The sequence below is a fragment of the Melanotaenia boesemani genome, chromosome 12 (genome assembly GCF_017639745.1).
Source record: "Melanotaenia boesemani isolate fMelBoe1 chromosome 12, fMelBoe1.pri, whole genome shotgun sequence".
Lineage (NCBI taxonomy): Eukaryota > Metazoa > Chordata > Actinopteri > Atheriniformes > Melanotaeniidae > Melanotaenia > Melanotaenia boesemani.
The window spans coordinates 17,648,095-17,711,796 of NC_055693.1; the positions used below are offsets into that span (position 1 = coordinate 17,648,095).

General features: G+C 38.4%; 2 protein-coding genes across 2 annotated transcripts; one reads left to right on the plus strand and one right to left on the minus strand.

Annotated features, from left to right (window-relative positions):
• Positions 1 to 1,691: 1,691 nt before the first annotated feature.
• Positions 1,692 to 3,883, minus strand: sp9 (sp9 transcription factor). Its single transcript, XM_042000911.1, has 2 exons — positions 3,753 to 3,883; positions 1,692 to 3,210 (listed from the first exon to the last, which is right to left on the minus strand). Exons 1-2 carry the CDS (start codon positions 3,771 to 3,773, stop codon positions 1,912 to 1,914), a joined length of 1,320 nt encoding a protein of 439 aa, XP_041856845.1. The 5' UTR covers positions 3,774 to 3,883; the 3' UTR covers positions 1,692 to 1,911.
• A 3,102-nt stretch (positions 3,884 to 6,985) lies between these two features.
• LOC121650948 (obg-like ATPase 1) lies at positions 6,986 to 59,595 on the plus strand. The gene is made up of 11 exons (XM_042002798.1): positions 6,986 to 7,085; positions 7,199 to 7,290; positions 10,467 to 10,610; positions 12,197 to 12,324; positions 30,484 to 30,659; positions 41,202 to 41,282; positions 41,619 to 41,716; positions 52,010 to 52,150; positions 52,701 to 52,797; positions 56,498 to 56,620; positions 58,668 to 59,595. Exons 1-11 carry the CDS (start codon positions 7,071 to 7,073, stop codon positions 58,767 to 58,769), a joined length of 1,197 nt encoding a protein of 398 aa, XP_041858732.1. The 5' UTR covers positions 6,986 to 7,070; the 3' UTR covers positions 58,770 to 59,595.
• Positions 59,596 to 63,702: the final 4,107 nt, after the last annotated feature.

A 63,702-nucleotide genomic window follows, 5' to 3' on the forward strand; every position in this document is an offset into this window, starting at 1 on the left:
TATTGACCGGAAGTTAGCATTTTGGGCTACATAATATCAACACTTTAAAAAAAAACTATTGTCAAAATAACTGCTTCTAAAACCAAATAATAATCTGACGTATAAAAATTACGCTGTTAATTTTTTTTTCTGTAATGTGTGACTAAAAAAACGTTTTGGGACACTAATACTTTTTTTGTATCTATTTATTTTTAATTAATATTTTTCATTTTTTATTGAAGCGTCTCCAAAATGTAGGCTTAACAAAAACTATTTTATTTTCAACACACTAGCAATAATAGTAAATTCTCAGCAGCTGGATTTTTGTATTTGGATTTAGGGTCAACTAAATTATTCAACAGAATTATTTTTGTTTAAGGTTTGCTTTAGTTTTTTCTCTATATTTTCATCCAATTCAAATTGAAAGCCTAATGTCATAGTTTTACTATTTGGCCGTTTCCGTGAAGCCGCTGTTGCACAAAAGGAAATGAAAATAATTTCCCTCTATTACCTTCTGGTCAATTTAACAGCCTCCTCAAAAAAAGAGGCTGTCTGGATGAGATGCTTTTCCATGACGTATTCCCAGTCGTGGATTCAAGCTGTAATTATTCCCCGGCTTTTTCTTTGGGAGTCGGACGCTGCACTGGGTAAGCACAAAGAAGTCAGAGAGCATCCTTGAACCCTTTCAATACGGGGCCACTGATATTCAAATAACACGCAGGCACCATTTGACTGCGCCGTGCAAAGAGCATTTAAAATTCTGCATTTGCATGTGACTCTTTGCCCCTTCTTTTTTTCTAAAGTAAGAAAAAAAACCTGTTCCCGCAACATCTATGTGCTTTCTGGAAAAAGAGAAGGAAACCGTATCCTTATTCTCGGTCTATCGATTGGTATGCAAATGAAAAGCAGTTAATTTGGACAATTAGAATAAATATTCGGGGACCTTTGTCAGGGAACCCCCCGTGGAAAACCCGCGATAAAGTGAAGCTGAACAAAAGATGTCGCGGAGATTAATTAGATATTTGATAAGACACGAATCCCTAATCGCAAATACAAGACACATGGGGCTGCGATGTGCTCCAAGTCATAATTAATACCATTTAACAAGATTTTCATTCTGGCATGAAATGTCTTTTCCGGGGCATTAAACATTGATTTATTCCATAGGGGAAAACAGTGAAAGTCAAGGTATTGCAGATAATTTTAAGGGACGAAAAAAGAAAAAGAAAAATTTCAGAGCAGGTCAAATGAAATATCTTAAAGATTTAAACCTAAAAAAAAATAAAAATAAAATAAAATCTACATCACACATGAGCAGCCTTTGTTTTGTTTTAAGATGTTTTAATTACGATAAAATGAAAGTCTTATACGTGTGACTTTATACAGGTAAACATTTATATATAGATTTTTAAGCAAATGAATAAAATGATTAACCAAAGTTTAAAAAGCCGTATACATACATATCCACAAAGTGCGTCCAAAGTAAACTCCCTGATTTCCAGGATACCAACACGAATAAAAACAATCATAGCCTAACATTTACATGAAAAATAACACGTAGTTTAGTCATCAATATACAAGATGTAGCTCACATTGTCCAACCAAAGTTCAACAGGTTTCGCACCTTCAGCAAACGTCCATTTCATTTCAAGTTGTAGCTAAAATCTTCCAAAAGTCTACAGTAAATCAATCTGAGTTTTTGTTGTTTTTTATTTTATTTTATTTTTTTTATTTATCCTTCTTTTTTTAAGGATGAATTTACGAATGAAACACTCGTTACGCCAGTGGAGAATATATTTTTCTTTCAGTTTTCTTGCAATTGTTTCTGGAAAAAAATCTCTCCTTAATTGTTTATCAAATATAGGACCCGTTTCCATTACTGTGAAGTTTTATCTCCTTTTTTTTTTTTTTTTTTTTTTTTAGATGAAGCCTTTAGGGCTCGTCATGAGGAGACGGATCCTTGACAGTGATTCTGGGGTTTACCCCCTCTAAAATCAGTTCTGGGGATTCGGACCTCGGGGTCTCAAGGTTACTGGTGTCGGTGTCACTGTCGCTTCCCTTCTTGCCTCCTCCGCCTGCTGTGTGTGTTTTGATGTGCTTGCTCAAATGGTCACTCCGCATAAAACGCTTGTTGCACACCGGGCACGCAAACCTTTTCTCACCGGTGTGGGTGCGAAGATGTCTTTGGAGCTCATCAGACCGAGTGAACCTTTTGCCGCAGAAAAGCCAGTTGCAGACAAAAGGCCGCTCGCCGGTGTGCCATCTCAAGTGCGCTTTGAGATGAGATGTCTTTCCGTACACTTTACCGCAGCCTGGAATGTGACAGCTGTGGAGTCCCTTTCTCCTCAGACTGGCCCCGGCGGGTCCAAGCCGCTCAGCCTCCTGGCAGTTCGGACAGTCACATGTTGCTCTGCCGGAGTACCGCCTGGACGACCTCGAGGAGCTACTTATTCCTGAGCTGCCCCCTGAAATCATGGCATTGGCAGCAGAAGCGTCTGTGTAAGTAGGGATGACTGTTTTGAAACCGTCCTGCGTTAACAGGTGCTGACTGGTGGACAGTAGATGAGACGCAGACGGGCTGATTCCAGTGGAGCTAAACGCCGAATGGGTCAGTGAGGAGAAGTCCGGATTGTAGCCGCTCAGTTGGGAGTGAATTGCCTGGGGGGTGCCGGAGTGCAGTGAGGTCTGGAGGGTGCTCGCGGGATTCTGGACATCTAACCACGACCCCGGGTTAGTGTGGACATCCCACCACGAGGATGCCCCATTGGCAACATCACCAGAGATGGTGGAGTGGAACCCGGACTTGTACCACGACTCATACGGGTGCGCCATCCCAACCCGTGGGTACAGAGTCTCTGCTGATGTGTGGACTTTGGAGATGAAAGCAGACTGGCCAGACTCCTGTGTTGTGACGCTCGCAGTGTTGGAAAAAAGACCGCTGTACTCGGTGGAAAACGCGGACGAGGTCGGTGAGGTGGAGGCTAAGCAAAAGGCGCTGTTGCCTGTGCCACTGGTGGGTGTTAGTCCTGTCGAAGCGCGGCTCGTTGCTACCGTGAAACCGGGCAGACTGGATCCTAAGTTGCAGCTGGACGAGGATCTTTTCCACGGGTGAAATCCACCTTTGGAGAAAGCGCTGGAGTCAGGTAAAGTTGTGAGAGGACTGGTGTTGCCGATTTTGTTGCAAGTTGCAGCCAGCATAGCTAGGGGTGTAGTTCCAAACCGTGGTTCTTCCTGTGAAAACACAGAAAAGGTTTAAGTTAAAATTAGGCGAAGCTAAATGGGGTGAGATTTTACTTCAACCCGAGACAACTGAAGCTCAAAACATGTCAACAAACGTACAAAACAATTTTATTTGGTGTTAACTTTGCGCAAACATTTGTGGAGAGGGAACACTATATTTTTGTTTGTTTTTTATAATTAAATGGATGAGCAGCGTGCAAGAAAACATGCTTAAACAAAAGATAAAAATTCAAATATATTTACATTAACTCCGTGGAGCAGAATCTTTCAAAGCCACCACAAAGTTTGAACAGTTTGTTTGACAAACCGAGATGTTTGGCCGCTTTAATAGTTAATATCTAAAATAAATATCTGCCGTACTAACTTAAATAGAAAAATCCTCATAATGTTGTAATACTTGTTCATCAAAGGCGAAAACATGCATGTTACCAAAAGCAGCAGATATATGTCCTTGTGCAAGAAAGAAGGAAATCAAAAACTTTACGCACAACTTTTTTTTTTTTTTTTTTTTTTGCGCGTAAATCCAAACTTACCCCAAGTATAGACGTAGCCATATCCAGGGTATGTGCCGTGATGAGAGTGTTGGCGATATCAACGCTGTAAGGCTCCAAATTGACTCAGATTCACCGTGTTGACTCGGGTCACACGGTTTCTCTCCTTGGCTCGCCGCTCCCAACACTACCTAGTTGTAGCGAGCGTGTTCTTTGAAGTACAGCTGGAAAGGACGCGCAGCCAATCTAATAGCTGCATTCATGGCCGGGGTTTGAAGGCAGCCAATGAGAGACACGACCGCAGACAGAAACACCAAAAACCCCGCCGTCAATCATGTGTTGTGCAGCCTCCGCTCAGACTGTCACACAAGACAAGATTTGTTTTTTTTTTTAAATGCAGTTATTTTTATGTATTCTCACAGGAAGGCGCAATGTCTCTTTTCGTTGCAGATTTGAGTTGACACGGCAAATCTCCACGAGGTAAGCTTTTTTTTCTTCTTCTTATTATTTTAGTTTTTTGCTGATTGTAGCGGCTTTGCATTAGATCTGCGGTTTCCATTCTCTTTTTTGATATTCAGATCATGAGCACCACGTCATCGAGAAATTGTTGACTTAAGCACAGGTTGTTATGATGAGAGGCAACTTGGAAATGACTTTATATCCATACATGTTTGCTAGCGGGTGCTGGTTATGATCTGACAGGGCACGAAACACAGTGTCTTATATTTTAAAGTCAAAGGATTTGAATTGGAAAACTAATTGATGGTCGAAGTTTAGCGACGAAGTCACGAATCAGGCCTGATGCCATAAAATTCACCTGTCAAATCGCACTTTTAAGTTACTTGAGGGAAAGCACCTGTACGAAAAACAGGTTGTAAGTCCCAAATTGATTAATTAGCCTAACTTATTTTAAATGAACTTTTATCTGACATCCAAGCATGAAATTGTTTGAATTATGTTTGCCGCGCGCCTCAAACACATCACCCCCGCTTACTTGTTGGGAGAGAGTGGAGGTGAGGGGTTCATTAAAAATGACAGCTCGCCTTATCAGTACTTGTGGTGGATCTTCGTTTAAAGACAAGAATTTTGTTAGTGGAAAAAGTTTCAGCATCCAGCAAGTGATTCCTGCTGCAAGGGCCGCCAGTCGCCCCCATTAAAGCATTTAACTGGAGGCGCGATGCCGGTTTTGTAGCTGAGAAATAAAATTTAACGCCAACCTTAATCACACATTCAATTAAACAGCGGACAATGAAGAAGATGCATTGTTCACTAATTCTCCTAAACTCGAGATTCTCACATTTTCACCCCCGTCTTTGAATAGCCACCACAATTCAATAAGCCTGCATATTACACCGCTTGTTAAAACGCTCAGAGTTAATGGCATAATGTAAAATTAACCTGCTCTGATATGATTCTTCATCCCTTTAAAACATTAAGTAATTTTCCGAAGAAAGGCTTGACCGAAAGACGAGCATTATCGTATTAAAAAAAGGTGCAAATAATGCTGTATTATAGCATATGAATGCTGCCAGTAAACACAGACGCAATACTTTTTTTTAAGCCCCACCTTTGGAAAAGGGTGAATAAAAATCCGTCTCATCAACAACTGAAAGCTGCCATGAAAATTGAATCATTTCTGCAATCATGACAAATTGGCAGATTGCCGTTAACAGTATTAACTGGCTTCCCCCCCCCCCCCCCATAATGTTGATTGTTGCTAAAGAAGTTGAATTAATCCGAGCGTTGCATCTGTTCAATATAATTTCTTTATAACAAATAATAAAACTGCTTCGCCATTCAGTTAATTTCACATATTTATTTAAATTATAATGGAGACAATTAATAACAACATGATGGTCATCATTTTGTGGTATTTATTTTAGAGAAATATTGCATCAATGCAACTCTGTGTTCAGGCGTTTATATTCCTGTGAACACAACCATTTTATCTTAAATCTCAATAATATGTGCAAATTTACATCCTAACATGCATGTGTGCAATCATTGGATTTTTGTTCACTGACATTTATTTAGCTTAAAATTATTTGTAAAGAAATGCATTTATTAGTAGAATAATAGAATATCAGTGGGTTTTTTCCAAAGGATGATTTTTTTGTAAGACAAGAAGGGAGAACATGATCTTTCCTTGTCATTCAAGTGAACATTCAGCATTGAATCTGTAATTCTGAACTCCATTCGTGAGCACTTCTCTGTGGCAATTAGGAGCCTATTACAAGCCATTAGATTGATCAATGTACCTTAAACAATGGGAATGATTTATTTGGTCGAACAAAACGCTCTGCATCTATTGTGATGAGTCTAAGTGGGGGTGCATCCATCAACAAAAGATAAATGATTAATTCAGACCTATTCATTTAGATTTTTTTCTGCAAAGCCACCCTCACTTGCTTTAAATCTAGATTATTAGAGCCTCATTTTCTGCATGTTAAACCAGACAGGCTGGTAGATTGGACAGTGGTTTCTGTGCCCCTGTGTGTTTTAATTTGCAGGTCTGCAGAGAGAAGTTTATTTGAGGATGTTTAACTAATTGTTGTAATTTTATGTGCTCATGTGGCTACACCTGTTCCTCTCAAAGGGGGCTGGAGCAAACTACATGTGAGAGGATGTTGTGGATTATTTATGTGGTGCTGAAGCTGCAAACTCACATCTGATGGCTCCACTTGAGAAGATACAGTTAAACATAAAAGGTATGTAGACTGTCAAGAAACACCTCCATAATGTATTGTTTTTATAACAAATATCTCAAGCTTCTAAAATGAGTTCTATTCCATATATATATATATATGTGTGTGTGTGTGTGTGTGTGTGTGTGTGTGTGTGTGTGTGTGTATGTATGTATATATATATAGAGAGAGAGAGCAAGGCTACAGCAAAAACTAATAAAAAGAAATAATTCAAATTAAACTCAATATACATTAAATTGCATAAACATATTAAAAAAACTTTGCTTGGACATGTTGGCGCTGACATCTTTCTAAAATCTTAAGTGAGATGTCATTTATTGGCAAATAAATGTAATATAAAGCTACAGAACAAGTCAAGTTGTTGATAAGGATGCACATTTATACAGCAGGACTGCATGAGGCTGATGTTATGACCACTCATCAAATTGCATCTATACTATCGGCAGCTAAATTTAGAGGTGCAGGTCAGCTTGCCAGCTCACAGTGTCAGCTTACATTTCCAGAGGCTGTGTGCTCTATTTTGAGCGCATGCAGAGAGCCTGCTAACTGAAGTGCAGTTGGCTGGTTACATTTGAGGACTTAGTCCATTTTCTGCAAATGAGTGTGCTTGTCAGAGTTTGTAATCTGCTCTAGAAGTCAATTCAAAGAGTAAGACATGGCTCCAAAAAAGGTGTGTTCTGCTCAGGGAAAGGTCTGCTCAACAGTAGGCATGAAGTGAAGTGAAGATTATGTAATGACAAATGTTGCTTCTGACAACAGAAATCTCCACATTGTCTTCATTAGGCCAAGGGAGATGACATACCAAAACCACCACCACTGATTGGAAGGTTTGGCACCTCACTGAAAATAGGAATTGTCGGGCTGCCCAATGTTGGGTAAGTATTTTGTTTATAAAGAATTTATGGCCTTCTCACCACATTAACCAGCATGGGCTTTCTTTTCAACTATCGTTAGCCTCATAGCATTGTTGCCTAAGTCATATTGTAATGTTTATAGGCAATGATGCACAGTCAATCATCAATATTAGGAGGGTACAGTTAGACAGATGTCACAATTTAGCCTAAATTTGACTCAATTATGCTATGAGGCTAATGATATATCTGCCCTCTTTGATACCTAAAGCAGGACAGAAATCCTTTACAATGCACTTCATAGCTAAAAATGTTCAGTTTTTGGTACAGACAATTCCTGAACTTATTTAAATTTCTAGAAGGCATTGTAAAGGTTCTGGGAACCTTTCTTTACTTGTACATGCTACACTGCAAACCAAAACCTAGAGAAATGTAATCCATATTAATTTGAATGTACCTGTCAGCAAGACAAAAAAAAAAAAAAAAAAAAAAAATAATAATAATCCTTCATGTGATTTTTTTGTGGAAAATATGTCTTTGTTCCTGAAGAACCTCCTGAAGAGCCTCAGTGACATCATGTGTCCCCTCGCTGTGTGTTTGCATTGCCTACACAGCTTTTTTAGTAAAACAAGGCAAATTTATTTGTAACGACAAGGTGATTCAAAGTGTTTGACAGAGACATTGAAATGTCAGAAAATAAGAGTCATAATTTAAAATTATAAACAAAAGAGAAAGGAAAAAGAAAGGACATTAGATAAAAAACAGTATTAAAAACATCATCAAGTTTCAAAATCAAGCTTAAAAGAAACAGAGCAGATTTGGACTAATAAATGAATAATTTAAAAAACATTGTTTTAACTCAAACTAGCTGTATTCCCTTTAATTCATATTTACACGATTATTACACTATTTTCCTACTTTCTCGTAACTTACAAAAAAGACAATGAAAATGAAAAATGAACCGCTCCTCTCTGTGCTGTTGTTATTGCAGACAGTTGAGCTGAATCAATGACAAACATCAACAAAGTCTCTTGTCCATTTTTTAAATACACAGTTATCGGTCACCATGGTACTCACTGGTCACAGTTTTGTAGATGAGTCACTGAGCAGACAAACATGCACTTCTATAACATCAGTATCTCAGGCCTTTAGAGAATTCACAGGCCGGCGTGCTGTTTGCAGGTCAGGCCTGGTCAGAAAAGTTCTTTCTGTCAGCATCTAGGCTATACGGACTATCTCTGATATAAAGCCATCACAGGGCAGATCCAACATGGTCTCATGGTAGCCTCATTTGAGTTACAGATGTGACTGCAGGTCATCTTCAGATCAGCTGACAGATTCTGTAAAACATTTAGAAGAAAAGCTTAAAGGACATAAAGGCCCATGATGATGACGTATTTTCCAGTTCCTGTATTGAAATTTGCACAGATTAAGGCTCCACTACTGTTTTAGTTAAACAACTGACAAATTCAAGGTGTTTTTTTCAGCAATGATTTTTCATATATTCAGGTAGTCCTCGGTAGAATAGGAAAGTTTTCATACAGCTCCATTTTCCTACAGACATTTGTTCTTATTATTAGCTGTTTTGCCAGATTTTGATGACTATTGCGCAAAGATCTCACTCTCTAGAGTTCAGTGTTTTCATTTCTTACTGCAGCGAAACCACCATTTCTTCCTGATGTAAGAAGTAGAACCCACTGAGGTTGTGGCCTGCCACAGCACATTTGTGTCAAAGTAGAACTCGTCAGCTCTCCTACGGTTTCTTTATGAATGAACTGTTCAAATGCCAGCCAGCTGCTTTTTGAGTGTAAATGAACATGCCTCCCATTTATGAAATTGGCTGTCATTCTCATGTCCAGGAAAATGTTTATTTGTGTGTATTTAACCCCTTGTAGAAACAAGGTCTAAGGCCAAACTGCAAATCCCCCTACTTCTTACAGAATGTTCTCTGTGCCAGAGCCAGATGGAAATGTGAAACTTTACATAATAACTTTTGTGTAAATTGGCCACACTCCATCATAAAACATCTAACGTGAAAATTTGATTGGTTTGTCCTTTACACATGAAGTTTTCCCCTGACAAAAGCATTGTAGGATTTAAATAGAAAAATGATGGCATTGTTGAAAAGTCTTTGCCATGGGTGGGGTTTAATAGTGCATTGTTCATAATTCATAGATTTTTGTTCCAATCATAATAAAGCTTCATTGATATCCCTGTATATGTCTGAAAAGAGGGTCCACAAAAACGTCTTAAACACAGCCCTTAGGGAGTGTCTCTCGCAGACTAAAAGGAGGAGATTCACATAATTTTGTAAAACATTATCTTGGTATAGGCACTGAGTAAATTCACTGTCACGAATGTGGGCATGAACTACGTTTTATGATTTAGCTTTTCATGATGGGATGAAATACAGATTAATGATAAAGTTTTGAGCTGTAGTTCATATAGAGTACTTTTTTTTTTTTACTTGAATCCCATTTAGTTTTCTGATTTGATGAAGGCAGTGTAGTTTTGTGACTACCATCAATTTTGCCCTTTTGGATTAACAAACTTCATTTGCTTATGACCAAATAAAACAGTTTCTTTGTTCTTTTTCAATCAGCCATTTCTGACTTGACTTCCTTTCTGTGAAAAAAAATAAATCTACATTTGCATGAGGATTTAATACATGAACTTTGGAAGTCTGAAGCAGCTTTACGCCTATGGGACTTACATAAAGCAAACAATCATTTCAATTTGAACTAGTTAAAGGATGAAGATGAAAAGTCCTGGATTATAGTTAACTGCCATGCCATTACTGCTCGCTATTGTCTGTAGCTTTTGAGTACACTTGAGCAGCTTGTGCCATAAAAAATAAGTCTCTGTGATCACAACATGAGGCGGCATCTTGTTGATCTTCCTCAACAGCTGCGATCGGAAATTTAAATTGCCTCCTGAATTCTACAATTGATCTATTTTGGGATTATCCAAACTTGACATTGGCATGGTATTTTTGACACTAGCACTTAAATATTTGTTCCATTATAATCCTTTTGCACTTTCTTTTTTTTTGTCCTTTTCTTCTTTTTTTTTTTTTTTTCCTTAAAAATGTACATTTGGCATAATTTACTGAAGTGTTTCATGCTCTCTCTATGGAAGCATCCGGTTCTACACACCAGCTCTTTCAGATGTTTTGACCTAACTGCTGTTTTTATTTTCAGGAAGTCAACCTTTTTCAACGTGCTGACAAAGAGTCAGGCTGCAGCTGAAAATTTCCCCTTCTGCACCATTGACCCAAATGAAAGCAGAGTGCCCATTCCAGATGAACGCTATGATTTTCTCTGCCAATTCCACAAACCTGCCAGGTATGGGGTCTCATCGTTCACACATTATGCACCCCTCACATCTGCAGTCTCTGATGGCCCTTTTGCTATAGGTATGAGAAATCATGTAACAATGTTTCTGAAAAATAGCTGTACGATGTGCTCTGTATGATGTTAGATTGCTGCTCTACTCTCCTTTCAAAGATAAAAAAACAGGCTTTTCATTCATGTTTAAAGAGGCTGTTTAAGCAGATTGAATTTAAGTGTGTTGTGCTACATCATACATGATCTATAATATAATTCAACACATGTAAAATAGGTTTCATATCGGGCAGTAAGCAAACAAATAAATTTGTGGAATAAAATGCTATGCAATCTTTCACGTATTTAGCTCCTGTACAGCTTGTCTACCCTGCATATAACCTGCAAAAACCAAGATAAACAACAGTATGACATTTAACACAGTGTCATTAGTTATTAAGCAAAAGCTAAACCAAAAATAATGAAGAAATGTATGAAAAATTCAGTGCATCATTAGTAAATTTATATATTTATACACACGTTCAATCTGACTCAGGGCTGCAGTGGTCTGAAACCGATCCCAGCTCCTATCCGATGGGGAGTGAGGTACACCCTGAAAGAGTTGCCAGTCCATCACAGGGCCAACACACAAATGAAAAAAAGTCCACTTGTGCTAACGCCTACTCCTCGGGTGAATTTAGAATCACCAGTTAACCTAAAATACATACTTTTAGATTGTGGGAGAAATCCCGAGTGGGAGAAAAAGCCCAAACATGTGTGAGGAGAACATGCTTCACACAGAAAGACTATGAACCTTCTTGGTGAATGTTGACAGTGCAGCTAGTTTTTCATGATTCATTTAAAGATTGTTGAACTGAACTGTGGTTCATCATGTTTGCAGGTTCTAAACTAGTCTCTAAACAAAAAACAGAGGAAAACTCCCACATCTGACTTGCTGATCTTTCATATCATCTCATCACTCAGTCACCAACATATACAGTACACTTATAGTGCAGGCCCCTCAAATCTAACTAAATAAACTATGTTTGTATTTACATTTCATAAGGGCAGAAGACAATGAGGAAAACACAACCTATAGTCTTACCCTCTAAAGGTGTTTCTCGGCCCAGGCCTTTAGGACCCACTGCTCTATATGTTTTAGAGGTTGCCCTACATTTACATACCTGAATTAAAAAATGGCTCATTAACAGTCTTGCAAAGAACTTGATGAGGAAGTTCATTAATCTGAATCAGCTGTGTTGGAGCCAGAACTCTAAGACATGCGGGGCAGTGGGTCCTGAGGACCTGGATTGCTCTAAAATTTCAGATATGTCTTGGGATTGTGCTATATTTTCTGCTACAATTGATTTATTTTCATTCATAAACTTTCAGTTTAAACTTTTAGTCAGATATTTTGTCCCTTACATACTAATGTAGATGTAATATATATAACTCTTAATCTTGTGATACAGTTCAAAACAACATTTAAATCTACAGAATCACTCTTGAATTGAATTATCACCATTTAAAAATCAGTTAATTTAAAATTAGCACTGGAATTAAGCACAAAAAGGAAAGAGAATCATCTTAATTATCTGCTTTTACAGCAAAATCCCAGCATTCCTTAATGTTGTTGACATTGCTGGCCTGGTGAAAGGAGCTCATGCTGGCCAAGGCCTGGGAAATGCCTTCTTGTCCCACATCGGAGCTTGCGATGGCATCTTCCACATGACACGTAAGTTATAGTTTGCCTCAATACAAAGAATATTATATCATTAACAGATTACCTGAAATGTGTGATTGAACCAAGTCTGTCACTAAAGTTTATATTTACAACTTTTGGTCCTGCTGAGACTCCAGCACCAGATCTTTAAAAGCAGAGGTAGTTTTACTAAGCTGTGCTAGCAGGGCATCTTGTGTGGTAGGTGCCAAGATCAACATACAGTAAACGGACCAAACCTCACATTCCTATGGGGAGGATCCCTGCATGAGAATCCCAGGAATGGCTTTAGAGTCCACACAATCACTGGCACATTCTGAGGGTTGGAAACATTAATGTTGAGAAGGAGCACCACATATTATTGTTAAATAAGTCCTAACACGACTTCTGCTTTATTACAAAGGAGCACAAAGGAGGTAAGTGACATATTAAGAAATGTGTAAATTTTCCTCTCCTCCCCTTTTTGCTCTTTTACACTTTGGTGTGATCTTTATTTCCATCTCACATTTCTAATAATGTTCTTTTGATTTGATTGGAAATACTGTCTGTTTCTACTTTACTATCCCTCAGTTTGACTGTCTCATCACTTTCTCTGGCTCAGCTTTACTGTGTGTGACATGGTCCTTGTCTTAATGTTTCCTACTAGAATAATTCAAATTACAGCAAGTCAAATGAATGCAGAGGCCAATTTAAAAATCGCTGAATTTGTTTGCTGATTGTAGGCTGTTATTGACTTTTCCACTATGTGAAAAGAGCTCTGATTAGAGTCTATAGTTACAGGCATAGAAGAGACAGACAGCAAGGGTTAAGACTGAGACCATTTCTTTATATTGTTCCCCATCCTGTCTTTATGCATCAAAAACATCTTGCATCTGTTGCAGTGAAGCTCTAAAGTAGTTTCTTCAAATGTATTTTTAGTGGTGGCCCCTACTGTGAGAGCTAGTGAAAATTTAAAGCACTGAGTTTACAAAGTTTACTGCTAACTATATAATGAATTTTGCTGAATTTTGCATAACTTTGTATCTTTTAATAAATGAGGTATTTAAAAATTCAACCACTGCACATTTATCATTAACAGCTAAAGAGAACCTCTGAGGATTGATCCACTTTTAGGATCCAGGCAGCCTCCGTACTGGGTTCATTTTTCAGTCCCGGTGTTTCCTCACATTTTAATTAACAGCAGCTCAATTTACAATTTACTTTTCTGTCCCAGACAATAGTTCCTGTGATGTTTAGGTGCATCTGCACATACACAGGTACGTGGTCATGTCAGCTTGCCAGCTTGTTTGCTTGAAGAGTTCGTGCAAACTTTTAATCTAAAATTCTTTACCATTTAAAATACCTAACAGTATGATCAATGTTAAAAAAGATGTACAGTATGACAACATCATTAATTTCATAAATCAACCTGTTTAAAAGACTGTCCTGTATTTTACTCTCAAAGGGCACAGAAAGTGACTGGGATCACCAGAGCATCCTAACTAGACTTCAGATCTCAGAAATCCACTGAATACCCCAATCAGAACTAAAAGAAGCCGGTGGAACTGATGCTCTGGTGTGAAGCGCAGTGTGGTGTGCAGGAAGAGTGTAGCAGGAAGTGCAAAATGAGAAAAACGACAAATGTGACAGATTTAGGAGGCAGAAACAGGAACAAGTAAAATTCAAACTCTCAAATGAAACTGAATAGTACAAAGACAACCTGGAAAATGACGAGAGAATCCTACTTACAGTATACACAGGAAGTGATGACTAACTGGAGACAGGTGTGCAGTGGGTCAGCTAATTCAAGACAGATGAGGAGCAAAATAAACAGGATACACGATTAATTGAAATGTACAAGGGCAAAAACTAAACAGGAAGTTTGTGTAAAGCTAGCTACAGTCTAGACCAACTAGGTATTACAAATAGAATAAAGACCAAATTTAATTGTAAAACCGTGACAAAAGGAGCTTTCCATACATTTCACTCTCTGATGCTTTGCAACAAAATGTTGATCATGGCTGCCTCACATACCAATATGACCAGACAGCAGGATGAATGGCAATAAGTTTTAAAGAGTGTGTTTGGTTTAGGTCCTTACGTAACGGTCATGATACCACTGCTGTGTTTTATTTCTACTGTGATCTCAAAATTAACCAAATGTTAACTTCCTCAATTGTTGCCATATTTATTGTTTTGTTCACACAACAAATTAAGCAGCTCTTTCAAATCTGAGTTCTCTGATGTGCCGCCTTGTTAAATCCTTCATTATCAAGTGTAGTACACAAGCAAGTATGTAAACAGTTACCAGTTGGTTGCTTACGCAAAAGCAAGGTTAAAGAGCAATTATGTTCTCAGCTAGAATTAAAGTCATGGTTAGTTCCTGGAATTCAACTGAAAGTTATGGTTTAAGGTGCAAACCTTTACATTTCCTCTCACAAGCTGTAGGATTTTTAATACATCTGTGTACAGCAGACACAGACATCGTGTAGTCTGACCTGTGCCCAGTTGAAGAGCCAACTGTAGATGGGCTGACCCATTTCTGTCTTGTGGAATTGAATATGATAGTTAGCAGATTATTTGGATAGCACTGGAGAAACCACAAAGGAAAATTTAGCTTTGGCAACACAGAAAATCCTCAAACATATGAGTTAGCTTCAGATTTGCTTTGGAATCTGATTATGATAAAAAATACTATTAGCTTTAATATTTAAAACCCACAATCAGTTCTTGTTATTTACGTTCAGGAGTATTTTATTATTTGTTTTTCTTTCTTTTTGGGGGATTTTAATGTACATCCTGTGATGTAAATCAGTTTTACAAGAGTTATTTTTTTTATGGTAGTATAGGGTAGTATTTTTATGTACCCCTTTTTATACAGAACATGGTTAAAGAATATTTATATTGAGCCAAATGTCTATACCAGATCATCACCCAAAACCATTTTTTTTCAGCTCACTCAAAGAAGACATACATTCCCAACAATCAGAAATAGAAATTGAAAGCTTCTTCTATGTGTCTGTGCAACTGTCTGCGCTGGCATGCCATTGTTTCCAGTCCTGTCAAGTCTTTAGAAACAATGCGGTTTGTTTCACAAGTTAAGCATTCAACATTGCTGCTTTTGTTTGGTAATTATATATATCTAAGCAGAGTGCAATGCTAAAGCCACTGCTTTTATATAGCTTGATTATACGCTTGTGGGGATAACACTATTTTGTGTCTTGAGTGGTATGTTTTTTGTCTGGGAGAACATAGAAGAGTTTGTATACTATTGTTTTCTTAACAACTTGGTGTTGTTGTGTGACTGTTGGCATAAAGTGAACACTCAAGCAATTTACTTCAACCTGATAAAGTCCTAAAGTCTTGCTAAATGTATATAGATCATTAAGTTTCTGTTGGTCCTGTCAGGAATTATTTCATTGTCTCCTTTTCAATGTTGGGTTATAACTACTACCTTTTCTGTGGAGTAGCTACTTAAGCAAACATCTGCTCGGCACATTACATTATTATAAACAGATGATTCTGTTTCCCTTTAATAATATTTAAATGCACAGCGATAAAAGCTGATTTTCCAGAGTGTGTGTATTTTTCCCATCTTATAACAAAATGGTTTTCAGGTGAAATATTCTCACTGCAGCTGCAGTGACTGGAAAGCTGTTGGAGCGTTTACTGTCTGAGACAAGACACAGACATGTTCTACTTCATCTACTCTTCTGTTTCCCACTAGCAACTCTGCCAGCTCACCTGGCCTTATTCCCAGATGTTTGGTTGCAGCAATTAGATGTTTGAATGCTCACGCAGTACCCCCCCATCACTGCTGGAAGCCTCTAGTTCACAGCTTATGAAAACTTATTTACAGCTACATGACACACACCAAGAATCTGCTTTAAGATACCATGATCTAGCATAGGAGGGACTTTGTGGTTGTGGGAGGGCAAGTTGAAAGTAGTTGTTGTTTTTGGAACAAATTTTATGCCTACTGTGATACACATACAGTCAGCACCTAAATTTCTAGTGAAGGTGAGACTTTTCCTTCTTTCTCTTCTATTGTTTGAAGGTGCAGATTAACCTTTTAGTGAAATAAAGTTAATTGGTTTAATGAAATCTTAGCAATATTCATGTTAATAATCAAAGCACATCCTCATTTACTTCGAAGGTTTTATTTCTACATATCAGATCACATTTTACATATTTATATATGACATAATGAAAAACAACAACTAATCTCCTGGTACCTTCCTGGCTCTTAAAATGAGCTAAATACAACCTCAGGTGAACAACACATGATGTATTACACTGTGTCATTATGACTTGAGGAAAACTAAACCTGAAAGCACTGTGTTTAAAATTAAGTATGCTCCATGATTTAGTAGCTTGTAAATGTAGCTAGTAGCTTAGTAGCTACAATAAACTGTAAGAAGCAAGCAGTTCTATGATATTAGTGTTGCGGTTCAGTCACTAGATCCTCCCGAGCAATAGACAACACATATTCACAATGAAAAAATTTAGCTTTATTTACAAAGGAAAATAACTTTCCCACTCCAAAAAATAAAGAAAAGAAAAACATAAATCCTGTACTGATTGGTCCACCTGTAAACAACGGCTCCAGACTCCCAATTTAAGAAGGGCTTCAGTGACTCAGCCCCGCCTGGTCTTGTCCTGCAGTCACAAGGGAAATCCCGGCGTGAGGTCCAACTCTGCAGGGGATTCCCCGCAACCCGAGGTGTTAAACTTCTCCAAGTAATCCACCATAACGTCGGGGTTTACATCGGCTTCCACCCAATGTTCAATATTCAGATTCTGCCCACTGTCACTGAAGCATAGGAAAATAATCATGGATCTCCTACGTTGACCCTCATCCTCCCTGACACATCCCCCGTGGATTCCAAGCGGACTGCCGAGGCTAGGCAAGCATACGTTCCTTCAGAATATACTTTTCGCACGTTGGATTACTCCTTCTGGAACCAGCTGCCACCACGCCATCACCAAACTCCTTCCTGTCTGGAAACCTCCCAGCTCAGTCCACTGCCCTGTTGATCCCCCGCAGACTGCTTAAGTAGGACTTATCCAATGCCATACCTCGTGATTCGTTAATTGGATGTCCCAATCGTCGGATTGCCCACGCCTGGCTGTCACTAACCAGCGATTTGAGTCCAATCCCACTGGAAACTATAACTACCTATAACTACCCCTTTACCAGGTACCATCACCCCCCTAATCTCAAAGTCCAGAATGGCATAGCCAACGTACGGCAGATTCAGCCCACTGGCAGCTCTCAAAGAGAGCCAAGGAATTGCTGCAGCCCCATGGACCTGGTTTTGCCCCACATTGTGCTGAAACAGGGACTGACTAAATAAAGTTAACTGAGAACCCGTGTCCATAACACAAGGAATGGCCTTACCTTGAACTTTTACTTCTACCTCTGGACACTGGCCAATCCATGTTGGCTTAAGAGAAGTCCCCCCCGAGGTCTCTTCCTCGGCCACTTGCCTCGCAGTGGTTGAGGCAGTTAAAAATCCTGAGGTGGAGCTTGGCCTAGGGGGCAATCTCTCCGCAGGTGCCCAGGACGGCCACACTGCAAATTAATAGGCCTCCCCGGGTCATCCCACCGCAATACCCTGTCCCCCCGCCGTGCTGTTGACTCTGGAGCCCACCTAGACCTGCTGGTTGCAGTACAAGACCGTGGGTGCTGGGGAGGGGGATTCCTGTAAAACTGCCCACGCATTTCACTGATAATATCCTCCTTTAGGGTATATAACTGATGTCTTACCTCTGTAAGCACCTCTGATTTCAGGGTCTCCCGCCACTCATCTGCCGGCTAAGTTGGCATGGGAGTAGGAATGATAGGTGAAGTTTGGGCAGGAGCATAGAGCCTTCGCACACCTACTTCTTCAGCAGCATGCTGTGCTCCCGCTCTACCATCTTTACTTCCTTACTCAGGTCTGCAAACTTAAGGGAGGGATTATGCCTTACCAGTTTCTGGAGCTTAATCCAGACAGGCCCAGGGGACAGACCAGCCACCAGCTGAGACTGCAGCATCTCATCATCAGCCTCAGCAGTTCCGAGCTCCCTTGCCCACCACATGGCAAGACACTCACTTAAATGCAAGATAAAAGCCCCCACCTTTTCCCCAGGTAGCTGCTTGCAGGTTAAGAACTGTGCTCGCAGCTGGACCTCCGTTGTTTGGTCCCCATAAAGACTTTCTAAGGCATCAAAGATCTTATCAAGGGTGTCATGATCTGCAGCTGGAAGTAGGAATTATGTTGCAGTGCAGATCCTCCCAAGCAATATACAACACCTTTAAAGCTTTATTTACAAAGTAAAGAACAGTTACTTCCCCACTCCAAAAAATACAGAAAAGAAAAACACAAATCCTGTACTGATTGGTCCACCTGTAAACGACGGCTCCAGACTCCCAGTTTACAAAGGGCTTCAGTGACTCAGCCTCGCCTCCATCTCATCCTGCATCCACAAGGGAAATCCGGTGACATCCAACTCTGCAGGGGATTTCCCACAACCCCCGGTGCTGAACTTCCCCAAGCAATCCACTGTAACTTCGGGGTTTACATTGGCTTCCACCTGATGTTCAGTACCCAGTACCCCAATCCTACTGGAACCGCCAGTTTCCAGGTCAAAACCCCGCACAGGAATTAAAAATAAAACCAAACCAAAAGAAAAGAAATCCTACATGACATTAGAAGTCATTCTCATCATTGTGGAAGAATTTTGATCCCCTTGTCCTAATAGTGTTGCTTTATTTTAACCAAAGTTTTCCTTCACTTTCTTTTTCTGGTCAGTTGTAGATTTAAAGGCAATAGCTACAACTTTAACTCCTCCCCACCAGTAGGTGTCACACTCACACTCGCTCGCTCTCACTCCAACCTTAGATTCTACTAGTTGCCAGGTATGTCAAAAATCTGTATGGATGAGCTAAAGCTAACCATATGTACTAAGTAGCAGCTTGAAATGAAAACAACAGCAAGGAGAAAAAACTCACCACGAACAAACATGGACAAACCCACTGCAACACGCCTGTGCCAGTTTACAGTACCAGCTGACAGTTAATGAGCATTAAAAATGTTACAGTAAGGCTGACCATTAATTAGCATTAGCATTAGCAAAACATATTACTTACATGTCGAGAAGGAAAGTAGCAACTGCCACGTGACTTTTAAGCTGCTTTTCTTCCTTTAGTCGGCACCAACGCTCAAATGCTTGACCGATGTTCACCCTCGTCCTGCTTTATTTTTGGTCCGCTTCATTTGAGAAATGTAATGAGTTGATGCTATTTCTAGACAGTGCTATCAATCTGGCAACTCTGGAGCTCCACCTCACCTGACATCAACCTACTAATGCTATTGGCTTAGAATCCTTTAGTGTAGACGTTGGCATTGCAACCGAATGTAAATGTTTATATATTTTGGACCCGTCAAAATAGATAAAACAACTATTTATATACTATAATATATTTTTTCATTTAAATGAATGCGTTTATTCTGCAACCCTCTAGACGTTCTTTTTTTTATGAAAAAGTTGTAGCTATCACCTTTAAAACTGTGGTTGGGATAATTAACCTATTGTATGATTTATGTGTTTGTGCTGATATAATGTGTTTGGTTTTCAACCAAACGAGGGGCTGGTCATTATGGCCAAAAACATCCTAACTTTGCTCTCCTTTGTCCAAAGGACATTGTGACAAAAGTCCTGTAGTTTGTTCAGATGCAACTTTGCATAATCAATATTTTTCAGCAGCAACTATTGCTTCTCTAGATCACTGCTGTATTTCCTTTTAAGTATTGTGTCAAGACACACTTGAATACTTCAGACCAACAAACTGCCCAAACATTTGCTTTTATAGAGGTGATGATGAAAATTCTTAGTTAATAAAGTGCATTTGATTGGCAATACCAACTATTTATCCTTGTAATTCCAAAGGAAAGGGTATTTAGTTTTTCACACACCATTTCTGCATTCTTGCTCAATTTTTGCTAAATATGTCATGTGTTAGTGTTTATATAAAGTTACACTTACTTAAGCTAAAGACTTGACAAGGACCATATGAGCTGATATTAAGTAAAACCATAGAACTGAAATAAGATTAAATTTCTCTTTCAGATCGCCATACTTTCCATAACAAACAAACAAAAATGTCCTTTATCGAAAAAATAGTCTTTTGACTTTTTGGGGCTTCTTCAGCAGCCATGTTTACATGCACAGTTTCTTGCAGGTTACAATTCTGATCAGACATGAACGGTCCGTATCTGAAAAAGTTTTCCGATTGTGATGTGTGTTAACATGCATCATGTTTGAAAAGAATAAATCATTTTGACATGCAAAGAATTGTCCGACTTTCTGGAAACAACTGAAGAAGAAACTTCAGATGTAAACAAACATCATTGCATGTGCGTATTCATTACCATTTTACTGATTTCAATTTCTCTTCCTTTTCTTTAAAAAAAATCTTAAGAAATGCATTTGCATCATATACAGATATACAGATCTTCTTTGATCCCACCATGTCTTCAACTTGACAAAACTTTTTTTCCTCTTTTTCCTCTCTTGTTTTTTAAGTGCCTTATTGAGGAAAACAAATTCAACCAAAGTCCAAAACATTAGGTGTGGGATTACTTTACATTGACGTAAAACATATGCGCAAAAAGGATAGTTTCTACCTGAATTTCACAATATATGTTTTCATGCACGTCATTCAGAACAAGAATTGACATAACCCACCTCTCTTAATCTGAATGAAATTTTGATCTGATGGAGTGTGATCGGGTCAGACAATTAATATGTTTATATGAAGCATTTTTTATTACAATCAGGCTTTTAATCTAAGTACTTGTGTCCATAAACATGACTAGTGTTGACCTTGATTTAGATGTGAAGCTATAAATAGAACAGGGTACTACTTTTGAAAACGCAACTGATTTCATTTTTGTGGTTATTTGCCATCACACACAATGTGTCTGTTGGCTTTGACCAGCATCAGCATTTGTTGGGACCTGTTGGCCCAAACAACCATGATTTATAAAATTTTATTTCTCAGCCTTTTCAAATACCAAATTGATTGTTGTCCACATGTTCTGTGGTGTCTGGGAAAATCTAATCATTATATTAAGATTACACTTTTACCAATGTAACTTACAAGTCAGGAACACATCGAAGCTAAACTTTTTGCAGATTTTTGCATTGGAGTATGTATGTATGTAAGTATGGTTAATTCGGCTTCCGTCTTACATCCCCTCTCTTCTCTGAGCTCTCTTCAGCCAATAAAAGTCAGTCCAGTGTTCACTCTTGCTTTATGTCTTGCTCTGTCATTTTCTCTCTTTCTTTTCTTTGCTGCTTCCTCTTAGGTTTCTTTGTTGAATTATGATGCGTATCTAAAACACCAAGTGTTGATATCCAGATAGCTGGCATATGTTACGGTGCTGTGAAGGAAAAGGTAGCTGTCACATGATGCTTTAGGCTGGAAACAAAAGTTGTGAAAGAAAGCTTTTCAGCCTCAGGACATGGCAGGAATGGCTCCAGGAATGTTAATAATAACTGTCCTTGTGCCATTAAAACAAGTCGAAAGCACAGAGTTTTGAGTTCAGAAACTTACGTAGTATTGCTTTAAGCAGCTTGAGGTTCAGTATCTTGACGAAGGACTTTTTGACTTAAGAACTGAGGAAATTGGTGATTGAACCAATAACTTTCAATTTCTTCTTCTATACTCTAATTTAACTGTGAATGTTGCCTAATGTGTGATGCTTTACTAATCAATATGCATTGCATGACAAATCTTTTAACACATAACCCCTTAAAAATATTTTTTTCAAATAAAGAAACATATAATTTCTGTAATAACTTTACTGTATATTTACAATGAAGTAGATGTTGTATTACAGGACAATCAATCCTCTTATCCACTGGTCAGCATTAAAACAAATGTGTAAATTGTGGCAAAACCCCAGAAATCAATGACTACTGAGCTAAAACTTTAATTCCGTGAATGATGCTTGTATTTTAGAAAAACGGAACCGTTCTGCATAACAATTACATTATCACGTACAGCAGATTTTACAGCATGTCTTTTCAGCTGACTGTAATTTAAGATAAAATACACTAAAAGTAATTGAAACAAACATTGTTAACCTGTTATTGGGCAAATGACCATATTTATACATTATAATGGGCATACAAAATGCCTCTGCATGTTAGTCCATGAAATCTAGAAGTACACTGAGTTCTCCACACCGATCATCAAAGATCAGGTTACATCCCTGCTGCTTCATTGTGATCAGTCTTCAGTATAAAAATGAGAAAAAACTGACCACTTTCTGCTGTATTTTTTTGTGTTTTTTTTTATTAAAAAAAAAAGTGTCCAAATTTTAAAATCTTTTAATATCCTCCAATATTATAAAAACACTCTTCTATGGTTGCAATGAAAAATTTCCAAGTATTTTGATTAGTGCCTAATAAAAATTTAGTTATTTAACTCCTTTTTAGGGATTTCTTAAAAACATTGGTTCAGTTTGGTGGTGAAACATGGCTTCAACAAATGAAAATGCCTTTCAGTAATACAGAAGACTTAATATTTTTCTGGAAAATAGTTCTCATTTAATGAATCGCCATCAAGAGTGAGTGCTCATATTTTATTTAGTTTTAGTTTGTTACATTATTCAGACATCATGCCACATATTAAATATTTATTGGGGGAAAAAATCAGACTGATTGTTTTAAAAACAGGTTCAGACAGAAGTAATTTATGACTCACTGACGCCAGTAACGCTGCTCCCTGTGCATTCTGCCTTATCACTCACCAACTCGCAAATTCTCAAACTTGATAAACATCCAAGCACTTCACTCAGCCCAATGTGCTCAGCAAGGAGCAAATATGTCAACTGTTGGTTTATTGTTTAAACAGTCAATATTGGCTATAAAAGATAGAACACATCACATTAACATAGTGATGTAGAACTGGTTCAGAAATAAGAAAAACATGCATCAATACTGTTACTTTAAAGCTCACACATAAAGTGAATTTTGTGTTTTCATTAAGTTTGTTTAGTAATTATAATTTAAAATGTATTAACATATTTTGCAAAACTATCCTGATAGTGCAGTTTATAGCAAGGATGTTGCGATCAGCCAACCACAGACTAACCTAAATAATGTGATGTCATCAAAAAGACTTAACAGGAGAGCTGATCAGAAGTTTTAAAAGAAGAAATTTGCACCATCTTTTTGATTTCTCCTAACCTGGTCAGTTCACACATGTCAGTAAATAATTTATAAAGTATAAATAAACTTTATCCTCATCTCATAATATCAGTGCAACAAGCAGTGCTAAGATTTCAGCTTAAGAAAAATCACCTTAAGGCTTTTTGTGATAGAAATCTGTAAGTCTGATGTCAAGTTAATGTGCGTGTTAGATATTGCAGGAAGTAAACACAAAAAGGAGTAGATTGGTGTTGATTAAAACAAACAGCTACACAATGTTGATTAGCTGCATAGATACTGAAACAATTTTACATTTACCTTCCACATTTAACACGGACACCAAATACCTCCCTTGCTATTGATCTGTGATGCCAAAGGGTCTTGACAAAATGTAGTATGTGATAAGTCAGAGTGAGAAAACTCATTATGCTGTGTTTAATGAACATCAGACTAGGAAAGGCAGAACGTTAAAATACACCATTCTGCCTCCAGGTTTGCTTTGTTAGTTTGCTGGCATCAATAACTCCTCATGCACAGGTCGGTGCTACACTGTAGAAACTAATTAGGCAAAAGCCACCAAAGGTTCTTTGTTTCATCATATCAAGAATAACACACACACACACACACACACACACACACACACACACACACACACACACACACACACACACACACACACACACACAAAAAAAAAAAAAGATTTTTGAGTTCCTGCATGAACTTGCTTTTGTAATAAGTTTAACAGGAAGCTGAATTGACCTAAAATGTCTAATTTTAGGTCAGTAATTTTATTTGGGCTGCATGGTGGTGTGGTGGTTAGCACCACAGCCTCACCTTAAGAAGGTTGCTGGTTCGAGCCTCGGTTTAGGGAAGGTTTGAACCTGGGGGGGGCGATGGCCTCTCTGTGTTTGCATGTTCCCCTTATGTATGTGTGGGTTCTCTCCTGGTTCTCCAGCTTCCTCCCATCGTCCAAAGACATGCATGTTAGGTTAATTGGTCACTCTAAATTCTCCCTAGGAGTGTCTGTGTGTGTGAATGGTTATTTGTCCATAACTGGGTTGGCCCTGTGATGGACTAGTGAACCGTCCACGGTGTACCCTGCCTCTCACCCGTTAAAATGCTGGGATAGGTTCCCCGCAACCCATAATGGACTAAGCAGTACAGAGAATGAAAAATAAATTACAATTTTTTTCCCATATTCACATAATCCAAATAAAAAAAAACATCTGAATAATATAAATTAAATAGCACTTACATTGTCTGAATAGGAAACAGCAGGCTTCTCCTCCTACACTTAGTCACAAATACACGGTTTGCTGATTCATATTTAATACTGCATCACAAATGGGTTAAAAAAAATCTGCCTAGTGCTATATGCGGCTCTTTGCTTGTGTTGGGTGTGTTTTAACCAATACTCCAACTGTAAAGTCTCAATCATTTAGCTGTGGTGGGATCGTTCTTTTGTGTGCCTTCAGACTGAGCTGAGGTGCTGTCACAGCATTTAAATGAGCGTTTTGCTTCAGGGAGAATGAAGAGTTTTTGTCAGCCTCCACTCATCGTGGATGATTAGAGAAAAATGTCTACCCATCTTGACTGGAGATCACCACAGCTCTAGATAACATGCTCTGTGATTGAAGGTCGCAATATTTTGAATTCTAATGGGCCTGCAAGATGAATTGCCTGAAATAGACTGTAGAATCTTCCTGCTTCCTCCTCATGCCCCCCTTGCCTGTCCACTGTGAAAAGAACCACTGGGAATGGCAAGGCCCGATGATCATAGAATTATTGGATGGTGATTCTACACCCTTCAAAAGGGAGTTGCTATGGAGATCTCGTTCCAAACTGTGAAATGATTCACCTTTGAAAGGCTGGAGGGCCTGAAAGCTGAACACATCATTGTTCAGGTGGCGGTTGGTTAGGAAATTGCTGGTGTCGGTGCAATCAGCAGCACTATAGTAGTTAAGGATCTGAAAAGGTTTGTTCTCTGAATGATGTGGGACAACAGTGGTCTGCATATGACAGTTCCTTTCAATCAAGGCACTCTCATGCTCAGTGCTTTAACAAAATGAATGGATTGACAGATGTTAAGCTAATGATAAGGGAATTAATACTGTTGTTTTCTCTGCTGTCAGTTCAGGAAAACCTCAAAATTTCCAATGACTTTCAGCTGTCAGCTGCACACAGGTCATGCTTTTATTTGAACACCTTACATTTACATATAGTTATATTTTTGTCTCATTTTCTGTGAGACAGAAAGATGCACCCTTAAAGCTCAGTTTGGGATGAGACATAGCTGTCAGTAGATTACCCGTGAATTGGTGACACCTTGTGAAGTACTTATATTCAAACTATCGAGCACTGTGATTTTACAGTGATCTATTTTGAAAGATAGGATCATGTAGAAAACATGAAGCGCTTCAACCTCCCATTTTCTGGTGTCAAACTGCTTTTTAGCAGCCAATGTATTTGCCATAATTGACACACACAGAAAAACAAGGCTGAATATTCCACAAACTCTGTTACAGAAACAGTGTAGTACAAATTGCTACCAATTTCATGTCTCCTAAAAATGAATGTCAAAAAGATAAATCCTGAATGAACATAAATACCTTTATGTGTATTGCCAGTGTTTTTATGCTGGGAAGACATACATAATGTGCTTTTCCTGACAGACTCATAAAATAGCTTTTACTGCTCTGAATACCAGGAGAATTGCGGCACTGAGTTTGCATGAACATTTTAAAAGCAGCGTAAGGAATGCAAGTTCTTTAGATGTGCTCTTACCCATCTTGCATGTGAAAACATGCACAGGAAGTAAGAAGTCAATGAATACTGTAATTTGACTGAATTATGTTGACCACATATCCTCCCAGGTAGCAACTTCAGAGGAGGCAGCTCAATCAGTATTGATCTAGTCTCGACTCAGATAACTGCCTTGTCTGTCTGACAGAAAAGTGATAATATTAGCTAACCAATCTTGCTTTATGTTTGTAGGTGTTAAACTTGGGCAAACTGAGAAGAGAAAGCATAAAAATGGGTACATTTTTAAAGCAGAAGTTATTATATAAATACTTACTTCCTTTTAAATTTTCTTCCATTAATCAATTTAATTTGTAAATGTCAGTTTCCTTTACTCCTTCTTGGGCTACACCTGCCTTCAGTGCTGCTGTAATTGTGCCTTATATTAGCCTTATCCCGAATCAGGCCATTGAACGTCACTCTCCAGAGACAAATCCTAATGTTCAATGTCCTAAGAGGAGTACCTGTTAATAGTGTTTTCATACATGTCTATGTGTAACGTTTAAATTTAAACAGTAAAAATTGAATTATGAGATAAACTTGACTCGTGAAAGTTGCCCTTTTCAACCTCTTCCCTGTTTTTTGTGTGTTTTTATTGTCTTACATGTGGCTTTGTGTGGTGCAGCAGTTTCTAAGGACCGTCTTCACCGTGCCTTACCCCAACCCAGCTGTTAAAGGAGTAATTGTAAAAAAATTGCTCCATCAGATTTCTCTCCCCTCTTTCTCTTTATGCATTTGTTGTCCAGTTCTAAGCCTCGAATAGGAAGGTGGTAAGAAAGATGTGAATGTTAAATTAGGCGAAATGAATTGAAGCAAATTACTTTGGAATGAGAGGACTAAATAGTGAGTGATCAGCTGCACTTGCTGTTTGAAAGCCCATTTAAATTCTGACTTATCTGGGTGTCTTTTTTTTCTACTTATTTTTATTTTTGGCTGCTTTTTATTGTGGTGGTGGTCGTATGGATTTCCTCTTTGAGTTTCAACCTTTCAAACAAACAAGCTGGGCTGACTTTTAAACAGTCTTTTAAAAATGTTTTCAATAATTAAGAACAACCATAAGTGGTTCATTTACCATGTATTTAATATCTACTAAATTAATATCTACTAAATTTAACAACAGACTCATGCATTTTCTGTTTCCAACAGTATATCAAAACTGTGCATCATAATTGTCTGTAATGTATGTATATTCCTGCAGCTAACAAAATGATTACTTTGCATTATATTTTCTGGGTTCATGCAGACACAATAGCACATTTTTATTCCAATCAGTGCTGAACAGGGAGCTGCTAAATTGGAGCAGCAAAACAATAATTCCACTGATTAGCCCCTTTCTGTGTGGCGTAAGTGAACTGTTTATACTGTGGAGTACCTCTGGAAGAGGAGAGGAACCAAAACAGCCTGATTAGGCAAAGAGTAATTGAATAAGTTCATTTCACCATGAGGACAACGCACAGGATGACAGCTTGCACAAAAGTCTACAGCTTCTGTTGACTTGCATGAGTAATAAGGTGCAGGATGGTGTAGTGGATTTTTATTTAGCCATTTAGCTAGATTCTAAAAGCCACGTAAAGCACTTTTATGATAAATCAGGTGAATCTCTCCTTAACCCTGATCTGTAATTTTCTGCACGTGAAACATTGTTACAAGGTTTGTATTAAGTCGGTTTAGAATTAGCATTGCATGAAGATTGAATACATTCGGCATTGGTACTTTAAATACAGCCACACAACTAATCAAGTGATAGACACTCAATCGCTTCCAAAAACATGAGTGTTAGCAAATACCACCTGCATGAGCTTTCATAAATATAACCCTATTTCCAAAGAAAACGGGACAAAATGCAGTTAACTGTAACCTTTGATTTAACTGACAATAATTCAGATAACATCGAAATTTTCAAAATGACACTAGCAAAAATTAAACTGGCAAGTCTGAATATTGCTAATATGTGCTCATTTTTAATTCATTAACAGCAGTAAACATAAAATAAAACTGGTATGAGGACTTGTTTACCACCATGTTATATGACATATCCTTTAACAAAACACTGTAGATCTTTTGGGATCTAAGGAGGAAAACTGCTGTTCTTTTGAGAGAAAAATGTGACAGCAAAAGTATGTCCTTCTCAAGTATCGCGTATGTATACTTTTTATTTTATAGCACAAAAACATATTTTAATGGCTGCCATGTATGAATACAGGGCAGTTTAACCCTCACACTATTTTACAAGCCTATGATATAACACGTACAGAATATTGACTGACAGTGTTTTGTTGAAAAAAGTAAAACCTTTGCTGAAAAGATATCATCTGAAAAGCAACAAATGTATCTGCTATAACTACCTTTGCCCTAATACATTAGCGATAGTCCAGTCAGTATAATTTCTCAGTTTCAAGAAATTTCTATTATCTGCAACCAAAACAAGCCTGTAGCTACATTTTTGATTATCAGTGAAAATTTCATTATATATGTTCATTATATAGTTTGTGAGCATGCTAGTTGCATGCAAGTGTCTACATTTGGGAGATATTTTAACGCAGTTTAATGGTAATGCTGGGTGAGACTTTTTTAAATCAGGAACCTAAAACCTTTAATAGTTTGTTTCAGAAGATCAACAATGTCATAAAGACTATGAATTTCTGTAAAGTTACATCACTTGTTGAGATATTTTGTGCTTAATCAAAGCGTTATATACTGACATCCCTTGAACCATAGCACTGGCCTTACTAACCTGTAGCATGAACTTTTATAAGATAATCAGGACATTGGTCTGGTTAATGAAGTGGCTTGGGATCATTTCACTGCTAAGACTCAGCAAACTTCAACTAAGCTTTCTTTTGAGTGATCTAATGCAGTTCGTTTAGGAAAGAGTTCCCTGAATCTCAGGTATGCAACATGACAACAACATCAATCATCAATATTTTCTGCATGTGTCACTGCTGCAACTTGCTGAGATGTTATCTATCAACTGTTCTTTACACATTCAGGTGTGAACACATTATTATGAATGTTTTTTAAACTTCTCTCTGCACATTCCAAACATTGCGTCCCTCAACACTGCACCAGTGGAAGGCAATTCATCATTCACCTGACACTCACTTTCTTGTTTAATGAGTTGGCCTAAGAGAAAGATGGCAGATCATTGTTGTTGGCTGATGTAAATCAATGGATATTGTCCAAATACAGCTACATTAAACAAACTTTGTAAAAACCTGGCATGATGCACTCTGAAATGTTGATGTATTATCTTGCATTATGTCACTGCATTTACACAAATCTTTCTAAAATTGTCCATTCATCTCCTTTTTTTTGCCAACAATAAAGTACTACTTGCAACAATGACAGTCTAATAATTATACAATAGGGTACAAATGCTACAATTTACAAAAAAATACAATTTCTTTCTTCAGAATCCTTCTTTTTCTATCTCCAAGAGTTAAGAAAAATTGCCTTATCAAACAATTAATGTTAAAGGGCATCACCCTTGCGTGACAGATGTGCACACATGAGTGCGTCACCCCCCCCCCCCCCCCCCCCCCCCTCCCCCCCCAAATCTCCCTCCTCTCCCCCTTTCACCCATGCTGGAAGGCAAAAGGAGTCCTGAGAGCTGCTGCTGGCTAAATGTTCTGCTTCAGAGCCTCATTACCTAATCACCAGCACAGCCACAGTTAAGATGTGAATGATTTCATTTATACATAATGACATCTTTTCTTAAGTAATGTAAAGTTTTACATCATGTTTTTAACTGAGTACAAAGAGGTAGAACATGGCTACATGCTTTGCATGTCAGTCACGCTGTCTGACAAGCCTGTTATGTTGCACTTACAGCCAGCTTAAAGTGCAACAAACTTTTACATTTCAAGCTGTTTTTTCCACACTTCTGACACTTGCACACTAAAAAAGAAGCATTAGATATATTTCTAAAGACATGATGATATTTGTTTCTTGTGACTCCCACTGTGCTTTTTTTTGTGTGGATGCTTATTTTCACCACATTCACAGCAAAAACTAATGATTTTTCTCAGCTGCATCTTATCATTCTTTTAAAAGTCAATGTCATTGATTCTGTTACTCTGATTCTGTGTTTTCTATTATATGGATTCACATAAAACAGCAGCATTGCTGTTGCTGAAAAAGAAATAATTCTAAGCTGTTGCCCTATCCTGTATTTGTGTCCTGTCACTGCAGGTGTTTTTGAGGATGAGGATATCATCCATGTTGAGGGTACAGTGGACCCAGTGAGAGATATGGAGATCATCCACGAAGAGCTGAGGCTGAAGGATGAGGAGATGATTGGCCCCATTATTGACAAGCTGGAGAAGACGGCCATTAGAGGCGGTGACAAGAAACTCAAACCAGAATATGTGAGTCAATGTCCCAGCAGGCCCTTTGCTCCCCCTCACAGCAAGGCACAAATAATAACCCTCCCACACACATGGCCAAGGAAAAAGAAGTATGTTTTTTTTTAATCTCCCTCCAATAGGTCTCACCCCTCCCCCTGGCCTATTTTTTCCCTCTCTGAGATTGAAAGTGATCAGAGGTCAGGGGTTTTCTGCTGTAGAAATCATTAATAGAGAGTTACTTATTCAGCTGCTGAACCTGGGTCACAGCACTGGGCTAATGAAAGTGTTTTCTCACAGCTCTTTTCATCTAAAGTAATACTCAAATCATGGCACAGCTCTTGCTCATGCTTATACTCCTACAGCAGCTTGGGAAATTGTTTAAGGCCATACAGTAGGTGACACGTATGCCTATACCTTGCTATGAATACCGTAAATGTTTAGAATATTAATTGACAGTATATTATTTCTTGCTTCTCTGAGGTGTGAGGTGAAATGTAGGGTAAGCGAAGGAATAAAGTGACAAACTGGATGGCAGATCAAAATGTATGTCCATTCACACACATTAAGATATTTATATCTTTACAATAATGAGGGAAAGAGGCCAACTTTAGAAATGATTTGGTTGCAAATGTCACATGATCTCCTTCCATCATTGAAGCAGGATGGGATGGGTCAGAACACAAGGAGGATTTGGCCTTTAACTTGGAGCGGTGTGCCCAATTTCTGGCACCAACACAGGCGACACACCAAGGCTCTGACCACTCATTAAACTAACGAGAGGGGCTATTTCACCTGCTGCAGACGCCCCCATGACTGGTTGGTTCCCTTCAGACACCCCCCCCAACCCACCCAAACACACACACACACACACACACACACACACACACACACACACTCCACCCCTCCTTAGAGCCAGCAGCACTTCCCAACACCCCTGTAGCCCCACAGACAGGAGCCATTCAGACTAAGCAGGTGGCCGCTTACACCAATAATTGCTAACAATTTTAGGCAATGAATAAAAATAATCTACATTACTTGTCAAAGGTTGCGCACGCGTAAGCAACTGAGAATCTATAGAAGACCTCTTTAGATAGCAAAGAATGGTGGTTATCAAAGGGTGCACTTAGCTTTTAGATGGGAGGGATTGTGTGATTGTCTCACAAGCTGAGGCTTGCGCTTGACGTGCTCGGTGCCTAGACTCACATACACGTTTATGTTAGCGTCTACATGCACAACATCAAGACTATGTCTGACAATGTTCACTTTAAACCAAACAATAATGTTTTGTTGCCAGGACCTGAGAATGCTGCACAATATTAAAAAGAAAATTAAGTTAATTATTTGAATTATCTTATTTGAAAGTTTATAAACCAGAAGATTTCAAGATTTAAGGTGAGACACAACAGGCAAAAGCTCAGTTTTTTTCATCACCTTGATCATTTTGAGAGCTTTTTTTTTTATTTTGTTTTTTTTTTTCCTTCTTCCTTAAAGATGCACTGCTTAACCTTTGCCATTTTCTCAGTGCCACACCCCTATTGACGACTAATTCAGCATCCATCCTACCTGTACTGTGAGTTCTCTCCAGACAGTAAAAAACAGTCTTATGTTGACTCTTGTCTTATCTCTGGCTCACTTTTGTTTCCTTTCTTCCTCCAATAATGTCTTCTAACGTTTCTTTGCTGAATCAGCCACAGTGTGCATTCAAAATGGCCAGTTTGTTTACATCTTGTTGCTAACGTGTAACACATACACAAAGCCAAACTCAGCTGCAACATCAAGCAGCGTCCCAAGTGAAAAAGTTGCTTAGTGCAGTTTCTCAGCTGCAGGATGCTGTGCAGCAACAGCTTCAGAAATGCACATAATAGATGTCACTGTGCCTTCAAATGAGTCCGAAATGCTGAGTTTTAAGACCGAAAAGTTCCGGAGTTGGTCTTAAACATGTTTTCTTTTAGACTAGTGTAATATATATATATATATTTATAGAAAAACAACATTTTAGGTGTTTATTTTATTACATTTTGTCTACATGTGCACCAAATCTATTCAAAATTAACCTAAAGTTTGCTTTTTATACAAAGCTCAACACCAAGGTGGTTGACTGTGTGGCGACACATGTTCTGGCTCATCTAAATGTTGTGACAATGCCACCTTGGGAATTTCAGCCAGGGAATTATTTGATAAACAACTGATTAACTGAGGGTAATCAGATTCATTAACTAAATATAGGAGACATGTTCCATTAAAGGAAATTTTTGTTTTATACCAAACGGATCAACGTGTGATTTGTCAGGAGAATGGCACTAATTGCTTACACCAGGAGAGGGCCTGTCTCGAAACAATCAACCCCTACTTTTTGCATCCTTGGCCCAATGATGACCCAATCAACTGGAAAACCGAACCATTACCAGGGCCTAAAGAAATTAGTGTCTGAGTCAGACATGGGATGAGAGGAAGCAGTAACCCACTGTGCCACCCTCTCCACAAGCCTTGGAAGATGATGGACATTTGAATGCTGGTCGGCAGTGGGCTGTGTAGTTCTGTGCACTGCCTTGCTAGGTGTACCCAAGCCACCTGCCAAAGAAACTCCCAAGAAATCGGAATAGCTAGCAGATGGGAGAGTTGGGCCGATTTGGCACAGTGGGGATGGAGTCACAAGTCGTCCTCACAGGATAACTCAGATTGTGAATATGAATCACTACTTAGGGGCTTTCAGACACCAAACCGCGGGCATAATAATAAACATGCCCAGCTTTTACTGGATCAGCTATAGGTGCAACAGTATACACCACACCAGCTTGTTGTGGGGCTTTGAGGACTTAATGCACTTGAGGGTTTCCTAGTATCTTGCACCTTACGACACCCCCTGGCACTAAAGTCACAAATAAGCACCAACTGTCTCTCAGCCAGTGGTGCATCTCTGACTTATTGACCATGATTTTGCTTCCTGCGGTCAGCAGCCATCTGTAGCTGCTCCCTGTCCCCTTCAAATGCCAACTGCAGACAAGCTTGATGCTTGTGAATCCAATTATGAACACTCCCCTCAACAGGACTTTGCATTCTGCCCAGGAGAAAGTCAGCTGCCAGTCTTGGCTACTGACCAAACAGGAGAAGGAAAGGTGACTCACAGGTTGACCGATGGGGAGTGGTGTTATAACAGTACAATACCTGAAGCAAACAGGAATTCCAGTCTCGCTTTCGAGTGACAGCCAGAGTGTGCAGCAAATTGTGCAGCGTCCTATTAAAGTGCTCACACTGACCATTGCCAGCTGGGTGGTATTGAGACTATTCTATCCCATACAAACTGCAAAGTTGCTGGATCAGAGAGCTTTTAAAATTTCAGCCCTGGTCTGAGTGTATGCAAGGAGTGACACCAAATTTGTAAAACCACCCCATTACCAAGACCTGGGCTACTGTGGAGGCATGCTGGTCACAAGTGGGGACAACCAAGGTATACTTGCTGAAAGCATCAGTCATTAGCAGTACATTCTCCAACCCATTATGGGTGGGTTCCAAAACTGTAAAATCAATGGCTAAAATCTCATTTGGCTGTGAAGCCAACAGGTGACCCATAAAACTATGGGTGGCCATCCAAGTGCCCTTGGCAAACTGACACAGCTCACAAGCCTGGCACCACTCTGTCACATTTAAAGACATACTTAGCCAATAACACCTTGACCACAAGAGTGCCAGCGTTCTCTCAGCACCCTGATGACCATGCTCTTCATGCACTTCATCAGTGCCCCTTTGACCAAAGCAGCAGGGTAGCAACAACCGCAACCCTGGTTCGGCACCATCTGAATGAAAGACCTGGCTGTAAAGCACCCCATTTTTCTCAACCAGATGATCCCATTGGTGAAGGAGCACCAATGCTGACTGGGAGAGCCGTTTCCGCTGCTCATAACTGGGGCGTTGTTTTCCTTCTGAATAACAGGATCAGCCTGCTGAAGAGCAGAGGTATTGGTCAAGGTATGCTGAGGCAACGCAGTGAAAGCAGCTTGAGTTGCATTAGAATGTTCTATATGCAGAAATTGCTGGAGTGGTTTAGGCAGAGGGGTACCACGAACCACAGCTTCCAAAACCTGCTTGTCAGGTAAATGCTGAAGATAAAGCATCAGTATTTCTATTGCTGCGCACTTAAAAGAAAAACGCAATTAATTTACCAATACAATAAATAATAATAATAATAACAATAATAATAATAATAATAATAATAATAATAATAATAATAATAATGATAATAATATGGAACAAGTCTCCATTGCCAGAATGTAGCAACACAGAGGTTCTGGCTTGTCTTGGTGACAGCGCCGCCCTGGGAATTTCACCCAGGGAACGATTTGAGAAATATCTGATTAACTGAAGGTACTCAGATCTATTAACTAAATACGGGGGACATGTTCCACTTAAAGAAATGTTTATTTTTACATATTGAAAAATACCATTCAACAAAATGGCAAAAATGAAGCAGGAAGGAAGGAAGTTAAAAACTGCTAATAGAGGCTATACAGTAGGGAGGACAGGTTTTTGGCTTTTTTACAGGACTTATAAAGACAAAATGCCAAAAGAAACGTGTTTTCAGAGACAATGATGGTAATGTTCATCTGTAAGAGACAACAGGATGACACAAACACTAAGATCAGCTGGTGATATATCACGAGTTCAACAACAGGAAGCTGTCAATCAAAACAGACTGATCAGTGCGCAGGGCAGCAGTGTTTCACTGTATCACACTGCGTATTTGAATAAACTGATCAGCAAATTAAGTTGCCCAAGTTGAAAAGTCATGCAGTTTGTTTCTGAAGTGTATCTGTAAACAAGATCACTGCAGAATACCCGTCCGTCCTCCACTGCCCTTCTTAGGATGCAACAAGGCATGATGCTGCCTTTGACACCATTATGTAAATTCTTTTGTCCATAAATTAAGAATATGGTATGCTGCCCTCAAAAAATGGGAAAATGTTGGGTATCCCTGTACCAAACCTACCAAAAACACAACAGAGCTGTATGAGGAAATAAATTTCTCCATTTTGGCTGCTTCGATGTTTTATATATGTTTTGTATAGATGTTTCTACAAATCTGTTGATGTGTTGAATTTTGCAATCCAAATGTCAAATGTCAAAAGGTAATTTTATCAGTGGGACTGCCAATAGTGGATGTATAAACATCCAACATGTTCTCATTACCTATTCATAGCAAATCCTGTGAAAAGTTAGGCACAACTATTGGTAGCAGTTGTTGCAAATTTCCAACAACACAAGAGATCAGTGCACCTCCACCACCTGTGCATTCGTTCATCCTGTCTATTTAGTCAGAAAAATTACGGCTGAGGCCGCAGATTTTTACCTTTTCCCAGGGACATTTCTCCCAGTTCGCCAAAGGGGATCTCAAAGCACTCTCATTCTGGTCGAGAATCTCCCCTGGACCCTCAGTTAGACGTCCTCCGAAGAGGGAGATGTCCAGGAGGAATCCTAACCAGATTTCACCCCGCCCCACTCCAGTAACATACATTACTTAAGCTTTAGAGTCATAATCAGTGAGACGTATGATGCCACATTGCATTTTACGTGGACATCTCCCTGCTTTGGGCTCTTCTTGGAGTTTTTTTTTTTTTTTTAACTTTCTCCTCCTCCTATTGGCTTTTCCTGGTGTCAGTTGTAGATGTCATGCGAAAGCTGTAATTTACATTACATTTGGTTTTAATATGTTAGTTAAACCCACATATTAACTTTTTCTCAGTACAGGGCATTTAGATACTGAATATTACCAGTTCAGCTATATATATTTGAAATATGAAAGAAGCATATGATTTTACAACCCTTATATGCAAAACTGGAAGATGTACCAGGCTACACTAAAAGGTTATTTATCTCAAATAAACCATCATACTATTTACCTTTTATCAACATATATCATCTAGCGCAGGGGTGGCCAACGTCGGTCCTCGAGAGTCACAATCCTGCAGGTTTTACATGCATCCCTGCACCGACACACCTGACTTAAACTAATGAGTCATTGTGCAGATCTTTATAGGCTGTTGGAGCCATTTAATTTGAGTCAGGTGTGTTGGTGCAGGGATACATGGAAAACATGCAGGATTGTGGCTCTTGAGGACCGACATTGGCCACCCCTGATCTAGAGGTATTGCAACAGCTAGTTCAGCTTTATTAGGTATTTGATTCATGAAACAAATAAATTTTTTCATAACTCAGTCTCAAGATGTGTTCTGGAAACCAGAAAAACTACAATCATGGCGCGGATTTGTTTTCAGCTGCATAATGCTGCTAGAGGGAGTTGTAGTTCTTACATAATGGAAGCATTTTGCATCAAATTTAAAGTTGTAAATATTGAATTGACAACATATCGGGTGTGAAAAGGACGGTGAAGGCAACTGTGGATTCAGACCTTAATAATCTAATTGTTAAATGAGTGTAAACATATTTTATCCACGTATGACAGCACCCCCAGTAGGAATTATTATTACAAGACAGCTCAGGTCAAGAGCTCTCCATAACAGTTGGTCTCATGTCTTTAGACCCTTTTGCTGTTAAATTATGATCCTACGAAATAGACAAAGAGTGTTCATACTAACATGTTATTCTCCAGAGAAAGACCTTTCCAATCATGTATTTGTTTTAGTGAAAGCCAAAATTTTAATCTTTCTCATTTTAATTAAGACCTTCAAAGCCTAATTTTCATTTTCATGTGTAAGATCTATACAAAATTAAGCTCTTTTTTTTTCAATTTTTAGGGAAGTATATTTCAAACAGAATAATCTTTAGCATTATAATATTCATAGTCATTCATAAAGAGGACCTAAAATCCTGGATTTAGGGCCAGCACACAGCCCATGGGCCAGAGTCAGGGTTACATCACATGTCATCATATACTGTATGTAACAACCTTTTAACAACATTTTCAGTATTTGCTTGTGCGTAAGTAATTATATAATGCAACTCTAGGATTTTAATGCAATGCACTAAGTCCAGTTTGAATAAATAAATTAAAGTAAAGCAGAATTTGATGAGGGATGTGGTCTATAAAGATATGTATATTTTGATCATAATTTTACAGTAATATAGAAATTCTTGTAAAAAAAAAAAAAACAAATAAACATACATACATACATGAAAAAAGAATAAGCCTATAAACTCCTAAAACTGCTACCCGACAGTCATTTACAATGGAACAAAGCCCATTGTCAGCAGGGCAAAAACAGAAATGGAACGCGCCATGCACGTACCCATAGCAACCACGGTAGCAAAAAATAAAACACTGGTTAGCTTTTCTGTTTAATAATCTAAAATGTATAAAGTCCATTGGGAATGAGAAACAGCCTTTTCATTGTTTTGATTATAGTCAGTTTAAATTTATGTAGTTTTTTTCAGAAAATGGGACATAATGCTGAGGATTTGAAGTCTGCCAGTGGACTGGATTCCAGTCGGATGGGATCGGGAATCTTCCTCTATCAGTGCTACTGGTCCAGTGTCCCATATGAATGGGCTGACAACCACTGATAATGCAGATTCGGTCGAGTGAGAAGGTCTGAATCAGGATTCCATTCAATGCGAGCGCATCATTGGTTGTTCAGTGTCCGTTACTTCTTGATATTACCAATATTAACGATAAATTTGATAATACGAGTATAAAATGATCTTTTCAATCATGTAAATGAAACCATCCAAGAGTCAGTGGGTTTCATTAAAAATGATCTGATGACGTAAAAACACACACACACAGAAATACACAAAAATAACTTTAATCAAAGTTATATTAATATTTATTTATTTATGTATGTATTTATTTATTTATTCTTTCATTCATTCATTCATTCAAATCATGTGCTGGCATGACTTAAATAAATTAGTGTTAAAAGAAATTACGTTGTGATTGAGTTTGTATTATATTTCATACAACACTGTAATTAAGTAGTAAAGATGTTAATGGGAGCATTTTAGGAATGTTCTTTTAAAAAAGTAACTAAAAGTTACTTGTAAGAGTAGTGCATTATTTACTGGCAGAAGTAACTATTAATTGTAACTAATTACTTTTTTCAGTAACTAGCACAACATTGTTTCCAGTTATGCTCCTGTCTTAAAGTTTTTACTGAAAGATTTTTGGATATTTTATTTACAGCCTGATTTAATAGACTTTTTCATCCCAAAGACATGGCAAAAATTAAGGTATTTCTGGTCACTGAGAGTATTTTCTACATTGTGAAGTAATAAATAGAGAAATCCAAATAGCTTTGTAAGAACTTTTGACTCTCATATGTGGACATATTTAATATAACAAATTTAAAGGGAACTTTTAACCTGACTTAATCCAGTGTTCACATTTTTCCCTAGCAATTTATACAGATTAGTGCATTTTTGTCAATAAATACCACCTAATTTGCATATTTAAACATAAAATTTAAGGAAACTTGGAATGCAAAAGTTAATAGTGTTGGCGTGAGGAATAAACCAGGACAGTTTTATGGTGATAACAGCTCATTATAAAGTTTGCCCCATTCACCTGTAGTGTCTCACCTTAATGAAACAGAATGTAAATTAGAAGGCAACTTATCTGTTTATTACATTTATAAATCTGATGTTTTTAGGCTGATTTACAGTTCATACTTCACACTATAATATATGTATCTTATTTTCTCTTTTAAGAAGATTTAGACATTTTTGAACAACACACAAATGTTAAAAAAACAAACTACTCTGCTCTCAGATTGTGCTCAGTTACTTTTTGCTTCTGTTTGCTCTCATGAAGTCCTGCAATAAAAGGGCAAATTGATAGTTTGCAGAGAAATTGAGACAGTGAGGGAAATTCCCTGTACTTTGTTAATACTATTTAATATATAACTACTATGTAAAGTGGTATATCATTATGCAGTGCACCTTGCTGAGACCCTAAAAGATTAAAGTTTAATATTAGTGTTTGTGACCTAATTGAGAGCATTTTGTCTTTTTATTGTACTTCCTGCAGAAAGCAGGATGTTGAGGCGAAACCAAATGCCAAAGGGCAGAACAGACATTGTAAAATTAATAAATAATAGAGATAGAGGAATGCAGTCTTATGTGATAGGTAGGGAGGCACAATTAGAAGCTGGTGGTTGGAGCAGTCATACTACTGGTCCATGAACTCACATCTAAAGATAATGTCATTTCAGAAAAGAATAAATTTGGAAATCATTGTATGTTCAGAATTTTCTGTAAAGATGAAAAATAGTTTGGCATTTTATTGTCAGTTTAAATTAAACCTTTGTGAATGCAGCTTTGCAGAGCTCATATGTATACACTGTTGTAAATCCATTTTGCAGGCAATTATGTTTACAGGAACAATGTTTCATTGCTTTTGTCTATACGAATCCTCAAAATCCCTATCCTTACAAAACAATAATAAGAAACCGGCCCACCAGCGGCGCTTCATGGTGGCAAGCGTATGTGTTTGACCCCTGTGGGACCTATATGCCTTTTATTAACACCTGCCTGTTAGAGGAGCGCTGCACGGTGGCTGCGAGCTGATGAGGGAAACCTGGAGCGGGTTCAGCCTGTGTCACCGGCCGTTTGCTGTTTCCATTTCACAGATGATTAATCTCTCTGTGAAGACTTGGGCCGGCGCGGGCGGAGTGTATGCAGCTCTTCCTGCGCTCTCTCCCGCTGGCTGCACTCTGGCTGCCTGACTAAAAGGCCTTTAGAATTCCTGCGGAGAGAGATGTGCAGAGAGTGAATGCAGCTGGCTGGGGGTCAGTGTGTGGAGCTTTTTCTGCCATTGTGTAATTGAGGCTCTGGCAGGATTTTTTCCTCAGTTCTTTCAAAAGAGAGTATGATTGTGAAGTGCTGCAAGGGTTTGGGGAGGGAAAAGGAGGTAGGGGGAGTGTTGCAGGGGGTGGGGGAGTTTTTATATGAAGGGGGAGGTCAAGTTGACAGGAACAAAAAGAATGTGTTCCGCTAATTTCTGTGGGGCTGGATCAACAATAATAGGCTCAATTTCTTTATTACAAATTTTATAACTACCTCCCTCCCATTTCCCACCCATTTCCGCTTCCAGATCCTGTCAAGACCCAGTCTTGCCCGTGGTCTCAACCCACAAGTACGTCAGTAATGAATGTGGCATACATTGCTGGAAATGCTCAATATTTTCAGAAACAGGGAATAATTAGCTCTGTACCTCACGAGTGCTTATTCACTATGACTGCACTCTGCAAAGTCCCTAAGGAAGGACCAATAATTTACACCTTACTAACCAACTTCCCCGTATTTCCCTGCTTTTTCCAATTTTGCCATCTCTCTTAATCCTTTTCATTAGAATGAATATTGATGTATAAAGCTAAGACTCAGAGAGACACCCCAGAAGGCATTTTGTCAGAATTTAAAGACAGGAAGGGGGTCTTGCTCATGCCATCCCCGTCAAAGGCAGGCCACTCCTGCCTGAATGCGAGCAAAAGCCATTGTTCATTTTGGCATCAGGATGCCATGCATTTAGGAAATAATTACCCCATACCCTGCTGGGTTTATTCTTTTTCATCTCCTTTAATGGGTTCTTGTTCATTCTATTTTAACTCCAAACAGGACGTTATGTGCAAAATAAAGAGCTGGGTAGTGGATGAAAAGAAGCATGTTCGCTACTATCATGAATGGAACGACAAGGAGGTAAGACTTTAGTGTTGCTATCAGATTCATTAAAATGATTTATCTTCTAATCTTTTCATGTGACCTAAGGTACTGCTGTTTCTTCTTCTTTTGAGCAGAATAAATCACATGTAAATATTATGCTACCCCCCCCCAACTGCTGCTATTGGGGGGGGTGGGGGGGGCTATATTTTGACAGTACTTCCATGCGAGCTGATGACATCTGGCCGTGCTGATCTTCATTTAAAAGGCTTCATAGTTGCTCCCCACTGTGCTTATAATTTTATTTGGCTTCATTTGTCCAGATACCACTTTAGAAAGTTGTGGATTCTCAGAACTTGCCTGTCCTTTTCACAGATTGAAGTGTTGAACAAATACCTGTTTCTGACGTCCAAACCAATGATCTACCTTGTTAATCTCTCTGAGAAAGACTATATAAGGAGGAAGAACAAATGGTAAGTGCTTAAAGGAAGGGTGGGGGCAGATTTACTGCACTAACTAATCATCACCAAAAACCTTCTACTTAAGTAAGAAATTACATTAATTCTAACTAACTTTGACTAAATCTGCTGTTAACTGTAAAGCCCATACAACCCTGCTCCTGTTTATTTACGTGCTGGCATGTGAAGCTGACTGTGGTCTCCTGCTGGCAGGAATGGTTATATCTTTGTGAAAGGATCTGCCTGGAGGTGGCACCAAGCAAACTCTAACACAACATTCAGCTCTGCAAACCCCAACTAGCCCCCAGACTGCACTTCATTAGGCACACACTAGCATATGGTCTTCATTTCCCATCAAAATTTCTCATTTCCACAAGATATCAAAGAGAAAAAGGGCTTTCAATGACAACAAAACAAGCAGATGTGTATTTGAAGCCAAACAAGTGATTAATATTGTTTGGAATAAATCAGTGAATCATAATGACAAAAATTATCTGAAGTTTTTTTTTTTTCTCTAGATATTTGGTTTTGTCTTGATGTTGCTGCTCTTGCTTTACAAGCATCCCTTTACAGCCATGAAACTTCTGCATCCAGCATGACTAACACTGTCAATATGAAAAGATGCATGCATTTTTTTCTTTATACAGCAAACAGGAAGATATTTGTATAACTTTCTTTTGCAGGCTTCTGTGCATAATATGCAAAAAACGACTGTAATTGAAACTTATTTAACTTATACTCAACTTATACTCATTGTTTCCAGCATCCCTGCCACAAACACATTTTTGTATCTTATGAGACGGCTGTTAGACATCCTTTAAATCTTTTCCACACTACAGCTGTTTTGTCAATAACACCAACATGTGGATTCTTATCACACTTTTCCAACTGGCCTCAAGGCTTGTGGTGTCAGGTTATTTTATTTATTTTTTCCTACAAAATGAGTATTTAGTGCTGTACTTGGGAGTGTTGTATTACAAGAGAAGTTGTTTACCTATGACTGTTAAAATGTTTCTGTCAAAAAAGTATGATTGCCAGACGGAGGGAGGAGGAAGCGCTCATAAATCAAATGATTCATGGCGAGGAGAACATCCGTCATCATAGGAAAAGAGTTTTGTCTTTTTTTCTTTCCGTGCTGTGTGTGTGAGTGTGTGTGTGTGTTTTAACAATGTGAAACGCAATAAATCTTAGAGCATCTTAAACAGGCAAACAGTAGTGCACAGGTGTCCCCAGGGCTTGGCGATGAACAATGTCGACATCAAAGTGTTGATGTTTGACAAGTGATGAGTCACTTCCCTTGTCCAGAGAGAAGCTCACACCTGTATGGAGATGATTACAGGTAGATCTAGCTGGCCCTAATTGTACAATAAATGCTGCTCTCAGCCCTAATGGCAGCTAGTCTGCTGCAGAGACGCCAGACTGCCATTTGGCTGTCGCCATGCTCCTCTGTTTTTCCACCAGCACAGTTGAGATGATGATATGGTTAAGGACTATTCAAAGCAAACAGCAAGACAAATTGCAATCTCAGCTTTAATGTGTCGAGCAAAAGACGGTGAATCGTAGAATTAGGTAAATAAGCCAATTTTATCTGTGTCTGAGAGGACCCCCTTTCAGGCCATTTCACAGGTTCACATACATTTTCAAGTGCTGCTTTATATTTGAGTTGGTTGGTTAATGTTTTGAATTTGAGCAACATGCAAACATAGTTTTATTACCATGTGCACTCAAGAACAGGTTAAAGAAATAGTTAAGACGACACCATTAAATGCTGGGCATCTTTTTAAAAGCATGGATGATTGCATCCTTATCAAAAATTGTGGGCCTCCAAAACCAACTAAGATCATCCTGTTTGGAGTATGGGAACCACATACTAAGCTGCCCTTGTTTAGACAAGAATACACAGCATTAGCTTTACCAAGCCATCATTAATGGAGGGATCAGACGAGGAGCAAGGCCTCCTTTCATCTTCAGGTTCTCTGCTGGAGACAGAACATCATTTACTGTTGAGAGGAGCACATGGCTCCAATCCTATACAGTGCATGTGTATGAGAATGCGTACATGTGCATGTTTGAAGTCTGTTTCAGAGGCGACTCCATGCTCATTTGGATGCTGTTGTAATTGCGGTGTGGAGATCAAAGGCGCACTGGCCGAGTGATGTTCCAGAGGAGACTTTACCACAAAACCCTCTCCTCTGTGCAGAGGGGGCCGCCTGCTGCTCACCGCTCCCCTCTCCCCTCTAGCCATGAACTGCCCCCTGCACATCCCCGCTCGTAAAAAATGATTAAGGCCGCATTTGTCATGTGTTTATGACTGAGAGGCATTGCGTGATAGGGAATGGCATCTACAAGAGTCTATCAAGAGGTATTCTCCTCTTTCCCCGGCATCAGGGAGCTGCCTGGATGACTGTTTCTCTGCGCCACATACTGTAGTTTGTGTGGTAAAGAAGGTCATTATAGCACTGTTCATGATGTGGTGGTTGCAGTCTGGCCAGGGTTGTTGGCATCTTTATCTTGTCATCTAAGTTATTGTTCACTTTACAAGCATGTCACCTTTTCATTTTTATAAAGGTTTATTTCTTCTAATAGGTTTAATATCAGATATTTATTTAGTCTTCGTTCGAGAACAAAGAGCATCCATATTCAATAATGGCAAAAGACACAACTGAGAATTATTCCAGCTATATGCTGTGATGTTTTTCTTCCTTGTCATTTCCCTTTCAGCTTTTTTTCTCCTTTTGGACAATGTGCATTAAAGTAAATTGGTGCCTCTTAAGTAGATGAGTTGACCTTTAAGGAAACCAGCAAGCGTGACCTGTCTGTGAGTGCCTCTGCCGAGTGGGTTCTCCTGGTGAGTGTAAGAACTGCAGGGTACCTTTGCTTAGAGCTTTTATTAACTCTGTTGGTCTCAGTCTGTTTGTCTATCTGCTTGTATACAAGTGTGTATGTTGTGGGTACAAGCATGTGTGGTTTTCTCTTTAGTTTTTCTGTTTCAAACTTATTTTGTACTTTATTTCTTTGAACTTTATTTGCCTCCTGGTCTGTGTAACAGGTAGTTTCATTCTTAATTCTTTATGCCAGGAAGCAATAATACTACAGCTGGTCGTCCAGTCAACCTTTCTTTAATCAAGCGCACATTTTATTTTACTGTTTTTTTTATGTATTATCCATGGCATAGATAAAAAAAAATAAAAAAAAATTAAGTAAAATCCCATCTTTAAATTCTCATCAGTCATCTCACCCAACTGTGCTGCTAAAAAGACTTTAGGCATGTGCTGCACATTAGTACTTGGAGGAAATTTTTTGTTTAGTTTAATTAGTTTGATCTCACCGAAGGGCTTATAAAGAACCTCTCCTACAGTTACTCATTATATAAATTAAACGATAAGGCTGAAATATTTTTCCTTCTTGTCAACAATTCTGCGAAAATGAACAACAGCAACACATCAGTGTTACTTATTGCTGTCACTGCAGAGGAGCAATTAAAAACACCAGTGACCACAGTGTTGCATTATTTCTGTATAATAAACATAAATATGGCAGTTTATTTCACAACAGCCCTGTAGATGCAATCTTGCAGCAATTAATGCATAGAAAACCAAATCCAATTGATTTATCACATGAAAATAATCCCCCCAAAAAGTCATTAATATTTATTTAAGAAAATTTGATAGAAACAGCCTTTTTTTATTTATAGGTTATAAGGAGGTAACATATTCATTTTATGTTGTACAGGAATAAATTGCTTTGGAACAGGAGGCAGGAGGAATAGAGAAAAAGAAAAACTGGTTAATTCACTGGGCAAATTATTTCATTGGATATGTACGCAGTGGTTTAAAAGAAAGTAGATTAACCCTAATAGCCGGCACATATCCAGTTACTGCTGAAATATGAGGAGCAAGAAATTGTTTGTTTCTACATCTGATTCTCGAGTCTGCCTGTAGGAGGAGCTTTCACAGTTGAAAGTAAAGGAAATGCTAAGAGGACTTGCAGCAAGCTGGCTCTGTCACTCTGTCTCAAGTCAGAGCAGATCATTTACTGCAAACATTACAATTACTAACAAACTTTGTGTCCCACAATTTTTATAAAAAAAAAAAATTTGGTAAAACAAACAAAAACAAATTAAGCAAAGTACACATTTTTTTCCTCTAATAATTTAGTTTATGAGAAGATTTAATAGACTCAAGAAAAACTGAGAATGGGGGGACTGCTGTGAGTCAATGTCAGTCCATAAAGATGGCCACCACAACCCACATCAGCAACTCCAAACCATATTACCCATAACCTTTAATGAAACTTTATTGAGTTTAAAACCACTGGCTCCATCCAGGTTTTTAGCAATCATTATCTAAGGAGTTGAACCATCTGTCAGATATATGATCACATGCTTCCTATATATTTATTTTATGCCCAGTTGTCCTCTTTCAACTCTCCTTGTGCTGTGTGGGATCCTGACAAACACTTTCTCATAGTAAGATGTATCTTACTGCCCATATTCAGTCATAATGGATGCTTTTAGTCAACTTTCAATGATTGAAAACAACAGGAGAGGCTGGATAGTAAAACAGAAACAGATGTAAAGTCCTGTAAGCTCAGTTAACCTGGTTGTTGACTGTCCCCTGTTCAGGTAATGAGAGGACACTGTTGACATGTACCAAGTGACCCGATTGTCTTTGATCTGTAGTTTGTAGTTTAGACACTGTTAGTTAACTAATGACACAGAGCCTGGACTTGAGGCTGAGACTTTTCTTATTTGTTCTTTTGTTATTCTGTCAGAAATCAGTTTGCTCTTCAAACTCCAACAGAAACAGTGATTCCCTTTTTATCTGACCCAACCCTGATAAAGGCTGAGTGAGTCCCCTACAGTTCATAATGCATTTAGACACCTTTGCAGCACGACAACATGCTTACTTTCTTTCCAAGGCATGCTGGGAATTGTTCACCTGTAAAGCCTGTAGTTTGGCATTTTGCAGACATAAAAGAAACGTCTGTGGGAATCGAGTCTATCTAATGATAGATTGTTATCATTTTGTCTCTGTTGAGCTGTGTTTTTTTTCTAATTGTCTTTCTGGTAAGGTTAAAACCGAACAGGCCTGCTGCAGTGAATAGCCAGCAGCCTTGCTTGCCTTAATGAGACAAATAAATGAATTTAGTGTTGCCACATACGGCTCCTGAAAGCTTATTATCAGGATTATTGTTGAACAGTTATGAATGGGGAAGAAAGATTAAAAAAAAAAAAAGAAAGAAAAAGATGTCGGGCTGGAAGGGGGCATGATTGGCTGATGTTACATATGTCCTTGATTACCTTCCTTCTGCTTTTATTCTAATAAGTGGCATTCTTTGTACTCCCTGGAACAGCTCGACAGTCTGACACACGATGAGAATAAATATTGCATGTGGTAGACATTAAGCTGTCATCCTGGAGAAAAAGAAGAGATGGAGAAATCCGTGTGGTGTTCTTCGGCGCTACACTTTGCCTGCTCTTGTCACAATTGTCACATCTTGATGACTCCCCCCTCTCTACCCCAGCCCCCTTATTTTCTCTCGCCCAGTCAACTGCCATGAATGACAGCATAGATACCCCATATAGAGAATTATTTAGAGTGATGCAGTATGTACTCCTTTAGTTTGAATTTCTGATGTTTGTCTTTTTTTTTTTAACCCCATCCCCAGATAAATAGCCTTAAATGAGGTTGTAGCTTTGATAATGTTGTCTCAATGATTATTTTAAAGCCAAAATCGGGCTGGTGGTTTAAGGTTTCATCTATCACATGTAGACATTTAAAGTCACAACATTTAATGGGCGCAGTTATCAAAGAAAGGAAAGTTGTTTTAAAAAGCTTGTTACCAGCACACCCTCAAGGTTTGTTTGAGATACGATGTTAGATGATGCTCTTAATTAAAGCTGCTCCCATTGTGCGTGCACCGTGTTCTGTTTCCTCCAGCTTATAAGTGCTTTGAAGATTGAAAGAAGTTGATAATATTGGTGATAATGTGTGTGTGTGTGTCAGATCCTTTTTCCTCCCTTCTCAGAGACTGATGTGTAATGCCTTTCTATGCAGCTATGGCCACAGGGAGCGGTGAGCGTCTGCACTCTTGTCGCTCAGGAGCTCACCACTGGGAGGATGAAAAGCATCCCACAGAGCCTCCGACTTCCCAGCCTCAAAAGCCACCATGAGCTTATACCTCTCATTTCTGTCTCCCTTCACTGAGGAGGAAGGGGGGGATAGTTTATGCTGTGCACCGCAGCATCCTAACACCCTAACTTGCTCATCCCTGTAACTTGGTTTTCATCAAAACAGAAAAGACTCTGGGTTCATGATTTTAGTGGCTGGAGCAGCCAAAATATGCAAAATGGCTCAGGTTCAGTGATTGGGCCCTCCACCTGTGGGTGTGTCAGTGATCAGACTGTGGAGGATGTGGGTAGTGGATTACTCCTTAGGTTTGTCAGTATTCAATTGCATCTGAAAGAAGCGCTCAGGCTGGAGGTGATGGCCCACCTTTTACAGGCTTATCTGGCTCAGCCCTCATTAACGAAGCCAGACTGTATGAGTGCATGTCAGACACAGACCCAGGTCATCGTCTTAGGTAGCAGTCCCTGTACTTTAGAAATTCCTATTGTTTTCCCCTCCTGAGCCGTTTAAGCAGATCAAAGCTCTGACAAAGCCAAGAGAAGCCCCCAGGCATGTAGAAACAGAAGAATTTTTGCCCCCTCAGGATTCCCACACAAAAAGACAAATAAGCTCCAGAGGGTGGCCCCCTGTGGGACATCATCATTCAGAGTCAGGCTGTTGTAGAAGGTCCAATTGTTTGTTTGTTTTGTGTGTGTGTTTATTTTGTTTTTACTTTTTCTTTTCTTTTCTTTTTTTTCCGTGTCATTTTGCAATATACATATTTACATATATATACATACATATATATATATTTAAATTAGATGCATCTAAACTGAAATGCATCAGATCTAAAGTTAGAAAAAATGAAAGCTGTTTGTCTAAATGTCAGATCGATGTGGTGCTGCAAGAGATTGCTTTAATACAGACTTATTTTATGGCAGTATGACAGGATAGTGGCATAAAAAACAAAAAATCTGTATGTATTTTAAATTAGTACAAGTATACAATATTTCTTTTTATTTTCATTGTTTTTGTGTAAAACATGCAGAAAACTAAATATTATGTTACTGAGTATTAAGTACTTAGGCCTTTCTGATCCTGTAAAACATTATGAAAAAAGAAAAGGTTAAATACACAGTTAAAATTAAAATTGACTAAATATATAAACAAATTAACAGAGCAGTGGCACATCAAATCAGATATTACAGCATTCCTTTAAAAATGAGAAGTTTGATGAAAGTGTTTGTAAGAAAACTATTTTCTCTATTTAAAATGAGAAAGAGGAAGAGCATAAACACAGCTTGTGCGTTAGCCTTGTTGGAGCCTTCATGCTGGTGAATGATTAGCAGAAATAATGTCCCTGTCACCCTTAATCACATTAAAACGTGGTTAACATTTAATTTTTCCCACTTGATATGCAAAAATTTCCACTTGATTTGCAGCCAAGGCCATTGGAATTCCATTATAAAAAGAATAAAAATTTCAGGCATCATTTGTTCAGAGAGGGATATCAAGACCAGAAAGTGCTGAATCTTTCTATTAACAGAGCAGTGAGAGATGGCACTCAATGCTGGGACATAATGGGAGACTGACAAGACACATACACTCAGACACACTCCTTCTTTCTGATTTTAGTTCACACTTGTAAAAGCATTTTAGGACAGGCCTAAATTGAAGGGATATTTTATTTCAGTTTGTACCTTATAATTGCATTTCACAAATCCAAATTGATATGTTTTGTGGTGATAAAGAAGGAAGAAACAAGTCTGTAAATTCAATTTAAGATAGAAGTCAAATCTATTTCCATAAAAAGAGATGACAGAACTAATTATGATCTCGATGCACAAAAAGCATTAGTTTCAAAATGCACATTTACAAATGTAGAATAATTTAAAGACGCACATATGGACAAGAACAAAAAGCGAAAAAAAAAAAAAAAAAAAAACTGAAGCATGTTTTAAATAAATATTTCCCCACACTTACACATCCATATAAATTTCCATGCAAATAATTGGTATAGGCACATAAATACACATAGCAGAGTAGCATCAGGAGGCAGCGGTGAAGCTGACAGAATTAGTTTTGGGAGTCTTGTTGACGGTGCATCAAAGCTCTTAATTGACAGTGCTTTGTTTCTGTAGTTGAGGGAAGGGGGTGTTTCATGTTCCCTGGACAAGGTGTTTGTCTGGTCCTGTGTCACTCAGTGCAAGGACCCAGAGACCCCCGTGCTCATTTGTGGCTCACATTCTCCGTCTCGGCTTCACATTATTAAAATCATCCCTCAGCCTTCTACCAATAGCCTCTTTGTTACTTGGCTGGCTTGGCTCAGCTCTGTCAAGTCTTCACCAATTACAGTCTCAGGTACAATGGTCTATTCAAAGGATCACAGCCCTTGACTGGTGTGAGAGAGTGATTTGCGAATCATTATTCATTCGCCTGTAGAGAAAGCAATACCTGAGGAATGCAAATAACGTGCCACCAAATAGACAGCTGTGCTGCTAAAAGTGACAAACTACAACTGTTATTATCTCAGACTGGATTTTTTCCACTTCTTGGAGCAACCTCTATCTCCCATGTTTTGAGAATTTTGGCTTCAACGATTTTTCTGTTAGTGGTGAAACTTTGGTTTCCACCTTGTTGTAGTGGCACTAATCCTTACATAATGTGAACAGAAAGGCAAATATTTGGTTATTGCTCTTAGACATGAATCTGAACTGAGAGACAAACTGGCATATGAGTAATTTTCACAGTGTTGTGAAAAACAATCAATCAAAGCATAACTGTGCTCTTCTAATGCTCGTTACCCTGTATATGTTGTATATTGATAGTCATTATGAAGGAGCACTGATCTGCTGCTGCAGATGATAAAGCTGTGATATTGTTATAGGAATAGATGTGGTATTCAGGTGGTTGGGTTCCTCCCAGTCTTTGATTCTTATGGGCTTTAAACAGGAAACTAGGATTACACATAATGACAGGGACCCCTTAGAATCAATCCAGCCTAGGAGCCGCCGTGTGAAAATGGATTTGCGCGATGCTGTTCTTTGCAATCTGTCCAATCCCAGCCTCAGAGCTTGTGGGGCTAATCTCATAATTGCCCTAACCCCCTTGTATTGTTCTGACTGAGAGTTACCATTAAGTGTGAGGATATCTTTGTCCTGCAATGTCAGGTGTCCTGCTGGACAGGAACACAGAAAGAAAGGAAAAAAGAAAAAAGAAGAAGAAGAGGAGAGCTTAAAGAGTGACAAAGACATTTAAAAGTAAAAACATTTAGTGGTTAGTTGTTCTACTCCCTCCTGGCTCTGCTGTAAATGTTTATTTAACACTCAGCAGGTGAATGAAATGCCCTTTATGGTAAAACACTATGCAAAGCACCCAGAATTATGCTTTTTTTATTTGAGGAGTTCAAAGATTTTGAAGTATTTTCAGTTAATTTTCTAAATCTCAGTGAAACATGTCATGTTTTTTTTTATTCTACTACATTTATATGACAATTATGGTTACATATGCTTCTAAACACTAAGAACTGTCTTCTTAATCCCTTAAACTTTATAATATTTTTAACATCTTCAGGTTGAGTCATTAAATGAATCACTGTTTTGTAAGTCCAGATTGGACAATATTTAGTTCTTTGGATCAGAAACAATATTTATTTTTACTCTTATTACCAGGCCAGTACGATTAGAAAAACACCTGAGAAAAATATGTGTTCACTCTAAATCTGAACTAGAAACTGGAGAATAATTTAAAGCCCTGAAAAGGTGAACCAGTGATGGTGGATATGGTTGAATTTGTTTTTAAACTACTTTAAATTTGTGTTAACAGCTCGTTTACATTGCATTTAGCCAGTACAAGAGGCTCCAGCAACAAGCTCATCAACAACATAATTTCCTACATAATTTTTTTTTTTTTTTTTCAAGCTTTCAATAAACAAACACAAACTCTACAAAACGGGTGCAGAAACTTTGATTCTGACTTATCAAATCCATTTTAACAATACTTTTAAATGCAGTATTAATGATTTTCCTCTACTGTATCTGCATTCCTCATGTCAGATCAGTTTTTAAAACTTTCTGCAAAATGTAGAATTTTGCATGCGCTGCCCTGATGAATCTTCACCTGCACCTTCAACCTTACAACAAATACCTTCATGTTAAACAAGTGATCTAACAAGCTTTGTGGCTGCTGTTTTTTTCAGGTTGGTGAAAATCAAGGAGTGGGTGGACAGTCACGACCCCGGAGCCACGGTCATCCCCTTCAGCGGTAACTTGGAGAGCCAGCTGCAGGACAGGAGTGAGGAGGAGAGGCAGAAGTACTGCACAGAGCACAAGACGCAGAGGTTAATTAGCATTCTGTCTCCCCACACTTTATTATCAGCTGTGTCCTCCATGCACTCCTTTAATTGCATGTGCTGATAGAATAATAAATGGCAGAGTAATTACCATTATAAAGCAAAGGATCCCTCTTCTTACTGAACAACTCAGTCAAAGGGTTTTCCTCTAAATTAAGTTTTTAACTGTCATCTGTCATCTGTAGGTATAATTATAACTTGGGCATTTTGAGTATATTGTTCTCGTGTGAAAACCTCTATGGAGAGAAAAATTGTGAAAGCAGAGGGTTTTTTTCTCCTCCCAGCACAGAACGAGGCATCGCATTGAATTTTTAAAAATGTTAAATGAGTCTACAAGTGTTCTAATTAATCATAGAAACCATTGGAGGGTTGAATGCCTTATATGAAACGAAGTGACCCATCTTATTCACTTAATGAGTTTATATTGGAATGAATGGTGCTCTGCTACTGAAGTGAACTTTGTCTTGGCATATGTGGCAATAATGAATACTTAAACAGTTCAAACCCTCCAACTCAAGCAGAAATTTCTCTCCATCAGCTCCCTGACTAAGATCATAAAAGCAGGCTACGCAGTCCTGCAGCTGGAGTACTTCTTCACCACTGGACCAGACGAGGTCCGTGCTTGGACCATTCGGGTAAGAGCCAGACGCCTGCTGTGCACAGACATGTAAGTGTGAGGGTGTGTAGATGCACACACACAAACAAATACACACAGTATCCCATGTTCCACCCTGCTGGCACCCTCACTGATATCACACACTTTCAACTTTGTCATGGTTGTGCTTTAGCTAGTCATTACAGACCAAGGATAACTTCAATTACTGGTGAGCTGCTGAACGGTGAAAGTGGGGGCTACATTGATTGAGGAGGGCAACAATTGATTTTGCCCATTACGTCCATGAGAATGTTTCCATCCTGTGCAGATCTGCCTGCCCTCCTCCTGCCGCTGGAGATAAGGAGCCTGTGCATTGTGCCTGCCTAATCTGTGTGACGGAGGTTGTCTGTGCCAAAATTGATGTCGCTTTTCATTCGACTGTTTGTGGGCCTTGCTGGGGGCTCCTCCTCCCTGTGTGTCTCAGTTTACTGAGCCCAGCCTGCCAAGAGCTTTGTGCAATAGGATCACAGGATTTACATCAATACAGATGTTGGCTTTGCATGTTGAAGTGTTGAAGTTTGTTTGTTTTTTTTCTTCTTTTTCTTTGAGCTGATAAAAGTGCTGATATCATAATACCAAGTTACATTTTATATATGCATGTAGGACATGTAGAGTAACTTCTGAATGACTTTTTAAAACGAAGGATTGTGACCTATTGTCACATGCAGTCGTATCCATTCTTTCAAGTAATTTGAAATCAAATTTTCACAATACAAAATGCTTTCAATCCTATAAATGTGACATATCCATTTGAGGATCGAGGCACATTTTCAGAAAGCTTTGCAATTTTCCAAAATGACATTGAATCAAAGAACTTGTCACCAAGCAGATCATTATTATTTTGTTCCCTGAATATGAATCTCCTTACAGTTCACTTTTCATTGTACTCAAAGTAAAATATTCTGATTTAAATTCTCTTTATTTGGGTGCAGAAACAGCATATTTTAAACATTGTCACCTATATGCACACATACCTCGTATTTAGCCCACAAATGACAAAAGGTTGCATTATAAGTATTATAAATGCAATTTAAACTCATTTTGTAACCTATTAAGTACTTATAAGTACTTAAGTACTTAATATTAAGTACAGCTGAAGCAGAGGGACATTATATACTGCCCCCGGCTGCTGTTTTGAGAAAAAATACATGAACAAGCAGTAAAAAAATCCATCCATCCAACCATCCATCTGTCCGTCCCTCCATCCGTCCAGCTTGGTGTTAGTTTTGTGGCAGATTTGTGATGTGATTGGTTATTTAAAGAGCACCTCTCTCAGAAGTAAAGATGTGAATGGGTTCAAGAATTAAAAAAAGAAAAAAGCTGCAGTAAAGGTGATGATTACTACTCCTACAGAAACTAATATCTTTGCTGAATACTGTTATTGATAATTGGGTTATTGATATTGTTATTGTTTGTACTACTATTACTTTACAGCTCTATTATAGCATCATGTGTTGCTTAGAATGGAATGAAGTGGTATTTTATAGACTAAGTACTATTATAATTATAAGTATTATTGCTACTGCATAGCTCCACTATTGTAATTAATTAGTGTAAACATATAAATAAACATAATATTGATAATGTTATCCTTATTATGTTGGCATTACTATTATTATAACCATTATTGTTGTTAGTATTATTATTATTACTTTATAGCTCCACAACAAAAATGCATTCTTAAAGGAGATGTTAATTGTATATACTGAATATTGTTATAATGACTACTGTTCTATTAAAATATTATCTATTGCCTAGTGGTTATTTTCAATAATGAATGTGAATATGGTAAAATAACTAAAGATAGTTGTAATTTATGGTGTGAAATTACATAAGTTTATGCTTCCACTAACTCCTTTTGAACTTTTTAATTTGTTTTTCTTTTTCTTTTTCTTTTACTTCCATTGTTGTGTTTATTTTTTTGTCATCCTGTTAAATAAAATAAAAATGAAAATAAAATTAAAAATAAAATTTTTCAATCAATCAATCAACCATGCAATATAAAGCTATCAACAAATGTATATATCTACATTATGCAGGAAGCTAAACAGATTGATTCAGATTCTTTTGTACTGAATAGAAAATGTTATTATTCTGCTGCACTACATGACTAACAAACCTCAGAGCACAGAAGAACCACCTACACATGACTTACCAAACATTATTACACATTAAAACTAAACATAGATCAAACAAAACCCCTCTGAAAAAGTTTGAAATTAAACTTTGTCGATCATTTTTGCTGTTTCCTGAGACTAGCAGGATAGAAAAGTTGAACTCTGTTTTTGTTTTGTTTTGTTTTTTTAATCTTTTTAAATAAGTATTAGATTGTGGTCTGATGACATCACCAGCGTCAGGCGTGCACTCATCTCATTGTGACTGATGCCCTCGCCCTTTACAGAAAAGTCCCAAAACACTTCAAAGGCATCCTCAAAAACAGGCTTGTCCTCAGCATAAGTGATTACAGGCAGCCTTGATTGTGTGTGAGGGGCATTTAGTCAGGTAAGCATCAGTGAGTAACTATATTAAGCCAATACATCTTGCATTGTAAAAACTACGCTCAGTAATGTCGTGTTCCTAAGTCCTTTAACATGCTTTATTAGGCAGCCTCGAGGTGACCATTATCTATCAGCCTGCTCTGCATAGCTCTTAACTAGGACAATGTGGATCTCTTGTAATTCACCATATGAAAAAAATCCCTCCCTTAATCTATTTTTTCTCCAGATAGACAAACCTTGATGCTGATTAATGGTAGTTAAACTCACAAGTACTCCGTCAATGAGATTGCAAATAGATGGTAATGTATTAGAGTCATTAAATACGCATCATTCTTGTGGCATGAAATATGTTGACCCCAACCTGATTATATACATAATTAAAACTGCTCAACAGCTCCTGAGCACAGAGCTGCAGAGCAGAGAAAGAGCGAGCAGGTCGACAGGCAGGAGTCATAATGATACACAGCAGCCACGTCACTTATTTGGGTCATTTGTCATTTCACTGCAGCATTATTTCAGTGCATATAAATTGCACATTTTATCAGTCAGCAGTTGTGTCACGGAGATTTAGAGACGAAACAAGGTACAAAATGTTCTAATACTATTAAACTGTTGATATGTGCTTTGTAAACTGGTGCTTTAAAAACTTTATTGAATGTTTGTTTTGCAAAATCCCATTTTGAAGATGCTGAAAGTAGATTCACACACTCATAAAATCGCAGCAGTGTGCAGCTACAGTGTAATATTGCCAAGGGTTGGAAATGAATTTGAATTACCAAACTCTAGTGGGTCACAATAGTAAGGCCTGATGCAGTGAGGTCTATACCGCCCTGGCCTCTCATTGCAACACTGGGTCTTCTTGCTGTCATGACCAGAGAGCTGAGCAGCGACCCACAATGAGGCAAGATTGCTTGGACAGAAATCAATACCACCACGGAATGGGAATCAGAAGGCATTGATAGCAGCTCTGGGTCCTTATCGGTGTCCAGGCTGCCCTAGCAAGGCACAGCCGAGTGGAAAGCTATCCAGGAATCAGAACTGAGGCAAGAATACCCCCAACTGAAAAACACCCCCAGAGCGATCACAGTGCTATCATCCCATCTAACACCATGTCGCTCGCATGCTGTAATCCATCTTCACCAAAACAATTCATTTGTCCTCTCTTTTCCTTCCTCATGACAGAAAGGAACTAAGGCTCCACAGGCTGCAGGGAAAATCCACACAGACTTTGAGAAGGGCTTCATTATGGCAGAAGTAATGAAATTCCAGGATTTTAAAGAGGAAGGCAGCGAGAACGCTGTCAAGGTGAGTAGTCAGTGTGCCAGAAGAGATGAGGGGAAGTCTCCTGTGATCAGTAGAGCTGACAGTCACCACACAGCTCCTTCTGAAAACCGCTCTTCACCTTTACTCAGGGGAAGAAATTACTGAACACACTCCAGCACTACTCCTGACAAGACGGCTGATTCTGGCTCTAAACACTGCCATTGTGCTCCAGCTGTGCATATCTTTATCACAATGTGTCTTAACTGGCTGCTGGTAGTTCTTGCTCGTGGCTCAGCACAGTTGCTCAGAGGAAGCAGTTCTTCACCTCTCCAGGCATTTAACAGATCTATAGAGCGCGCTGTTAGCTTAGAGCTCTCTTGCCAAATCCCCAAGCCTCTGCATGCATGTGACAGTGATATAAAGCGGCAAGTTAAATAAAGTGTGAAATTCCTCAAATAAGTACTGCTTCATGGATGGGCAGCACAGAAATATGACTTGTATATCTTACTTTTATGATGGCCAGTGTTTGTTTTGACCTTTTAACTGTGATGTAGGTTGGTCATTTGCATGCTTTTGTCAAATGTAATGATTGATTTCATGCTGAATTTGTGAAGACAATAACTAGGCTCCAACTGCAGCCAGCAGCACTGCAAACGGGCTTTTCTTTTCAGCTGCAAGTTATATTCAGCTTTAATTTAGTTTTTGATCTGGAAGCTGACAGTACAGTTAAAATCAACTATTAAACACTGTAGGGTGCTTCTAGCTTCCCTTTTTTCCTTTTTTATTATAATTAATTTTCCATTAAGAGAAAAATCCTAATTGAATTCTCAGTTAATTAAATGAAAGGAGAAGTGACTAACTTTACTGTGTGTGACCCTTGTGAAAAGCAGCCGTAAGCCATGTTGTTGCAACCTCTCTAGCAGCAGCATCAAGTCCATGTACACACTTATAGGCACAACTAATACAATTACGGTGGCACAAAGGCCCCATGAAGACAGTGGGGAAGGGAAGCACTAAAGAACATTTGAATCTCTTTACATATTCAAGCCCCCCCATAAATATGTGATTTTAATGCAGCAGCAGTGTATTGTCCACACCCTTTATAAGCTGCTAACACAGTGAAATGTGTCCGTCTCTAGGGGGTTTCACCATTGTTATCCGAGGTTGAGATCTGAGTGTCAGGTCTTTACTGCATGCTCTCTTACTAATCCCTTTTTGAGCCTCAGAAGAACATGGAGCATTTCTAACTGTGGCATTAAGGCTTGTGCTATTTAATGCCAGTTGTGGGAATAGGATGCCTGAATAGGGGCAGTGTACGGGGATATCACATTATTAGTAATCATATCTGCTTAAGCCAAGCTTGCTGCTCCAGATGGCTGCTTTCAAGTGCAAATGAACCAGTTAGACGTGTCTGGTTTAATACATACTCAGGAATCACAAATAGCCATTGATTTTTTTTCCTGTCTCCCTCTCCATCCACTGTTTCTGGTGGTATTGAGCGTGGATTAAATGGTCTCCTGAGCCTTAAAAGGGACATTGATTCTTCTAATTAATTGTGCACTGTGCAGAACCAGAATGCATAAACCTGTCTGTATTAGCGCTTCAAGTCAATTATTTTGAGTTTGCCGGGAAGGAGAACAAACACTTACTGTATACAAAAGAAACGTTGGAACTTATTTAGTTTCCTTGAGAAGTTTCATAGTGGTGTAATCAAAGGCTTATTAACATTTTGTGCTCGTGCACATGAAACTGAAATGGGCAGTGGAGAGGATTACTCACTCAGTGGGAATTCAGGCACCCCATGAGCAAAACATGAACACAGCTGTGTGTGTGTGTGTATGTAAGTGTGTGCGCAGACAAACAAGAGTATGCTATTCGCAAGTGCATTAGGTATTGTAGGTGACAAATAGAGTGGATAATACTCCACTTGTATTTTATGTTGTTACTTTCAATAAACAGGCTCTTTTTGGTATTCTGCTTTGTTCATGTATGAATAGCGAAAGTGTGCAAATAATATGTGACCTGTCACTACTCAATATTTTATATTTGAATTTTTTTTTTAATTCAGCTTTTTTTTTTTATCTTACAGGCAGCTGGGAAATACAGACAACAGGGACGTAACTATGTTGTTGAAGATGGAGACATCATCTTTTTCAAATTCAATGCACCAAATGCACCGAAGAAGAAGTGACCCATGAAGAAAAATATGTTTGTTTACACAACCGACTATTTCAATGCCTTTTTGTCATTCTCTTTGTGTGTGTTTGTGTGTGTGTTTATAAGGGGGGCTGACATTGCAATTTCCTAAAATTTTGTTTCCCCATCCTGTAGGATCAAGTCTCATTGCGGGTACCAAAGCACAGGTTCAGTAAACTCTGACAGCTTAGCTATTTAAGATCAGGATCAGCCCCCCACTCCAAATTGTAGCAGCATTTGAAGGAGCATATTACTCTCCAGATACTTCATTAATCTCCATCACGGGTGCCAGCAGTGACACAGCTGACAGTGGGGACAATGCCACCTGCTCCTCTCCCCCTTCTGCAGATAATGCATGTTTTACAGTAGGCCAGATGTCTACACTCAATAAAACATTTGACAAAACCAGTCTGTTTGTGTTTTGGGATGTCTGTATGGAGTGGGAAGCTGCATGGGGATGGTGATAGCGGTCCTGCCGGCCACTGATTAGAGAATTAAAAGACACAGCTGACACTGACTGTAGCATAGAGAGGACAATTATAATTAAATCTGTTAAGTGATGCTGATTTTGGAAGGGCACATGCAGAAATCAGGTGTCTTTGCCAACTGAAGTGGTCACTTTAAATTACTGTTTGTAAAACAATTAAGATAACCTTTTATTTAAAATCTTTATCATAGCTTTAAATATGCTGTCTTTGACAGCCTTACCAGAACTCTCCTACAATACCTAAATTATGAGACGATAGCGCGTCTATATTAACAATTTCTTACTATTTTTCCTGAACAATGTGGGCAAATGCATATTGACTAAATAAACAAGAGAAATATTAATTCCCACTATATTTTCTCCAGAAAGTCTATATTTTGAGATAGTCAGTATAGCATGAAAATAGAAGTTGACATAATCCACAAGTACAACCAGAAAACGATTCTGTCTGAAGTCTGAAGTAGTGTTTTTCTCACCCCTATACTTTGTGCATAAGTGTTTGTGAGGCATTTATGCTGATGGAATTGTGTGGCTGCAGCCGCAGTGCTCCGGAGTAAGATTGTATTCTCGGTGGGAGTCCGAACAAAAAAGCTGTAGATCAGCACTGCTTGGCTGAATATCTTGTAACCATTAAGACTGCAGGGAGAGAGAAAAAATAAAACGACCATTTGATGGGAACAAAAAGATTGAATAAAAATGGTCATTTTACAGAAAGAGTATTGCATATCCAAGCTTTGAATGGGATGTTTTATGGAGGCCGTGCTAACACTACAAAGCATAGTGTTTGTCATGGAAATAAGGTGGATTACAGTCTTTAAGAACTGAGATCTATGGCAAAGTATAGGATGATGTTTATTGTGCTTATTTAGAAACAATGACAGATGACAACATGTGTGTATCAAATAACATTAAGCCTATTTTGCTTTGCGTTAACCACTGATTTAAATCACTCACATTTCATACAGCAGACAAAAGAGGAACAAACATTTACAACTCTCATATGCTGTATATACTTCTAAAACACTCTTCAGCTGACTGATTTTTAAGTGAAACCATACAAATCCTCTAGAGAGCACGATGGGGGCTTGAGACAAAAAGTGTTTTTGCATTCTTCTCGGGGTGGTGGTGGCGTTGGCCAACCTAAACCCCACACAGAAGATTATTTATTTGCTGCAGTTTTGAGGCTCTGGGACTGATGAGTTCTTCCCAGTGGTCTGGGTTGTGGAGAATTTTGTTTTTCATAAAGTGTCCATAAATCTTTCTAGGGCAAGTAATAAAGCTATTTAGAATCAAAACATCATACAAAAAAGTCTCTTGTTCTGTAAGCACAACCTCAACATGCTGTTTCAGGGTTTGATACCAATAATTTTGCTGTCATGGGAAAGGCAAGAATTAGCAAATTATAAGCTAATTTACTGTTTTCTTTGTTCTGAGTGTGTTTCAAATGTATATGTAAATATAACACCATGAAAATGAGTGCAAACAAGTACACATTTGGGTTTTTGCCACCATTATTAGGTGACGTAGGTGGATTGTTAAAGCTTCCCAAAAGGAATTATAAAATGAGCTCAGAAATGTGACAGAATTTCTTTAGAAATTTTCTGTCAGCACCATCAATCAAATGGTGCCACTCTGCCCCAAGGCAAACCACAGCGGCATCAAACCAAAAGGAGCACAGAGTGGAAAACTGGCTTTAAAACACACACCCAACAAAACAGACCACTGCCTGCTGTTGTAAATCACACACTCACCAAAAACCTTTGAAGAATTTATATTAAAAAAAAGAAGAAGAAGAAGAGGACAAAGAATGTATGAATTATAACAAATAAACATGTGGCACTTTTCAGCGCCATAACTATGCACAGGGGATTGTGTTGGGAAATTCAGTGTTTATTACAAACACGCTGTATCATATTATTACAGAGAGGAAATAATCTCTATTTTGGATGACAATAAAAGTGTTACCATGTTGTTATTGTTGCTATTGTGTGATCTCTCTGACATTTGTGTGCTGCAGAATACTGAGCACACTGAGTAAATAAGGAACAGGGATTTGACAAAAATAACAGTTAATGTTTGCATATGAGAGTTTATGCAACAGTTTAATCTCATTGGTGTTGTATGACCATGATACAGCATACTACTCTGATTTATTGTTGTGACTGTCAGTGGGATGACACATTGTCAGTACAATGCTGAGCGAAAAGAATGCAATAAACAGCTGAGAGTGGGCTTAGAAGGGAGTGTTTGATGGAGTTCAGTTTCTCTTTTTTGCTGTCTCTATTGCTACAAAAAGATTTGGAAAATGTACTGTTTACCTAATAAAAATGGCCACTTACTTCAAATCTGCAGACAGAATCTGCACCTGTACATTACAGCCAGTGTCTTATCTAAGCTAATAGACATTTAGAACAAGGCCACAGAAGAGGCAGCTTTCACCATCAAAAGACAGCCCACAAACCTCAAAATTTCATAGCTGTTTAGGCCCACCCTATATATGGTAAATTTTCTGTCATTTATTTCTGAAACAAAATCTCTGAAAAGAGAATTTCCTTTTATGTTTAAATTATGTATATTTAATAAATAACTGTAAAATAAGAAGCTTCAGTGCAACTTTGCACCCTTGCTGTGACTGTATGCAGTCTGTAACTGTTGATTCTCAAGACATCAGACAAAGAAAAGTATGACTGTTTCTGTTTCACATGCTTCTGTGTTGTCTCTAACACGCATTTATTATTCTGTCCACACTTCTTCATGCTGCACCAGTTTCAATTTTCTCTCTCAGGTCCCCATTTACAGTCTCCAGTAGGGTAGTTTCTCTCTGTGGGGTCACTCTCTCTTGGACAGGCCTTCATGAAAACAACTGTCAATATGTTAATATGAAACACTCAGAGCCATTGTGGTCTCAGCCAGTTACATTTCACGTTGTCTGCAACAAGTCACTGAAGATATGTCAACTCCTATAATTCAATGAAAGAAACTTTTAGTCATTACTAATATTTGCTGTTAATTTCTTATCCATGATTGCATGTAGTTTTGTTAATAAATTATAACTTTTCTATCAGCACGATACTAAAAGAGAATATATACATTAAAAGATTCATGCAATGAGTCAAAGACTTTCCTGTTCACGGTTGCGTCTGCCATATTGAAACTCTATAGATGCAGTGAAACTCCCACTGAGTAATTGGTCTGTAGACATCATATTCCTCTCACGAGGGGAACACAAGGTCTGTCAATATATTCTCATTTCCTATGTTTGCAGCTCCAGCTGAAGACAACACACAGATCTGAAGATGAACACAATGGAAGTTACATGCCTGTGTAGACTGCATCCATCAACAAGTTGCATTTGTATTGCTTTTAGGATATTTGACTTTTCCCTTTAACTTGGAGGTCTTGTGGAAATTGTTGGTCCGCTTCCAAGGAGTCCTGGAGTAAGACAGACGCAGCTGCAAGGTTTTTCTAAAGCTGTTTCCATTGGCCTGTGTTTACCTGACACTTGGATTGACAGCAGAGTGATTGGAAATATCCACCATTCACTGCCGTGAGCTCCTGAGTGCACAGAAAGTGCTTTTGTAGTCTGGCTGTAATGGGCCAAGCTTGAATTGAAGGTTGGGAGAAATAGCCTCACTGTGGTCGCGCACTGTGAGGAACTGACACACCACAAATAATACTCAGAAGTGGGGTCCTGATAGCATCACAGCCACAGAGCATGCACAATAGCATTCAGACTCTCATTTCAATGCACTTTCACAATGTTGTAATGTGCACAGTCAGATGGTGGTAAAGAAATCCTGTCGAAGACAAACAGTCCTAACTGTTTTTGTCTGATGATATTAATAACAAAAAATCAGATTTCTTATTTATAAGTGCAAAAATGGCACAATTAGTTTGCAAAAAATATATGCATGGATGCATGTGAGAGCTCCAAATCAGACTTTCTTTTATTGCTTCTTATCTTGCGCACCAGCTGGGTAACAGACAGAACCTGAGTAAACCAAGTATTTCCATCAAATATGTCCTCTACAAGTTACATTAATGTATTCACACAAGTCACCGATTTATCTTTAAAGCAAAGGCACTCCAATGCTTCAGGTAAGTTTATGATTATTAGCATACTAAGATTACTAAAGACTGATTGATGACCACTGTTGATTTTTTCATACAGACACTGTTAAAGCAAATTGCCTTCTTAGGACTGATAAAGCAAAATTTGATAAACTTAATTTTTAAATTTAAGAAAATAGAAAATCCTAGTTTCCATTAAAAACTTAAGTCTTGACTTGATTTTTGTGTTTGTAAAAAGAAGTATTTGGATTTCTGAGTTTTGGTATCAAAAGCAGTTATAGATCAGTAAATTTATTAATCTTTTTGTTTTGTGTCGACACATTTAATTTAATTTAATTTAATTTAATTTAATTTAATTTAATTTAATTTA

Excerpts from the sequence above, each read along its gene's own strand:
- sp9 (XM_042000911.1), bottom strand. The coding sequence starts at position 3,773 with ATGGCTACGTCTATACTTGGG. Across the intron at positions 3,211-3,752 it reads TGGCTACGTCTATACTTGGG|GAAGAACCACGGTTTGGAAC; the intron begins GTAAGTTTGGAT and ends GTGTTTTCACAG.
- LOC121650948 (XM_042002798.1), top strand. Across the intron at positions 7,291-10,466 it reads GTCGGGCTGCCCAATGTTGG|GAAGTCAACCTTTTTCAACG; the intron begins GTAAGTATTTTG and ends TTTTATTTTCAG. Across the intron at positions 41,717-52,009 it reads ATAAGGAGGAAGAACAAATG|GTTGGTGAAAATCAAGGAGT; the intron begins GTAAGTGCTTAA and ends TGTTTTTTTCAG.